Source organism: Archocentrus centrarchus, chromosome 16, assembly GCF_007364275.1.
Source record: "Archocentrus centrarchus isolate MPI-CPG fArcCen1 chromosome 16, fArcCen1, whole genome shotgun sequence".
In the NCBI taxonomy this organism is placed as follows: Eukaryota; Metazoa; Chordata; class Actinopteri; order Cichliformes; family Cichlidae; genus Archocentrus; species Archocentrus centrarchus.
In genome coordinates, this window is record NC_044361.1 from 2,556,230 (window position 1) to 2,625,587 (window position 69,358).

At 41.7% G+C, this 69,358-nt stretch overlaps 3 protein-coding genes across 5 annotated transcripts; 2 read left to right on the forward strand and 1 right to left on the reverse strand.

Moving 5' to 3' along the window:
* Positions 1–31,819: 31,819 nt before the first annotated feature.
* On the forward strand, positions 31,820–38,108 carry LOC115793751 (m-AAA protease-interacting protein 1, mitochondrial). Of its 2 annotated transcripts, none has more exons than XM_030748840.1 (5): positions 31,820–32,321; positions 32,802–32,873; positions 33,028–33,154; positions 33,229–33,373; positions 35,430–38,108. In XM_030748840.1, the coding sequence occupies exons 1-5, from the start codon at positions 31,923–31,925 to the stop codon at positions 35,512–35,514; spliced, it is 828 nt and encodes a 275-aa protein (XP_030604700.1). In that variant the 5' UTR covers positions 31,820–31,922; the 3' UTR covers positions 35,515–38,108. The 2 variants fall into 2 exon arrangements, with proteins under 2 accessions (XP_030604700.1, XP_030604702.1); XM_030748842.1 differs by lacking the exon at positions 35,430–38,108 and adding an exon at positions 33,543–35,422.
* Positions 38,109–38,261: 153 nt separating this feature from the next.
* Positions 38,262–48,448, reverse strand: efhb (EF-hand domain family, member B). The gene is made up of 13 exons (XM_030749365.1): positions 47,961–48,448; positions 47,771–47,830; positions 46,612–46,755; positions 45,070–45,247; positions 44,687–44,797; positions 44,455–44,584; positions 44,269–44,346; positions 44,119–44,186; positions 43,886–44,040; positions 43,174–43,381; positions 42,781–42,996; positions 42,245–42,426; positions 38,262–39,802 (listed from the first exon to the last, which is right to left on the reverse strand). The coding sequence occupies exons 1-13, from the start codon at positions 48,021–48,023 to the stop codon at positions 39,656–39,658; spliced, it is 1,740 nt and encodes a 579-aa protein (XP_030605225.1). The 5' UTR covers positions 48,024–48,448; the 3' UTR covers positions 38,262–39,655.
* rab5ab (RAB5A, member RAS oncogene family, b) lies at positions 48,138–58,208 on the forward strand. 2 transcript variants are annotated; one of them, XM_030749367.1, is made up of 6 exons: positions 48,138–48,218; positions 50,429–50,638; positions 51,680–51,831; positions 53,553–53,675; positions 53,920–54,013; positions 56,904–58,208. In XM_030749367.1, exons 2-6 carry the CDS (start codon positions 50,473–50,475, stop codon positions 57,017–57,019), a joined length of 651 nt encoding a protein of 216 aa, XP_030605227.1. In that variant the 5' UTR covers positions 48,138–48,218; positions 50,429–50,472; the 3' UTR covers positions 57,020–58,208. The 2 variants fall into 2 exon arrangements, with proteins under 2 accessions (XP_030605227.1, XP_030605226.1); XM_030749366.1 differs by lacking the exon at positions 48,138–48,218 and adding an exon at positions 48,461–48,640.
* The last annotated feature ends 11,150 nt before the right edge of the window (positions 58,209–69,358 follow it).

The following is a 69,358-nucleotide window of genomic DNA, read 5'->3' on the forward strand; positions in this document are numbered from 1 at the left end:
AGCACACAGAACGCCGACGGAGAAGACGCAGCGCCAGCAGCTCGGCGTGGAGAGTTTAGTGTCAGCCGAGGGGGTAAAAGCTGATTAGGAATTATTTGCATCATGACAAAAGTAAATCTGATGTCTGGGTGGAATTTTGGCAGTAAAATGGTCACAGTGAGGATGAGGTAGCAGCCTGCAGAAAGCATATCGGTCAAACCCAAATAAAAAAAGAGCATATGGGCCTGTACTGCAACAACCTGCCAGCCTGTTTTACCAGCTGCAGTATAAATGCTGGATTACATAATAACTCATGATATGATATTAGTTCATCATGATAACCGTGTTAACACCATCCAGGAATTCTGCAGCATGTGATAGTTTGAAGGGCCGCGTCAGACACATCACGATACCTGTTTAACTGAAGAAATACAAAAATTGGTTTGTATGTGTGTGTCCATATTTACGGTTCTAAATAAATACAAACACAATGCAATGATTTGCAAATCTCACACATCCATATTTTACTCACAATAGAATTTGATGGCAGCGACACGTCTCCAAAAAGTTGGGACGGGCTCGGCAAAAGTCTGGGAAAGTAAAAGGTGGAAGAACACTTTACAACTAATGAGGTTAACTGGCAGCAGGTCAGCAACATGATTGAGTTTATAAAAAGCATCTTAGAGAGTTTCTCAGCAGCAACGATGGGCAGAGGTTCACCAGTCTGTCAAAGAACCGTGTCTACAAATTATGGAACAGTTTCAGAATAATTTTGCTCAAATCCTGAAGTCTTTAAATATCTCATTATCTGCAGTACATAATATCATCAGAAGATGATGAGCCACAGTTCACTGGACTGAGGCAAAGTGGAAAACTGTTCTGTGGTCAAACGAATCTAAATTTGAAATTATTTTTGGAAAACATGAACGCTGCATCCTCTGGACTAAAGAGCGCGGGACCGTGCAGTGTGATGTGATAATCATATCTCCACAAGAGGAGACACGACCTGTCCTGGTATCAGTAATTTGTCCCACCCCTAATAAGACCATGTGCTGCCCATTAAAATGTTGTGCTAATTTAAGCCAATTTAAAAACAGAAAAATAGGCAAAAATATAGATTTATTTTCATAAGCTGATACATCTATTAGAAATATTACATTTTGTTTGGTTACTTATTTTCTTGCAAAGATTAAGTGGAGACAGTTCCTTCTGTATCGACCAAGGCACACCTGTAATGATGTGAAAGGGGCCATTTGTGTGTGTGTGTGTGTGTGTGTGTGTGTGTGTGTGTGTGTGTGTGTGTGTGTGTGTGTGTGTGTGTGTGTGTGTGTGTGTGTGAGAGAGAGATTTAAAGTACATTACAAACAACGTAAGTTTCAGCTTCACTGGAGACATCAAAACAATGAAGTAGCCGGAATGACTCGATTAGCTTTGTGTTCAGGTAAGCGTTACTCTTCTGGCCCCGCCCCCTACTTCCGGCCTGCGATTTGATGTCAAAAATATAAGACAATTTGGGCCAAATTGTCTTATATTTTTGACATCAAATCGCAGGCCGGAAGTAGGGGGCGGGGCCGGGAGCGGCCTGTGGGCCGGGAGCTTGAAACCGCTGCTTTAAAAGCACAGCGATGTTAAACTGTAGTGTGGAAAATATGTTAGCTTTACAGTATGTTATAATTATACCAACGAATGTATTCTATTCATACTAACCACATGGGCACAGGAAGGGATTCAGCACATCTTTATTAATAACAAATTAGCAATAAATTCCTTCTGATTTGATGATATTTAATGATTTCTGAGAGCCGCGTTTGTCCAAGATTCTAAAAAGTTTCAGTATTAGCTTCCAGACTTTCTCCAGTTATCTTCATTAATGTGGAACACAGAGGCAGGTTTATCTTTTAAGGGGGCTATATCTGTACTTAACCATTTATCCAGGCCTGCAACGCCATTTTCTACTACATCCATCACATCACCATTAAGAATTGGAATGCCTTTAAGCCTCTTATGCACATTTCCATTTTAGCCACCGTGGCTTTTTTCATACCACTGCAACCAGAGGAATCTCTAATTCTGCATAATTTTTCAGCAAAGCTTGGCTAACCTAATTGTGCTCTTAATGTCTGGAGCCGTACGAGTAAAGACGCAGCCGGCTGTGCGAGGTGAAGAATTTATGGTAAGTTATTGTTTTGTGACTGAGTTGTAATGGCACCTGTGCACGAATTCAACTCGAATTGAATACATGCCGCTGAGAGTGCTTCATTTCTGTTAGCAAAGCTGCAGCGCTGTTTCACTGAATGTGACTGGATGAGGTGGAACGAATGCTAAAAATGTAGCCGTTTAGCAGATTAAGGCCTACAATAAAAGTTCATGCAAAAGAGCACGCGCAAAATTATTATTGAGCCGAAGGATCGATTCACCCAAATTTCACAAATGATCTGCCTTTTAGATTATTGATGTCTCCCCAAAACAGCTGCGGTAAATGGACTTTAAGATGACGGAGAGAAAACATCTCCTAATGTGTTTTCATGCCTGTGAAGCCCTTTGAAACTTTACATGTCATATTAGGCCAATTTTAATGAGACAGCCCTTTAAAGTAAATGCAGTGAACACAGCTGAGGGAACTCTTCAGAGGGACCATCATCCCCAGATCAATTTTATTTACTTCCTTTTATTTCTGTTTGTCCATTCAGATTGTTCTTTTTTTTTCTGAGTTGCCCAGATTTGGAGATATCAGCTGCGACGATGCCTTCTTTTTAATATTCTGGGTCTAGTGATGCTGAAAGCACCAAAGAATACATTAAAAAACACACACAGCAGCATTTCAAGAAATCATAAACCTGTTAGTCAAAAAGGAATCCACAAACCTACACCTCACACGAAACTTCTCCTAATAAGGTCTGAGCAGTTTTTTTTCTTTTTGACGTAATGAAGTTGTGGTTTCAGGGCATTGCTGATGAGTTTTTCAGATGGGTTATTTTTGACTTTTGCAGTGAATTCAAGAAAATGCTGAGAACAAACTGGGAAACTTGCACCAAAACAATGTACAGGAAAAGACACAAAGTTTAAGTCCACGGTTTAGTCCGTGGTTTTAAAAATAATACTTATAATAATAATAATAATAATAATAATAGTAAACTTTACAAAGTGCATTATTGAACACATAAATATGAGCAATAAAAGCCTTTTTTATAGGTACAGTACCAGTCTAAAGTTTGGAGACACCTTCTCAGTCAATGTTTTTCTTTTTCCCTACAGTGTAAATTAATACTGAAGTCATCCAGACTGAAGGAACGCATAAGGAATCATGTAGCAAACTTAGAAGTGTTAAACAAACCAAAATATGTTTTAGATTCTTCAAAGTAGCTCCTTTTGTTTTACTTACAGCTTTGCACTCAGTCAGCTTCATGAGGTCATCACCTGAAACGGTTTTCCAACAGTCCTGAAGGAGTTCTCAGAGGTGCTGAGCACCTGTTTTTCTTCACTCTGCGGTCCAGCTCATCCCAAACCATCTCAGTTGGGTTTAGATCAGGTGATTGTGGAGGCCAGGTCATCTGACGCAGCACTCTTGGTCAGATAGCCCTTACAGAGCCTGGAGGTGTGTTTGGGGTCATTGTCCTGCTGAAAAACAAATGATGGTCCCACTAAGCTCAAACTAGATGTTGCTGCAGAACGCTGTGGTAGTCATGCTGGTTAAGTGTGCCTTAGATTTTGAATAAATCACCAACAGTGTCACCAGCAAAGCACCCCCATAGCATCACACTTCCTCCTCCATACTTCACGGTGGGAACTACACGTGTAGGAACCATCTGCTCACCTTTTCTGCATCTTACAAAGACATGGAGTCTGAAACCAGAAATCAGATTTGGACTCCTCAGACCAAAGGACAGATTTCCAGTGGTCTGATGTCCATTCCTTGTGTTCCTCGGTCCAAGCCGTTCTCCTTCCTCTTGTTGTTCTTTCTTAGAAGCGGCTTCTTTGCAGCAATTCGACCATAAAGTCCAGATTCAGTCTTCTCTGAACAGTTGATGTTCAGATGTGTGCACTACTTGAACTCTGTGAGGCATATAGGTGGGCTCTTATCTGGGGTGCTGTTAACTTGTGGTTTCTGAGGCTGGTAACTCTGATGAACTGATCCTGTTACAGAGGGAACTCCTGGTCCTCCTTTCCTGGGGCAGTCCTGATGAGAGTCAGTTTCATCATAACGTTTGATGGTCTTTGTGACTGCACTTGAGGACACTTTAAAAGTTCTTGAGACTGACTGACCTTCATTTTTAAAGTAATGACAGACTGTTGTTTTTCTTTACTCGGTTGAGTCATTATTGCCATAATCTGGATTAGAACATTACTCAAATAGAGCTACTCACTGCATACTGACTACCTCTGCACAGCACAACTGATGGATCAAACACATTAAGAGGGCAAGAAATTCAAGAATTGAACTCTTGACGAGGCGCAGCTGTTACCTGAAAGTCGTTCCAGGTGAAAACCTCATAAAGCTGAGTGAGAAAGACGTGCAAAGTGCCTACTTTTTTCAGAATCTTCATCTGAAATATAAAACATATTCTGGTTTGTTTAATACTTTTTTGTTTACGAAATAATTCCATATGTATTTCTTCATAATTTGGATGACTTTAGTATTAATCTACAATGCAGACAATGTTTAAACAATGAAAAACACTGAAGGTGTTAGAATTAGAATTAGAAGGTGTGTCCAAACTTCTGACTGGTACTGTACTTGTTGAGCAGTGATTTAAAAGCAGAAGCTGAGTTTGCAAACCACAGCTCTTCTGCTGAACTGCTCCACAGCTCCGGGCCTCTAACAGAAAATACCCAGTTTCCTTTTGTAATGAGACGGTGCTGGGAACAGCCAGGAGAATCTGACCCGGGGAAGGCGGGCAGCAGCTCGGTTCATAAGGTGTGACTAAATCTTTAACGTAGGTAGCAAGCACTGAGTAAGGCCATGCAAGGCTTGTAAAGTCATTAATAAGAGTTTAAAATCAATTTTCGATCGGTAGCCAGGCTCAAGGAGAGGGATTCACAGTAGTCCAAGTATGATGAGATGAAAGCATGGAAAGCAAGCCTGGTTCTTTACAACTGCACGGTGACTTTCATCGGACCTTTTATATAAATGTTATAGACTGCATACAAAAGAGGAGCTTGGCCTCCGGTTTGCAGTGTTTGAAGCCTCAAGCTGAGCGTTTTTCAGCCACGCGGTTGTTCACTTTTTGAATCGCAGGCTGGATCTGACTGTGAAATCGAGGGACACTCATGAGGTGATGGTAGACCTGCCCTGAAGCATACCCTGCTTTATTGTCCTGCTGGCCATTAGAAAGAATGCAGTTTTAGTTTGGGCTGGCTCAACCTTTTCAGGCTGGTCGGTGTATCCATGCTTTAAATACAGATTAGGATAAATGCCTTAACCTGTTTAACACCTGGTCCCTTATTTTCCATAAGTCTCAAGTGCAATAAGAAATAATTTGCAAGGTTATTTTCTCTTTAACAAGCTCTTCAAGAGCCACAGAAGACACGAGTTATAATATCAGATAATATGTTATAATATGTCTGGGAACATCATTAGGAACCATCTAGAGCTCAACGTGACAAAGACAAAGGAACTGGTGGTGGACCTGAGGAGGGACAAGGCCCTGGTGACCCCTGTGCCCATTGGGGGTCAATGTGGACACTGTAGAGGACTACAAATACCTGGGAGTGCACACTGATAATAAACTGGACTGATGCCCTATGCAGGAAGAGCCAAAGTCATCTCTTTTTGGGGGGGCGCCTGAGGTCCTTTGGCATTTGCCAGACTATCCACAGGATCTTCTTTGAGTCTGTGGTGCCGAGTGCCATCCTCTATGCTGTTACATGCTGGGGCAGCAGGCTGAGGGCGGCGGATGCCAACAGACTCAATAAACTGATCCACAAAGCCAGTGGTGCTGTGGGAGTGGAGCTGGACTCGCTGATGGCAGTGTCGGAGATGAGGATGCTGTCTAAGCTGCAAGCCATTATGAACAATGGCTCCCACCCACTCTACGACACAGTGATGGGACACAGGAGAGTTCATCATCCCACCAAAATGCACCACAGAGCGCCACAGGAGGTCATTCCTACCTGTGGCCATCAAACTCTGTAACTAGGTGACACTATGGTTCATCTGTGCAATTTATTATGTGTGCATTAGTGCGTTCCAGATTTATATTTATTATCACAGCCAGTGCCTTAATTGTATTCATAAGAATTTCCATGTGTATACTTCAAATTTATCTTTTCGGTTTTTATATTATTAGCGTGTTTTTGATTTTAATTTATTTTAATTATTAGTGTTTATTCTTTCTATATGATAAACAGTTGCAGCTGTAACCACTGAAATTTCCCTCTGGGATCAATAAAGTATTTCTGATTCTGATGTCAAGCAAACAGATTTTTAATATGTAAAATGTGTTCAAATGTAAAATGTGCTTCTTAAAGTTTGGGTGAAAAATACTTCAAAGGAATCACCCAGAAAATCTCATTTTTTTCTTTTTTTAACCGCACATGGAAGCACTGCTCCATTTTTAAGTGTACATGGAAGTGTCAGCAGATCATCCATCAATCCGGAGACATCTCCATACGCTGTGATGCATCACTTCACTCCTAACAATCACTCATACAGTAAACCTCTAATCCAGCTCGCGCTCTCCAGTTGCCTTTGACAGCAGCTTAGCCACCCTGCCATCCAGCGTAACACAGCGGGTGTGGAAAAGCCCTCAGGGGGGAGATATCCTACGCCACCCCCTCGCCCCCCCACCTCCTCCCCTGTTGCCCCCGGTGACAGTGACAGAAGTCTGTAATTGCCACCTCGTCAGACGGCTTCATTAAGATGAGCATTGTCTGCGCAGCTGAACGGCGGCGGATGGGGAAGAGAGGAAACTGAGCTGAGGAGAGGAGAGAGCCCACAATGCAATTACTGCATCGCAGTGACAGGTGGGGCCTCCAATCCTCTGCGTCTGTGGGGTCCTGATGCATGTTGGGGAGCCGCGGCGGGCTCACATCATTTTTCACCCCCCCGTCATTAGTTGGTAATGATTGGATTATTTTGCAGATGAATCGCTGTATATGTCTTGCTCACAAACATTTCCTTGCCATATTAATCAAAACCATCAAGGCAGTGTAGTCAGAGCGAATTAAAAAAACAACATGTCTACATTAAAAATTACCGTAATCCTTCATCAGCGTGCTTTTAACCCTCTGATTTGAGGTGTGTTGTGGTGTGTGCCATCTATAATGAATGTCTTTGACATTATGACACTTTTCATGAATTGTTAAACTCACATTGTTGAGACTGTTTATGGCTGATGCCACTTGAAGAGTAGGAGGATTAATACAGCAATGAAGCCTTTTGTGTCTCTTTGCAGCCCTCTATCTCTCTGATATCTGCTAATTTTAAATGACTGACACTCCCAAATTACATGCAGTGCCAGTGATATAAGGCTTGATGTATAATACCGTGTTAAACATGTAACATAGATATGGCGTAGCCATATACCCTACGCCGTAGCCCACACCTCAGACTGATGCGCACCTTCTCCAAAATCATATGCCAGAGAAGCACAGACTGTAATAGGCCTGTTTGGTAGTAATATGCTCTCTAACCACAGTATTAATTAGAACAAGGATAAAACAAAGTGTAATTGGCTACAACTGTATTTAGCTCACGAAACAGACACAGTACAGATATTTTTTTTCGCCTGGCCGCTCTGACAGTTCATTTATAGATAGTTCTGAAATCTTCTCTCCTTCTCCTGTTTCAGTAAAAGTAATTTGTTGAAGATTTTTAGGTCCAAGTTCAACTGATCATCTTGGTTTCAGAAGGTCGTCCACTGCAGCGCACGTTTTAGAGTTTACTGGGATTCAACGCAACGCCGTAAATTATGTTTAAGACCAGAACCATGTGACCAACTGTGGCAGCTAAATCACTTCTTTAAACCAATGCTGATGTTTATAATCAGATTCTTTATGTTATTATTTATAATCTGCAGGTAATGGGCAACATTTTTGGATCTGAGTGCTTTCTGTCAAACCTCCCAGCCTGGATTCAGGAGACAGACACCCTCTCTATTTTTAAGATTAGGCTTAAAACTTTCCTTTATGGTCAAGCTTATAGTTAGTGCTGGATCAGGTGACCCTGGACCCTCCCTTAGTTATGCTGCTATAGGCTTAGGCTGCTGGGGGGATCCCATAATGCACTGAGTGTTTCTTTTCATTCACCTCTTTTTACTCTGTTTATACCCCACTCTGCATTTAATCATTAGTTATTATTAATCTCTGTCTCTCTCCCACAGTGTGTCTTCCCTCCTGTCTCGCTCCCCTCGGCCCCAACCTCTGACTGCCCCTCGGAGGTTTCTTCCTGTTAAAAGGGAGTTTTTCCTTCCCACTGTTACCAAGTACTGCCCACAGGGGGTCATTCTGACTGTTGGGTTTTCTCTGTAATTACTGTAGGGTCTTTATCTTACAATATAAAAAGCCTTGAGGTGACTGGATGTTGTGTTTTGGAGCTATATGAATAAAATTGAATTGGTTTCTTATTGTAGTGAGTATGATATTGACCATTCACACAGAGTAAACATAACTGTTTCCACAGGGTTTAGAGCTAAAGAGAGAATGCTTTAGCTGAAGCGTATCTGATAACGAGAGGCTATTGTTTGATGAAGATTTCACTTCTCTGTTACCTTTTTAATCTACAAATTTATCTGCATTTGTAAACAATGACTGGCAGAAATCTGAAGACTGTCTCATCCACAGACTAACCAATGGGATCCCAGATTGAATATTGTGTGAGCGCAGCAGTATTTTTCTTTATAAATTATTTTTTCCTAATTTCAGAAAATCAAACATCAGTAGAAACTTAATTTATTTACTCTAAAACACAATTTCTGACATGGATCCTGTCAAAATTGATCATTTAGAATATTCATTTAGTTTTATGAATGAGTGTCCAATGAGATAACATGTAGCTCTATCATTATTTTAGCTGAAAATACCTCTAACATGTGTTAGTTACACCATAAATAGACCCTAAGTGGTTTACAATAAACATCTTTCTCCTTTAGTAGTAGTCCCTGTGGAAGTGGTTAACAGTTTGCTTTGTGGATCTGGAGACAATGTGTTTAATATCTTAAAATCTAATTGTTAATTGATTTTAGTATTTATAGAATGTTTTTTTTTTTAACTCTTCCAAGGATTCAAAGTGCTCCTCCACGGCCTAAAACTTTCTATCACGAGATACAAAGGAGTAAAATGTTTTGATGTAATTTATATGAATGACTTTAATTCTTTTTAGGTACATTTAATTAAATACGAAGAAGGCCTTCTTGTTTCGGCTATGAGACGGCGTAATGTGTGAAGGCAGCAGTCTGATTCTCTCCCACTCAGTCCACCCCCAGCGAGACACATTCTTTTCATCCATCGAAATTCCACATGATTGAAATTGCCCTCGGTGGAAACATATCATAGCCATCCACAACTCTTGGATGGCTCCCATTGGGCGTTTCGGCCCATGCCAAGCATCTGGGTTGGCCGAGAGCCTCCAGGGAGGCCGGGGCTTATGTCTCCATGGGCCAGTAAGCCTAGAGGCCCCGTAGCCCTGGGAAACGTAGCAAATCATGGGTGCACCTTGGCAATGGTGCCCCCCTTCTTCCCCTTAGCCTTAGGACTGTCAAAGCTAAAAGAAGGCTAATGGTGGCCAACTGTGCAGCGAGTGGGTCTGGGGTGTTGGGGAAGCATGTCTGTAGGTTCATCTGGATTGGCGTCGATAAGGATGTGCGCTCTTCGTCCTCTGCCTATCACTACCCTGCACAGGGTGGGAGCCGAGTGTGATGCGTTTATGTTTCTGTGTGTGTGTGGGTGTGTGTGTGTGTGTGTGTGTGTGCGTGCATGCATGTGCAGTTGTGGCACAATGATGAGGGACTGGCAGACCATCTCCTGAATGCCAGCAGTGACTGATGCCACACCAGACATTCCTTTCAGAAGAAACGGCGGTGCGGTCAGCGCCATGCCAGCTTCCACGGGCCCTCAGGACAGCCCCCGCTCTCCCCCCCTCGTCTTCTTTAAGCAAAGACCATGGCAGCGATGGCATGAACTTCCAACGAATGTGTGGAACCGTGCAAAGGGGAAAACAAACTAAAAAGATGTGCTTGGTTTCAACTTTTCTTTTTTTTGTTGTTGTTGTACTGCAGTTTTACTTTTCATCTAAACATAATCAAACAAATTTTATTGCATGAAGACCAAAGATGAAAAAAGAGCTTAAATATTTGAACAAAACTTCCACTGTTAGATATTCATCCACTTAAATGATGCAGTTCATCTGTTACACAAAATGAATTTCAGGAATTGTAATCTTATTGAGTCTATTTGTCAGATTCAACATTTGTGAAGTTTTTAACAAAGTTTTTAACAAATTTTCCTTTAAGAATAATTCGGACACTTAAACTTTCCAGATATTTCTGGTATAACATAAAACATATGCACACTTGTTGGCTTTTAACTGAAAGTGTCTTCTTGTTTTAAATGTATGAATAATGCTGGAAATGATAAAAATATACAGCTACTCTGAGTAACATGTGTAGGTGTAGCTGCTAGCGTCCTGCTAAGCTTCACTCAGGCTACATTTTGTCCACGTTTTTTGCGGCTGGTGGCAACTTCTGCTTCTCAAATCAAAGGTCACAACAGAGTTTGTGCTGGCATTGAATGGGGCAGAATCATTAAATATGGACCCAGCTCCTGTTGATATACTGATGGGACTGATTCAGCCTCTAGTGACCAATCAGAGGATCGTCATTAAAATGCTGAATGAATGAATGAATTCTGGATAAATTCATTTTAGAGATGTTTGATTTTTTATGGCAAGAAAATCCCCATAAAAAAATGAACCACGCGAAGTGTGTGATCAACTGTAGTCACTGAGATGGTAAGAGTGTGTGTGTTTTAATGTCTACTTGCTGTTTATGTGTTGTGGTTTTCACTTATTTGTCTCCAGCTTTAAAATTTCACTGATCACAATCAAGAAAATGCACTTAAGGGCTGCTGGGTTAAATATCTACTACATTAAGAAAACCAGAATATCAAACAAATGTTGAAAAAAAACAAAAACAGTTTTGCGGTGCGTTCGTCCCTCTTTTGTTTTCTGAAAATTTAATGTAAGCAGTAAAGCCAAACTGAAGCCCACACAGCAGAAGATATCAGGAGCCGCGGCTGAGCGCTCCCGTCGCACGAGCCACTCCGTCTCGTATCACAGATTATTACAGAGGTTAAGGGGGTATTCAATCGCCAGAGCCCCTCGTGCTCCACCAGGGCTTAAGTGATGACACGGAATGATTATAGCACAGTTAAATACCTGGTCTAATGAGCCAATTAGCCCTATTGACATCCATGGCTGTCTCAGAGGTGGAGCGAGCGCCACGTACATGCTCCTTAATCAGAACCGATAACACCATTTAGCTTTCAGACGCTAATCCTGACTCGCAGGCTCTCTCTCTGGAATCCACTGTGATTTCTCTATACTCAAGCTGAGAAACTTCACGCCTGATTCATTTTCAATTCCAATCTTCCTGCACAGTTGTGACTTCTCTGTGGTTTTACAGCCATTATGACTACTCGGTTTAGATATGATTTATTTATTTTTTTATTACTTGCTCGGTAGCGTCTGAAACAACTGTGCAGAGAGGATCCTTTTGCGCTTTTTGTTCACGTGGACATTAAAGCAAGTCCTTTTTCAAATTAATATGTTTTAAAGATGTAAACGCAGGCAGTGGAAAACCTTTATTCTACAGATTTCCGTTTGATGTACAAAAAATGAAACCGAGAAACTGAAAAAAAAACTTCACTTCAGGTAAATTTGGGGCATTTCATTAAAACGTGTGCCACAACAAAGACTCTGAAAGACAAACTTTTAGCCACGGGCACTTGTTGAGTCATAAATGAGTGAATGTTTTGATATTATTCATGTTACTGTAAAAATTATGTGTCCTCAGCCTTTCGGCACCGTGAGAATATGTCACATGAAACTTTTTTGTGCTCTCGATGTCGCATTTGCTCCTCGGGTTTATTCAAAAAACTGAAAAGAAAATCAGTTAAAAAAAAAATCCTACTCCACGATCTCTTAAAAAAGATTTAAATGTCATATTCGAGGAAGCGTGCTGGTTTTATATTGAGTGCAGACAGGATGCAAAGGCTTCAGTTTGATATGGAATAAACAGAGCAGCTTCTTTGTGGTCGAAGTGAAGCGAGGAAAGAACGACTGAGGTGACGGTCTGCTAGCTTGTCTGCTCATCCTCACTTCTGGGTAACACACATCAAGGTCAGTTATAAAAACGCACATAAACACTGCATAAACACGGGGAGACGAGCACATGTACAAACACACGTGTCCAAAGCAGAATTAAGGACATTTTCACCTGCCACACATACACAATCAGCACGCAGCCCCATCTGCCTCCAAAGGAAACAGTTGCACACGCATGACTGCATTTAAAAAAGCCTCACACACACACACACACACACACACACATGCAAGAAGTACACAAATCGTACTACAGCACAGTTACACCTACATGAACTTTACACATCCCCTAACATACAGTGCATGGGCACCCGCCATGCCCACAACAGAAACAACCTTTAAATCATCCCACACTTTCTCTCAGTATCGCTTTGTCTTCACAGTTGTCTCACTCACTCACACACACACACACACACACACACACACACACACACACACACACACACACACACACACACACACACACACACACACACACACACTTCTTTACCTCTGAGGTCTAAGACTGAAATAATGCATCCCGTATACCTCAACACTTTCCAGTTTCCTGATTTTCCAAAAACGTCTTCACTTCTGAAAAGTGCTCTGCTACAAAAATATCTGCACTCAGTGCAACTACTGATTTTTTTTATTTTTTAATCATCACATCACATTGCCCAGAACCTATTATCACTTTTCCAAAATGTACCCAAATAAAAAATAATTCTCATTCCTAAAATACTTCTGGCATCACAAAGATAAGAACAAACTGTCCTTCGGTGCCCCTGCTCGGCATCTTCTGAGAAGATTTCAAATTATTGTAATATGTTTTTAAGATGTATAAGGAATGAGTGGAAAGCTTTTATTTTCTGGCATCTTTTGTTGTCAAAGCCTTGATGAATATTAGCAGCTACAGTAAGAAATAATAGTCCTCTTTTAAAGAGTCCCCGCTGAAAGTTGAAATAAGTCACGAGCCTGAGACTGTGGTTAAAGTCATGTTTAGGACTTTGTTTCTCCTGCTGATTTCTATCATTTGATTTTTACTTACACGCTTGTTTAGATTTAAGCAGTAAAGTTTAGTGGTCTAATTTAGGAGAGTGGTTAATTAAGCTCTTCTTTAGGGTTAACCCTACACGCTGAGAAATGATGCTTACCCAGTGTGTTTAAATGAAGGGTAATGACCCAGCGTCCATATGTGAGTGCCATAGCTGTTACTGATGTCAAAGGGCACCGTGTGCGTGTCTGTGAGACGCCAGTGGCTTTGGCAAAACAGCAGTATTTGACACGCTCTTGTCTACAAAAAATGCCCTCAAGTACCCTTCATTGCATCAATACCTCAGAAAACATCTATAACTCAATCTGGACCTCGCGAAGACAAGCGCACACGCACGCAGCGGTTTGAACAGAGGTGTTATCGTCTAAAAATCATGTTTCATCATGTTCACGAGTCTCTCTGGTCCCGATCTGTTTGTCAGTAAATCCGGTGTCCAGATGGTGAAGGAGGGAGACATCAGACTGTCGTCCCTAAAGAAGAGATCTACAGAGCAGCGTAGCTGGCGCGAATCTCTTTTCCACTGATATCTCTGTGGACCCACAGAAGTGTCTACCGGGCCACGTCTGCCTGCTTATCCAAGTGGCCACAGGGGAGGGCTAATTAGCAGTTCCCATGGAGAGGCGCTGTGGCCCTAATAAGAGACGGAGGGAGAAGGAGAATCAATTAAACCTGCGCTGACCCCTGGAAACATCATGGGAGGATCTGTCTCCACACAACCTTTAAAATGAGACGCCAATATGATGGCAGGAATTTAAGAGTCTTACTGAGTTTGCCCACTATGGCCTATTTGTGGAGCACAGGCAAAGATAATTGCAGCGCAATGAAATGTGTCAGACCTTACCCTAACCCCAGCCTCAGTGTCCTTGCAGACATGCACAGCTGGAGTCAGTCCTCTTATACTCCTTTGAAGTCCACTTAAAGTCCACCGTCCCATGTGTAGTTCATGCACTGTAATGCAAATTCTCTACAGACAGAAAAATCAGGCGGGCACATCCACACGGACCCTTGGACGCACCATCTGATGATGAAATTTATGTTATGTGGACCTGAATGGCCCCTAGCAGACTTGCAGGCATGGAAAGCATAATCCCAGCCTAACTCTAACCCTAAAACCAAGTCTTGACCCTCAAACAGTCTATTAAAGCTGTCACTGGGTGAAAGGCAGGGTGCATCCTGGACATGCACGTCTTTGGACTGTAGGAGAGAGATGGAGTACTCTGAGATAACCCACAGAGGCACGAGGAGAACATGAAAGCTCCAACCAGAAGGGCCGCAGCCAGCCGGGAGATTCAAACCAGCTCATTCTCGCTGTGACTGAGACGGTGCTGCCCGCTGGTATCAACACTGATCAAAATTTTCATTAACTTAATAGGAAAACAAAAACATAATAGATATATCTTACATCTTTAACTTGGATGAGTGAATTTAAACATGTATGAGGCCTGTCGGGACAGCTGACACTTTAAACTATTTAGCAGCCAGTTAGCAGCTGTTGCTACGCTAGCTATGAGCTAGGAAGCATACAGCGCATAAACAGTTCAACTCTGCTGTGTTGTAGGTGGGAAATTAATTTACAGTAAGCTAGATAACAGCAGTGAGACTTTTTCCTGTGTCATTTTCCCTAAAGCAGGAAAATGAATCATATCTGGCAGATATTCACCGACAAAACCATCTAAGCACTAGCTGCATTTAAATAAAATGGATGCTAACAAGTCTGACTTTGACTTGAGGCTGAGACGCATGCACCTTCAGTTTGGCAGATCCCGTTAGCATGAGATGCTGCTGCGCCAGTGTCATCATTAAAGCAGCCAAACATGCTGCATTTATGTGAGCGGGTGGTGAAGTTGGTGGTGCTACATGGTTAACATGCAAAAACCTTTCACAGGGGTTAAAGTGGGCACCTTCAGTTAGTGAGCAATTAAATCTAATAGGCAGGTTAGTGCATGTTACCGTGCATGTTCCAGTGATGACATGGAGACCTGCTCAGTAATAGGAAAATAATGCCCCCCCCACAGCCCGGCTTCATGTCTTTATCCCCTCATCCCTGTGATATGTTCAAGGTGCAGAAGAAAATAAAGTTCTAACCAGTGCTGTAGGAGAGGAGCGAGCATAAAAGGAGTCACTTTTTTCTTTAAGTGGCAACTTTTTAAAAAAAGATCAACAAATATCACCAAACAAACTGTTTCTGCAGTTTGTCTCACAGTGTGGCTGCTAGCTGCAGCTGCTGTTTAATTTTCAATATCAATGCGTGACTCTCAGAGATGGAGACAGATGTAAGAAACACAGGACAGGAAGACGGGTGATTGTTTTCAAAGGTAAGGACTGCTACATAAGGTGACCCTGTAAACTGCTTTTTAGTGTCTAGAAGTAGTTGATAGTTAGTATATCGGCTCAGTTAGCCAAACGCACAAAGAGCAGTGACACAGTGAAACAATCTACTGGAGCTCCCTGAACAGCTTGTTATGGGACTTTTCCCACACTGAACTGCTACACCGGATCTTAGGATTCCCATACTTGGAAAATCCCATTTTACCCACTGAAAATAGCTTATTACAATCAGCTGCATTTTCATTAAATTCAGTCATTCTTGCACACTGCAAACAGCTTCAGGAGGATTTGGTCTGTTAGGAATTTGAACTTGTGGCCTATGTTAGAATAAATCAGTGTTCACCAATACTGCAATACTAACCAGTACGATACTGGTAACAATTTAATACCAGCTCTCAGTATCCATTCTGTATAAACACACACACACAACCGCATTTTCCAAATATCAGTGCTTTATAAAGCTGTCTGCACAGAAATGCCCTTAATGTTTAAAAATGTTTGTGTGTAATTGCTCATAAAGCTGCTTTTACACTTAAAAAAAAAAGTCTTTTAAAAAGTGTCCATCAGTGTTAATTTCATTGATGAACTATTTGCGTCACAGTTTTCGTCAACGACCCTTTTTTTTCATGACAAAAACGAGACGATAACTAAATAAAAACTACCTCAAAGGAGAAAAACTAAATTAATTGACACTTTAATCAATCAATGAAAACGAGACAAAAATGCTTGGCGGGGACAACATCCAATCAGAACTTAATTTTGTGACAGGGCGGGACAAATTAGGAAAACATCCAATCAAACGCACAGTTGCACAAATTTGATGTAAACCTGGGAAGGACACACTAGCCTGTGAATTTTTCAGGCAGAGCATATATGTTTGTGTGTGTATTGGTCTTTCAAGCTTCAATAATATTCCATAACTTTTAATAAATGTTTAATTTCGTGTAAGTGTGTATAATGACTAATTCAAGGAAACTGAAGAAAAAGCATTTACATTTTACACCCTTTATATTTTAGTCGACTATATTCTTACGCTAATTCGTCGACTAAAACTAAAACTATTCAGATGACTAAATTATGACTAAGACTAAATTGCATTATTGTCAAAAGACTATGACTAAAACTAAATCAATATTTGCTGTCAGAATTAACTCTGGCGTCCAGGAAATGACCCTACCTTTAAAAAAAAAAAAACAAAATACAAAAGGAAGCTGTACATTTATACTGAAAACATCATTTTGGTATCAGAATATCAAAATTACTTCTTATTTGACTTCTGTGTGACTTGGATGAGTTCTAATGTTTCAAAAATCACTCATAGCAACAGTTATCTGCTCCAGATGTGGTTAAGAGTCAAAATGTTGGGCAGGAGGACGGTGGTGTGTGTGTGTGTGTGTGTGTGTGTGTGTGTGTGCACGCGAAGACCTTGTGGGACTGATATGCAAGGCATTGTGGGTAGCTCCCTCTCCTTTATGTTTTGGGAGCGGTGAAACAAAGATGTAGAGCGAAGCAGCGGAGGCACCTCAGGAGGGAGGACGGGATAATGAAAAGTTTGATTATCTGAGTTGCACTCTGTTTTCAGCAGTAATTCATACCAGAAATTAAATTCTGCATAGAGTTCTCGTAATTTGACTTTAATTAAACAATACTTTATAAATGGTACTTTCAATGACCAAATGTTCCCATGTAGCCCAGCGTAGGTCCCCAGCCATTAAGACTGATGTGGTTGGTCTCGTGGGGGGTGGACTTGAGTCTGATTTGCAGGAATGACAGCTGATGACTTCAAAAAGTTAATTAACTTTTCAATTAAGACTGCATCTGACACTGAGTTGTGTTTGCTTATAGAACAAGTCGACTGCCGTTCGGGGACAAACAGACTCGTGTAATAGATTGATGCACTCCAGCGTCTGAGAGATCGAATAATGGTTTGTAATGCGAGCGAGTGAAGAGACGCCACTTTGTTTTCATCACATCGGTGCAGTCGTTGTGCTTGAGGATGATTCAGGTGGTGTGAGCTCATATCCATGAATATTTGTGTGTTTGTGTGGTACACTTGGAAGAAGCGAATTACTGCTGCTCTTGTTAAGTTGTTCATGATCTAATTTTTAAATCTATTATTCATTTTTGCTGTTATCAAATCACAAAAATATTAATATCAAGCTTAAAATAAAGCATTTTTATTACAATTATTATATTTATGTAATTATCACTGTTCATAATATACAGTCTTACACCCCAAAAATGTGTTAAAGGAGCTTTTTGTTAGCCCCAGTTTGGGTTCTCTTTACTTCCAGGATCCTTTCAGGATGAATGTTGTTGTGATAGCTGCCTTCAGCTGCTGCTTGTTTGTGGGGCTGTCTGCCTTAAAGCATGCTCTACTGGGCTGAGATCAGATGACTGACTGAATATCTTTACCTTGAGAAACTCTTGGATCACTGTTGCAGTTTGCTTTGGGTTATTATCTGTCTGCACTGTGAAGTGCCGCCTGGTCAGTTTACAGCATGCGGCTGAATCTAAGCAGAGCATGTAGGCCTGTGCACCTCACAATCCATCCTGCTGCTCCTATCAGCAGTAAACACTAAGTGACCCGGTTGCACTGGCAGCCATGCATGCCCATGCCTCAACGCTGCCTCCACCATGTTAGACAGATGATGCTTCGGATCATGAGCTGCTTCCCTTCTCCATACTGTTCTCTTCCCATCACTCTGGTACAAGTTAATCCTGGTTTCATCTGTGCAAAGATTTTCTTTTCTTTTTCAGAACTGCTTTAAATGTTTTCTGGTAAAGTCTAATCTGACCTTCTAGCTGCTGAGTGAAACCAGCGGTTTACACCTTGTTGCAAACCCTCTGTTTCCATTGTAGACCCCGACAACGATACGCCTACTGCCTACAGAGTGTTACAGACTTGGTTAGATGTTGCAAAGCTGTCACGGAAATAATTCTCTCATCATGCACTTCAGTTGTTTTCTGTGGTCTTTCGTGGGCCTTTTTGGTGTTGCTGAGCTGGTCAGTGCGTTCCTTCGTTTTGCACCAGGTTGTTGATTCGGCCACTCCTAAAGTTTCTGCTTCTCTCTCATTGGTTTATTTTGTTTTGTCAGCCCAGTGACGGCCTCCATCATTTACGCCGGCATCACTTTGGGCCTCATACTTAACATTACTCTGAAAAGCTGCAAATACAAATTCAACACGCTGAGTGAACAGGCCTCTCTTGTGCTTATAACAACATGAAGGTGCACAGCTGTATTTAATCTTTATCCATCTTTGTTCACATTACTGCCGCTGCCAGTTCATATCCAGATAGAAATGCAGAAGGAAAAAGGAGTTTATTATTGGATCCTTCATGATATTAGATCAAAGATCCTTCACCATTCGCTTACAGCCCCTCTCTCTTTGAATACAGTATTTCCAATCAGTGCAGGATTGCTCAGTTTTTGGCTAATATTAGGGAGAGTGCCGGGCTCTAATTGAAGTGGCTGTGCGCGCTGATGTGGGGACAATGCGCTAACGTAGAGCTACTCATTAGCCAGACAGTGCCTTACACCTGGGGTTCATTCAGAGCACGGGTCGGAGGGCACGGGAATTTGTACGATAATTATTGACAAGCAGATGTTATAAAATCATTTATGGTAATGCCGTCATAATAAATGTGCTGCGTGCAGCCAGGCAGATGAGTGGAGGAGGAGGAAGTTTGTGCAAGATGGACAGAAAGGAGGGAAATCTACTCCAATGAGCTTTTGATTATGAAGAAAATGCGCGGAATAACGAGCACCTGCTTGTACCTCACACACACACACACGCACGCACACGCACACGCACACGCACACACACACACATGCGCACGCACACGCACACATTCTGTATATTCAGGTGTTTGAATGGTAAAGAATGGGGTTAAAGTTACTTTAAATTTACCAAAATCAAACTGTAAAAATGAGGCACTTTTTCACTGCAGACACTCAAATCTGAATGTTTTCTGTTTAGGAACCTGCTGAGATGAAAATAACATTTTCCTAAAGTCACACTTTAAATGTGTGTTTAGGTTTTTTGCTACATTTCTAGTTGCTCTTGATCACAATGCTGCCATTTAATTATAAAAATAACCCCTATCCTTGGTGCAGCGAGGCGCCTCACAAATAAAATATTAGGAACTAAAAAGGGGGAGAAAGCTAGGTGTCTTTACATATATTGTCATTTGCTATAAGACACCCTATCTGTCTCTCGAAATGTGTCAGGAATTACCACCAATTCCAAAAACATGCATTAGCCCCCACCTTAGGTGCAATAGTTCTTTTTACAGCGGGCAAATATCGCAGCGAAACACGGCTGTGCGAGGCAGCTAACCTGGCAGCTGGCGGAGAATAACCCAGCACAGGAAGAAAGCAACCATGTTATCATGCACACACATGTGGCCTGGGTAAAGATTAAGCCGTATTCATCCCTGGCTGCTTCGCTCTCTCCTGCCTCAGTCCATCACAAGATATGGCAACCGTTCAGCCAGGAAGCCAGGAGAGGTGCCATGGATTTCACGGCGTTCCCAAATCAGGCCGTCTGGAGACTCGGGCGAGGTGCTCTGCCGCTCTGAAACTCGCCTTGGCTTTCCCACAGATCATAAGCTCTGCACTGATGCTGGGGGTTTGGAATTTTTCTGGATGGGAGTGTCTGCTCACAGAGGCTCCCCTCCACCCACCCAAACACACACGCATACACGCACATTGACTCAATACAATCCCCTGTTGTGTGCATGGAATTGGGAATCATCTGCTGATTCATGCTTTCTGAGGACTATTGTTTGACAGTGCGTTAATATTTTCTGGGAATTTTTTTTTCAGGGGAGTGGATTTACGTGAATGAAAGAGAGAGTGTAAGAAAGGAAAATGATCATTTAGCATGGAGAAGTGAGGGATCATAGCATGTCCCTGCTGACATGTACATGATCACTGAATGGGGCTGGGGGCTCAGAGTGCTGCTGGCCTTGACTTGGAAGAGAGGCTTACACCCTGAGATCTACTTAGAGGCCTCTTGGTGCTAAGCCCCTAATAATTCCTGCAGTTCCCTTAAAAAAAAGAAGAAGAAACACAAAAGGGAAACAAAGTGATGAATGCAGGTGCAGCTTAATGCATCAGGAGGTGTTCACAATAAGCTGGAAGCTTCAGAGTAAAGGCCAGTAACATGGGTCAGCAGCAGCAGTTTGATGCGCTTGAAGCAAGTGCTGCAAATAATAAAGCAAAACTGTCATAAACCCTAAAGCTTGCAAGTAATTATTATTTATAATCAGTCTGTTGATCGTTGCCTCAAACAATTCATCGTTGTCTCGATAAAATGTCAGAAAATCCTGTAAACTCACTTCTCAAAGTCTTAGATGGCACCTGCTCTGTTTTACCAACAGTCCACAACCCAAAAATGACACATTTAATATCATTTATAAGGAAAAAAAGTGCAACAAATCCACACATTCAGAAACTGGAACAATAAAAAAAACAGTTTGAATCGACTCAGTAGAACGAGAGTTGAAATGTTAGTTTATGTGGGTATGTTCCATATTTGAGCACGAGCATGTTTCAGCCCTTTCATGCATGACGGTCGCTGCAGTGGACAGTTATTCAAAAGCTCTTCTCTTGTATATGTGCGCGTTTTGTTGTTATAGTTGCATAACACAGAGGACGCCTGCACATCATCCCGCACGCTGCTTCCTAATTGGCCGGTCATGGGAAGTTGTTTTTGTTATTTTATTTGTTATTTGAATGTAATTAACAGGATCAGGATTATTCAGTGCCAGCAGCAGTGACAGTGGATCACTTTGTTATTGGTTTGTTAAATACATATTTCTCTGGTTCAAAGGTCAAACACACGATGTCCAGCTGAGCAGACGTGTTTGTAACTCCAGGAAAAATAGGAGCATAAATACAATTTAAATTCCATCGTTTTCTTCGTGCATACAGAGGAATAAAAATATCCTGACTGCGGTTCCCATAATTCATGCATGAAAAGGTTACCAGCTGAAAGGCAATCAAAGAAATCTACCAAACATTTCTCAATAAAGTGAAAACTTAAAAAGAGTTTGCACGAGAATCTAATGTAGCGGCGAAATGTCCCCACCAGCACCCAGCACCTTTTGCATTGTCCCAACAATAATTATAGCACATTTACAATACCGAGCGGCTCACTTGTAATTGAAATCATAGCTGACAAAGTTTCTTTTGTATTAATATTATTATTTGGACATTTTATTTAAGTCATTTCAGGCTTTTGTTCTTCTTTCCAGTGAGACAGGTACTCATTATGCAGCTGTTTTACTGTCTGGCACACCTGAGCTGCACTAACATGAGTTTAACACCCCAGCGTGGTCTCAGAACTCAAACTCATGCAGACTAAAGCGGCTACAATAACTGCTGTTCATCCGATTTAATCAGGATTAGTAATTAAATTCTAGTTATTCTGAAGGTCAGCTTTACTTAGTAATGTCACAAACAGGTTGCACCTACTGTTTTTAAAAGGAGGTATTTGATATTTCACTTTCAGACTAATATATGCAGATAAACTTTAAATGATTTTTGCAGGGGTTGTATTTAACTCCCCTCAAAATCCTTTTTTTTTAAAACTCTGAATAAGAAGATTTGGCAAAACAGCATCAAATACTTGCTAATTTTCTGTCGATCAATTAATGCATTAACTGGCTAATTTGAGCCGGAAATTGGCAAAACAAAGAGCACTGCAGAGCTGCAGCTAATGAAATGACAACATTTGAAAATGTTTATGAAGAAAAATGTTCTCCCTTTAATAAAGTCATCCATAAATCAAACAACCGTGTATGAGTAACAAGAACAAAGTGACAACATTGGTGTAAAGTCTGGGAGATTTTGCTCATTTGCACCAGCTGTTAGGTGGTAACATCGTCTTTAAGACACACCCCTCGCTGACGGGGTTTGCCACAAAAAAAAAAAAAAACTGGAGACAGTTCACACAGTAATCATGGGCTGTTAAAGCAGAAGGGGAAAAAAAGCATTTATTGGTATGAATTCATGCCATGAACTGCAGTAATAAAGTCTCGTTTTGCACTCGGAAACTTTTTAATGGAGGTGCATGAAAACAAAAGGCACTCTGCGTCGCCTTGAGAGAGCTCTGAAGTGAAGCCAGGTAATGACAATGGGGTATCCAGGCATAAACAATTAGCTTACCCATCTGAATATTCAAGGTGATGCCCGAGCCATTTGTGTTGTACTTCCTACATCTTCGCTTCAGCACACACAGATGAGGAGGGGGGGCGGGGGGGCGCTGCACCGAGGTGGTGAATCCAAAGTGGTTTCCCTGTGTCAGTAATTTTTTATTTTCCAAAAAGCCACTGGTGCAGTGTATTAGTCATAATTTATGTTTATCATCCCTTGTACCCCGGCTGACTTCAACAAACCGTTTAACGCTCCGAGCATATGTGCATATGACTGCTTTAATAGTTATTCTGCATGGAGGAGCACTTTAAAGACTCTAAATCACTTCTTTGGACAAACACTAATGAATTATGTCACCACGAGTGCAATTCCAAAGTGCGGGCGAACCAGTGGTAATTATTGGGAGTCTTGGAGATTTTAATTATCAGGAGGAAGCTCCTTCAAAGTGTAACTAACAGGATTCAGAAGGAAGGCGATGACGGGACGAATCACTCAGAAGCATGTCTGACAGACAGAAAGAGGACGGACGAGACGACTGGGCCCCAAAAAAATGGAGGTCTGCCGGGTCATTATTGAACCACATCTGTGATTCAGACACAGTCGTGCGCTCTTTTATAAATTAACCGCCAAATGTTTTTCATTTAGTTTCTTCGCGAATGTGTGTGAGGTGCAAAAGTCGCCCCGGCCGACTCAAAGAAGATGGCTCATCGTGAATTATTAAACGCTTTGTTTGTTTCTTGCACGCGGAGCCTCGTGTCCTTCTTGCATGTTGGCTTTTAATAAAACATCACCTTTCCTCCGGTCTAAAGCTCACAGCCACTTTTCGGTTTTACTTTTGAAATGTGAGAAAGAGACAGAGCGTCACAGCAGACTTGTAAATATGCTAATGAGAAGAGTTTCCTTATTACACATTTTTCCATCTCTGGATTTTTTCTTTTTAAAAAAATGCTACAATTTCATCTCCTAATCTGTTTTTCATGTTTACTGACATGTTATGAAGTTTGTTTACAAAGAGAGACAGCCAGTCTCACCACACTGAGTGTATTTATGTCTGAATACGTAAGCAGGACCATTATGAATGTCCTGAAATCAGGTTTATTCTAGTAAAAATATCCTCATTCCAAATCATTAAAAAAATGCCAACAAGCTGCGTTTTTTTTTTGTTGTTTTTTTCCCTCCACACAAAAAATAGCTGAAATATGGCGTGTGAGAAATGTGCAAGGTGGCCGTCTTACAGAAGGTGTAGAGGTGGGATAAATTTAATTACAGCTTCAAATATTCATTTGGCAAATATATCAAGGTTGGAAACACAGGCCCAGAAATGGCAAGCCAGCCTGGCAGGCACTCACAATAGTGGATGGCAAATGACAGTAATCCATGAAAGGAGACCAGACATTTATAGAATTTATAGAGAAGGACTCGCCATCCCAGATCTCTGATGTTTGTGGGATTTGCTCACTGGCATGTTAAATGTAGAATATATATAATAATCCAAAACGTGTTTTCTATCCACTCCTTTAGTTGCTAAATTTCCAAACTGATTAAGGTTTAATTATTGAGACGTTTGAACACATTTTCAAACAGCTCACCTGACTTTTTTATGGTGTTTGTTTAAACACAGAGAATATTTTGAGTTAAATGTGCAAAGTGCTGATTTTATTTTAATTTCAGCCTAATGAGCGCATTGCTGACACGTTCAAAGAGCGGCTGCTAATTTCAGTTACGACAGAAGTGAGCTGTAATCTCTGCGTGTCTTTTGTTGCGAGGCCTCAGACGGTCACTCGGCACAGTCGCAGTAGCAGGAAACGCCACGCGCGAGCTTTGCTGCTCTGTGATCTAACACGCTTGCCTCGCCGTCTCCAGCTGTGCAACGGGTTGTAGCAGCAGCAGCAGCAGCAGCAGCAGCAGCACCAGCGAGGCATCGAGCACAGGTGAAGGTACACTAGGGCACTTCCTCTTCCTGTGACAGCGAGTGAAAGCGGCCTACTTTGCCTCTGTTATCTCGCTTTTGCCCTGCTTAGGGTTGATGTAATCAGCAGGTTGGAGGAGGAGGTTAAGGAGGGAGACAGCCTACCTCACCCTTCCCAAAGCCTGGAAATGGAGGAGAACACGTGGGCGCTAAGTGGTTCTCCGAAGACCACACAGTCGCAGAGTCCCGGTACCGGTGCCAAACATCCACCCTCCTCACCATCATCTGCTCCTCCTACCCACAATCAGATTAGAGCAGATCAACCCTCACCCGCCTCACCTCTGCCTCCAGGGGGCTCCTCCTTGGGCACGACTGGGGCTCTGAGCAGGGATCGCTTTCAGGCGGAGAACACGAGGCATCGGTGGGAGCTCAGGTGCTGGGTTTCTTTAAGCTTTAAATAATAAACTGGTGCACGAGAGTTTAGTCAAAGTTGGAAACTCACACTGACCTACATAATGGAAAGCCACAAAACATCTTCGGCTCACATCTCCACCGCACACAACATTGTTATTTCATACTAAAGTCACACAGACGCTCCGCTGCAGACTTCGGGGGTAATAAAATCGAATGAGATGCTGCATATTTCTGACCCCCCCGTAAATAAAAGTTTGCTCTCATATGGAAAGCAAACTTCTGGCTTATATTGTGTTTCATACAATATGAGCCGCTTTCCGGGCATATTAGAACAAATCAACATCTCAGCAGTGTCATAAATCTGAACAGAAACTTTAGTTTGAGTAAAAACAAGAGGAGGTGAGTTATGATGAGCTGTTAGAGAAATCCCCCGTACGAGCCTATCTTTACGTTCGAGGAAGTCGCGTGAACAACAAGGAAACCGCTGCTCAACAGTCAGTGTGGTGTTTTTAGAAGATGACCAACGTGTTTCTTTAACCTTCGCCGACGGTTTATTACTGGAACCATTTAAACCTCCACGAAGCGCTCACATCAACCCAAACCACATCCTAAATATTATAAATCTCACCAAACGACTGCATTAGCTTTACGAGACCCAGACAAATGATTTCCACCTGATTATAAGACGGGACAGTGAGGAGACACGTTAAACATACTTTGATGTTAAATTTAGAAAGTTTTACATTTAAGGCTGAGGTCCTACAAACACATGTGAGAGAAAACTGTCACACAGAGACATCAGTGTTTGTTCGGGATAAGATCGAAGAACTTGGTAATCGCTGTGCCTGAGCACCACCTACAGAGATTTCAATGTCATCAACGACAACAAAATTTTAAAAATCTGAGGATGAAGACGCAGCAGTGTTGGACACAGTCGCCTGGTTGATGTGCGGTTTGTGCGTCAGGACGGCAAAACCAAAGAAACGGACGAAGCGACGGGAACTTCTTGCAAAAATCAAAACGGTGACTTAAAATTGCGAGTTGTCAAACTTGCGAGCGGTCAGACGGGGGCTTCGCTTGAAGTTTTGAACAACTTGAACGTCTACCTCCGCGTCGGCCCCACAGTTTTACCGCTGCTGCTCAAATCAAAGACTCGTAAGAAGCGAGTAAATTTGTCTGCGAACAGGAGCCAAATCGTGAAGCGACCGACCTTCAGCTCTCCTGCTGCTTCAGCCTGTGTGAAGGTATGGGAGACGGGAGGGAAGGAGAAGTGGTGGTGGGGTGCAAATCAGGGAGGGAAGAAGGGATGGATGTAGGAGGAGGAGGAGGGGAAGAGAGGGAGGGAGGATTGATAAAGCCTGATCTGTGCCACGGGGCATTTATGGCTGTTGGAGGAGGCAGGGGGACGGGGATAGGGGGAAACGGGTGGGAGGAGGCATTGTCTGCTGTGTCCGTGCGTTTATAGGATTGAGCTCAAGTTTCCTTTGTGTTTCCATTTTGTTGAGGGATTATGTTCTTTGAGAGAGTTGTGCGAGCAGGCAGGCACACAGAGTGGAGGCGGAGAGGGAGAGAGAGAGAGGGGATGGGTGAGGCAGGGAGGGGGCACGAGGAGGGAGGGGAGGATGTCTTTGTTCAGAGCGTTGATCATGAACAAGACAGATAGCGGAGGGTGTGCGTCTGCAGGAGTGTGTGCGTGCAAGTGAGCGTATCTGCGTGTGTTTAAATGCCAGAGAGAGCGTGTGTGTGTGTTTATGTGTGTGCATGTGTCAGAGGGAGCAAAGCAAGATGTCAGGACATGTAACCAGCCATGTAACAATTTAAAATCAATTTGCCTCCCAAGAAGGAATTGCTCTGCAAACAGTTTTTCCCTCCAAGCGTTCTGCAGGACTTTCATTCTATCTAAATAGATATCAATTACATAATCGCTTTACTTCTCTCTGCCCGGCCGCCGGCTGCAAAGTTTGTCACACCGAGCTGCGGCGTAATTGCCCCTCGCGTCGTAATGTTTTGTGATTGCTTGTGACATTTGCAGTGTCATTGATCAAACGGGGCACAGTTCTAATGAAGACGCAGAAAAGCTGTGACTGAAGCGAGGAAGTGAGGTGGAGGTGGCGATGGTGGTGGTGGTGGTGGGGGGGTCTGACGCTTCTTGTGAACTGTGTCAACTGAAGCAACAGTTTCATGTTGGAAACCACCTCCTTTCCCTCGAACCGTCGCATCCAAAACCACTTTTCCCTCATTAATCGATTGGTGGCGGATGAGTCTGTGCCTCTCCAGCATTCATCATAAAGTAACTGGAAGTCTTAACTGGTGATAATCTGAGCACTGAAAGTTTTCCAGCTCAATACACGCACCTTGTTCCAACCCCACGGGGTAACCGCACACCCATTGTGTTTTCCTCAACTTGTTAAAACACCACATGGTACATTTGCATAGGATAACCAACATATAGCGAATCATTTGCATGCCTGAAAGTGCACTTGAGTAACCGTAATTACACGTGACACCAATTACTCTGTTACTTTGTATTAAATTATAATGGAAAATTCCACTAGAGAATTGGAGCCTAATTGCATCTTAATTTGCATAATTTTGCATATTAATCACATCTCAGATGAATAATAAATTTCAGCCGATTTTTTAATTTATGCACAGATACAAAAACAAGTTGAAAAATAATTTGTGGATGAAAAAAAATTTTAAAAATCAGGAACTATCACTAAGAGCATTTGTGCTAATTTCTCTCATTATCCGACGTTTAAGTTAAAGATATCCGCTCTCCTGATCGACGAGCGCCGCGTTTTGTAACGTGCGCTTCACCCCAGCACAGAAAAGAAACACAAAAAAAGAAATGTGAATTTTGGAAACGTCCATAAATAAAAACTTTGTGACTCTATTTAAAGCTCTTTCTGCAGCAGCCATGCCAAATACATTCTGCAATGATAATTCAAATCACTTTCCACCTTTTCTTTCTTTCTCTTTCTCTCTTTCTTTTTTTCCTGGTCAACACCTGTGCCTGCTATTGTGTGTGGCTCCCTGCCAGCTCACATAAAATCCAATACCTGTGGCCCAGATTAAATTCAAATTTACAAAAACAACATCTTTTCAGATTTAACGCGCTATTCGTTCCAACACAAAGTTGACCAAGTCGATACCTGATCATGAAGAAATGTAAAAAAATAAATAAATAAAATGTGTTTCATTAAAAAAAATTATAGAATTGGAATTAGAAAAAAAAAATCATAAATATATGAATCTGTTTTATATTTTATGTAAATTTATCAAGAAATATGAGTCTCCATAAGCGCGTCTTGTGGCACATTGATACAGGGTGGATATGATTTAAGGTTGTGATTGGCTAAACAAATGACTGATTACATTTTAGAGACCTGTGACATAAAAAGAATTTGAAAAATATCCAAAAGTAAAAAGAGGATGCATCCAAACTCCTTAGTTTTGCAAATATTAAACCATAATGTGAGACACTTATAAATCACTGACTTTAATTTAAGCTCCTATGAGGGGCTTACATGGTCATAAATTTGACTCAGACACTGTCAAAGATGTGCAGAGTTCATGGACGTGCAGGCTGAGGGTGTGAATGCCACAGAGATAAATCCCTCTGAGTGATCAGCAGAAGCACTGTGTAGATACCAGCTCAAAGATAACGTCACAGTAAATATGGTGCACTGTCAGCAGCAGTTAATAAACACTTATTTGGAAACTCTCATCATTTTATATAACTGAGAAATGTTCCTGCTTCCTCGTCCTTATTTGTCTTAATCCCCACGTCAGGAAGCACTGAGTTAGAGTGAGACGTTTCACCTCGTACTCCCACATGAACTGCTAAGATGTCGTTTACATTCATTTTGTGACGTAAAAAATGTGATATAGCTGTGATTTTACCCAGAAAACACACCCTTATATTTTTAGATCCACGTGTTACTTACTGATGGAGTTGTCTCGTCATTTCTGATAAACCAGCGTCCTGATTTAGTCTCGGTGACCTGCCTCGTGCACTCTGGAGGGTTTGCTCAGCACGACATCTTCATCTCTGTTAGAGGACGTTACCCCAGAAGCTCAGCCGTGGACAACAGTGCCTTTCAGTGGCACAACAGAGGAAAGAACACAGTGAGGACGCAGGCTGCAGTGTTACAGCTCACATAAACCACGTCAGTGATACTGAGAGCGAGAGGGTCCAACACTACAGCATTAAAGAGTAATAGGAAATTAGTTTAAATGTATCCAGAAGGAGGAGAAATACTGATAAATCTGCCTCAAATTTAACTTCACTTATTAATGTACCAACACTGACTCATTTACAGTCCCATTTGAAGATACTGACTCCAGGAAATCTTAAAACCAGACACAAATGACCCCCTCAAGGTGCAATCAGGCTCAACGGTCCAAAGTACCTCAAACAATACACAAGAATTTGACTATAATTACTTACATGAGATATGGCTGCAATCATTTACACTTTAAATAGAGTGTCAGCTCCGGATCCCAGACCTAAAAGTTTCACTACTGTGAACTTTTTGGGAATTTGTTTAGCAGCAAATTTGCTGGGGAAATTGCACAGCTGTAGTTTATTATCAGCTATGTCCAAACAAAGTCCTTCTAGACTCAAGATTAACCTCTAAACAGCTTTGGAAGGCCAACAGTCACTAATCGAGGCACTTATTTATATTCTTATTCTTATTTAGGAGCATCATCTACCATGTTTACCAGGACATAACAAGTGCAGGTATAGAGTCACCTGCTGTGAATGTGATGAAAGCTCTCCCATGAATTTCAGTCCAGTCCTGATCTAATAATGTTTCTGCTCGTGTGCTGCATCCTCAGCAGGCTGTGTGGCCCCGTCTTGGGGACATGAGCACTGAGACCTTTCCTGCTTCACTTTAGATTGTGTGTGTTTATATTACCAATGGTGTAATAAACAGCAGCCTGGACTCTAACTCTTCCTCACTTGTGTATTAAACTGCAGATTCTCCAACAATTAATCCCACCCAATGAGGAGTCGTTAATATTCTGCTCCACTCCACTGGCAGATGTAAAAAGCATTCTCAGCTGACACATATAATTACTATGATACATCCCGGAAAGGTTTCCGTGTCTGAGCGCAATTTCAAATAACCAAGTGCTGCGCGGCTAATTATTGATAAATAAAATTAGTTGGGAGAACTTCAGGTGGGCGGGGCCGCGCGCAGGTGTCTGCTGAATGCGTGCGAGCGCGTGTGCGCACGGAGGAGGGAGAGAGCGGCGGGACAACGGAGCTGACCTGCAATCACCGAGAACAGCGGGGACTTAATGATGTTTTGGTCTGCTGATCAAATTTCACATTTTCGCACAATCATTTTGGGCACCTGCTCAGAAAACAAAAGCCTGGGCTAAAACTGCTGGCCCGTATGAACAACTGTGTGTGTGTGCGTGTGTGTGTGTGTGTGTGTGCAAATGTGCGCAACCACTTTTTACTGGCATTTTTTTTTTTTAGATGTTCTCTTTTATTGTTTTTATAATAGGCTACATGCGGGCACAGACACACGCAAAGTTTGTTTTCTAGTTTCCTCATTACACACACACACACACACACACACACACACACACACACACACACACACACACACACACACACACACACACACACACACACAGGCTATGAGGAAGATAAATGAGTATTTATCTCCCTCTACTGGATCCTGTCAGTAAAGCCACTTTGCGGCCTTTAAGTGCTCCCTGTGAGCGCCGTTCACGCGTGAAACTGTAACCCTGATCCAAAGCTCGTGTTTTCTTTCTTTTTAAACCTGCATGGAGCTGCTGAACACGCGAATCTTAAGGACCAACTGTGTAAAATAAGGTGTAAATCTGTAGTCACAGTTTTTGCCAGAAAATATTTACCAGATAAATATGACCTGTTATTGCTCAGAAATAGAACTATTACAAATACTTAAAAAAAGACTTAAGCTGTAAGATCATCAGCTGCCAGATTATTATTGAAAACGTTGTCAAATATGAATAATTATGTGCTTTATATGCGATATACTTTTACCGTTCTCGGGTGCGGTTGTTAGCACTGCTGCATCACAAAAAGGTCGTGGGTTGGACTCCAGCCTGGAGCCTTAATGTGTGGAGTTTGCATGTTCTCTCCATGTCTGCGTGGGGTCTCTCCGGGTACTCCGCGTTCCTCCCACAGTCCAAAAAAAAAAATAAAAACCTGACCGGGAGTTAATTGCTGATTCTAAATTGACCGTGAGCATGGATGGTTGTCGGTCTGTGCGACAGACCGGTGACCTGTCCAGGGTGTACCGCCTCTCTGCCTCTGATGGCTGGGATAGACTCCAGCCCCCTGACCCTGAATTGGATAAGCTGTAGAAAACGGATGGATGGATGGATGTTGTAACATTTTCTAACTTTCTATCCTGCCGGCAGAATTCTTTGGCAAGCTATAAAAGCGAAGTTCAAGACCTTAAAGTACCATAAACGAATAAAGAAAAAATTAACTAACATAAAATAGTAATTGTTAAAAGTAAAGCTGCAGGTTAAGAGCGCTACAGTCCTTTGAAATCCTCGCATGAGGCCTAATTGCTGATTGTTGGTAAATTTTCCAACAGTACTTGAAAGCAGCACCCGTGTGTGTATGTAGTGTTCACCATAGGCATTATGGGTACAACATGGGGTGAGTTGCATAAGGTTACAGGAGGCAGCTGTGTGGATGGAGGATGCTGCCGTGCCGGTCTGTGGTCGGTCTGTAGCCGGTAACGTTGCGTCTTTCCCGCTCTGATGCAGCGGATCACCGGTCTCGCCGCATGCCGGGAGCTCGGCGGTCTCATAGCCTGCACAGCCGGGGTCTGCGCTCGGAAGAGCGGCCCAGGCTGCTGCGGGCAGCCGGCTGCGCACCGGCAATGGGCGAGCCTGGCTGTGCGTCCTGCCCGCCCTTTCACCGCGGCGACAAGCCGGAGACTGTGCAGGCGGAGATGCGTGTTCGCCGGAGAGAAACACAGACTGCTCTGCTCGCAGCCCGGAGCTGACGGGCCGAGCTCCGGCCGCCGGCCCGCTATCTCTGTAGTCGGCGTCCCAGACCCGATCACATGGATCCGGTGTAAAGTCATAATGTTCCTGCTCGATCTCTACTTTGACTTAGACGTCAACTCTGAGGAGTTTGAAAGAGGTGTAAAGCAGGTAACTACCGACAGAAGCCAACAGACCGATTTACACATTGCTTAGTACTATGTGGGGATCTAGGTGGTACCACGGCCCAGTGACAGGTACCTGTCCTGTATCACATCACGTGACCTTCATCAGCCTGTAGAGCTTCACATTAACGTTTATTTTCATAACAGCCGTGTGCCTCTTTGCATGTTAACATAATTCTGAACTTCTATAATAATTATATGAAAACTGGTCAGGCTCACTGAGCTGATGGAGAGCAGTTACAGTAACGAGACACTTTAAGGAAGTTTAACACTGTGTAATTTAACTTTCTGCTGATTACCCAGCCTCAGGCAGCGCCAAAGGTTGCCAACCTGTTTTGAGCACACACACACACACACACACACACACACACACACACACACCCCTGCACTGACAGGATGTGAGGTCGATCATTAATGACTGCGGTGAAGGTGAATAAGCCACCTTGTTGTTCCTCATCCATTCCAGGCTTTGGTTCACGTCTCCAACAAGATGTCCCGCGGCAGATACCACGAGCTAAAGGGGATCGTGTCCAGTGAGGTAACACATTAAAAATGTAATGGATGTGTATTAGACTGTCCTGCACAGATGATACAGGACTACATCAAACTGCTAGTGTTAATAAAATGGAGCAAATAAATAATATTTAGTATTTGTGTTAAATTAAGTTTGTTTGTCCCGTTTGTTGTTCCAGATGTTGGAATACGTTGAGAAGACGTGCAGCTCTCTCACCGATGCTCAGAGAAAACGGCTCGCGGTCCAAACGGATGATATCGTATTTGTGCTTCCAGAGGACATTTCTGTAGTCTTCGATCAACATGGTGAGTTTGTGAAACAGGATGAGGATTGATGTCTGCCGCTGGACGGACTCTGATTTCTGTCTTCGTTCTTGCAGGAAGGAAGTTTTGCTTTATGGTCATGAGATTTTGGATCCTGTCATCCCACGAAGGTCCCGACGACCCAGAGGGTACAAAAGTCTTCAAAGTGGCCTCGAGTGAAGATGGTGGCCCACAGAAGAAAATTGTAACTGCTGTTTATGAGTAAGCACAAACAAGCTGGACATCCAGAAGCAGCACAGATGTCCTCGTTCGGCTCTGGCCTGTTAGCAGAACTTCAGTGAAGCTGCTCTTTGTTTGGTTAAAGCAAACTTTTGATCATTAATTTCCTGAAATGTGCCAAAATCTTTGTTTGCTTTACTTCCTCATACAGGCTACGCTGATGCAAAATTAAAGCGTACAAATATTTACTTAGAGATGATTTCATGTTGGCAGAAGCTCAAAGATACCTGCAGGCCTTCAGCGTACGGCAGGTCTGTTTTTGTTGGGGGGGGAAAGAGAGTGTGTGTGTGTGTGTGTGTGTGTGTGTGTGTGTGTGTGTGTGTGTCTAGTTGACAACTAGTTGTGACAAATTGAAGCCTCAACGTTGCCATTTTGGAAGCAGCCATGTTGGTTTTATGGAACCAGAAGTGACCGCATTTCATCGAGAGGGTGGAGTGATGCTTACTAGTTGGGTTAGTAATAATATTTCTGTAATATGGATGGTAATAATATTTGCCAAACAGAGGCTTCTTTCAGCTGCTCCGTTATTTGGAAGGGATCGTCACAGATCCAAACGTTTGGCAGATTTTTTTCCTCCCTGATGGACCCTCGCAGGGATTCAAACCAGGGATCTTTGGCGCATGAGGTGAACGTGTTAACACTAAAATCACCCACACAGTTAAATTTAAGCCTTAACTCTTTCATCTGGATGCTGGTATATGAAAAGCCGTAGAGTTGTTGTGAAGCTCAAACTATCCACAGGTGCCAGAACAGGTTTTTGTAGCAGGCTGCAAACATGCTTTTTAACACTGGTTGATGTTAGAAGATCTGCAGTTTTTGGTGCTTCCGCACTGGATTCAGTTTTTTTTTGGACTCTGAGTTTGTAGCTTGGTTTATGCCGAGTGTCCGCACTACTGCAGCGCTTTAGGACCATTAAAACTAAGACTTTTGGAAATGCTGCTTACAGGTTGCAAATTATGCTGTAAGAAATTACTTTTTGCCATCGTGGTTCTTCCTCCACATCAAGCAATGAAAAACCTGAGAGACAGCAGCAGCTTTAGTCCTCCATCACTGTTGACATGATGCATTCATGCACAGTAGTGTCTGTTGGTCATTTGCCAACAGACCGTAGTCACATACTTGAAACAAGAGGGTTTTTTTTTTCTTTAAAAGCAGCAAATCTGAACTTAATGCTTCCCAATTAATTCGAATACTGCAACGGGCACAAGGACAAACATGGAATGAGGACAATAAGAGTACATATTATAAATATAACTGCTTAAATTAATTTTAAATAACAGCAGTCATATTAGTTTTCAGTTAAGTAAATTCCAAAGAAAATAATGAAACCTGAATTCTGAATTTATATCTTTAGTTCCTAACGATGTTTCTCTGTCAGATCAGTCTGACTGTAGAAGACCAACAGGAGGACGATATAACTCATAACTTGATTTGCATTTTTTTGTCTAATATCTGCCAAACACTGACAGAAGAATTGTGGCTCTCTTGTATAAAAACGCTGTCCTGCAGTCAAACACTGGCACTACTGTGATTCATTGACTGCAAAGGTCAGCTAACTTCTTCTAGTATGAAATCCAACTCAGTATGTGAAATTCTTCAATCAAATTTGCTGGTTAAACAAAAAGAAATCGTTCCACGCCCACACAGTGCTACCAGTCAAAGCCTCTTTCTGTTCCCATTCAGTAATCCAGTTAGTCGTTGGACCACAGTGTGTGGCTATTCTACCTAATACCTACCTATCTAGTTAGCCAGATTCTCTGTCCTATTGTTCCAGGTCTTAAAACCCTCTCTGAGAAAGCCTGTTACACTTCAAATGTTATCCCAAATTCTTGCATGAAACAGTTTGGCATGAAACGGGCGGCGTTTTCAGAATTCCCCTCTTATTATTTTCAAGGTGAAACGTGAAGCAAAACTTAGTTTGAATGTCGGGGTTAGTTAGTCCAGCTCCTCCAACATCACTAATTTAGGATACACATGATGCACATAATTATGAGTGTTGTCAACCAGCTTTACTTCCTGTCTGCATCTCTGGTCCCAGATTCCACCGAGAGCTGACGAGGGGGGCCTCCTCTGACTGGACCGTTACCACACTCTGGCACTGGCACTGGAAACGAGCTGGATGATTTGACTCAGCTTTGCAGAGATATTTGTCACTGATCTGCTGAATTTACTTTCCTACGGAAGGCAACCTTCAAAGTGAGCAATAGTATAAATAATTTTGCACTTGGATTGCGTTCAGTTGGTCCCACTGTAGCTGTGCAGGCTCACTGTACTGGTGGTCTGTCTTTGATGCCTTTAAAGCTTCACGTGTCAGACTAGACATGTGAAGTGCTGCTGTTCAGCCTCTCTGACTCACCTGTCGACCACCATCAGATTCTCTATCTGCTCCATCGCTACACATCCTGTCGCCACTGTCGCCTCCATTTTTGCCTCACTGTGTTTCATTTGTGTTTTCCTGACCATTTTTTGTCTCGCACTTTTATTAAACACTCAGAAAACCTGCAATATTTGAACACAGTGGTAAATAAATGTTCTGTCTTATCGTCCAACTCCGTCTACGTGCTTTTCCGGACCTTTAAAGCACAGCTGAGTTTGGTCAGTTGTCATTACATTACAACCTGTAAGCATGAAACATTTATCAAAAGAGAAGCTGTTTTTATTAAAACTGAAAAATAAACTACAAATCAAGACTCTGAGATACAGAGTGAAGATTTTTTTCCTAGAAACGTCACCCACATCAAAAATAACTCCGTTCCAAATGATAACCAGTATCTTCTATTGGTGAAAAGCCATTTTTCTGCTGATTTGCACAGAGAATCCACCAACTCTGACCTCAAAATCAGGAATCCTCAGATTTCATTGAGTCTGCACCAGCGGTTGCCTCTGCAGCTTCTGATCCCCACATTGAAAGGAACCCTGAGGGCTTCTGCTCCTTGCTTTCTGCCTTACATGTGCTGCTAGGGTGGCCAAAGTTTTAAGTAATAAAGTCAACGTGTTAGCACGTAATCCTCAGGTTTCACACTGCTCTCAAAGATGAACATTAATACTGGAGGTTCCAGTTAAGGATCACAGACCAACAGATCCATGTCCACATGCTCCTCATTTCTGCTTATTCCATGAAGTCCATAACAGTTTTTCCCCTCAAGCGACTAATATAAAGTCCAAGAGAAAACTTTGTTGGTTAGAAATGAAGGATACTGTTAATATTAGATCTGTATTCTGGTATTCAACTAATACCAGAATTCTGTAAGCGATAAAAAAGCATCAGGCAAGAAAATCCAGTTTCCACAGCAAGCAGGAAGGGGCATATGTTCCAGTAGCTGGCTGCCAGCAACCAAGTTGAAGCCAGTACTCGATGGGCCAAAGAGAGCATAACACAGATCTTGTACAAAATGAAAACAGTTATAATAGTACTGTTTCGCTCCAAGCGAGAATGACTAATTTTGCCATAAAATTCCCCACCTTAGCTCGCGTTTGTGCCCACAGCCGCTGCCAGCAATGTGTCACTTGTCACAGACATCACATCTGACAGGCTCGTGAATGTCGCGTGTCATCCAATTCTGTTAAAGCTCGCTGCAGTATTATTAATGTTGACAACATATCTGACAAACAGAGAGGATTCTGTCATTAGCGTCCGCTAATTCATGCATAATGAAATACGCTGAGGATTAGTCTAATTTCCCTGCATGGTAATACACGGGGTCTGCGGAAGTTTGCGTGGGGGGGGGGGGGGGGGTTATGTTCCAGTCAAGCGTCTCACCGAGTCATAACGAGATTAAATGAGTGTGGTTAGCTTAGCACGTGTCAGTATGCACATGGATATGGTGAGAGCACATTAAACAATTCACCACGCCTGTGCATCACTCAGTTTAATGGAAATTAACAAGAAAACATAAACAAGTGGTGAATAAACAAAAGCTAATGTTATTTATTAGTTATTTTATTTTATTTTATTTTTTTGTTTTTTGTATGTTCTGACGTGGGAATCAGACCGGGCTACACGCCAACTAGTTCATTAATCTAGTCAGCGAAACAGATTGCAAACAATTGCTCATCTTTCTTTAATGTGTTTGCATGCGTCCCAGCTCCAAGACGCTGCAGAGTCTCACTGTAGGGCTGATTAACAGAATTATGGGATGAATATGTGTGGACATCAAATCTAATACTTGTAGTCAGAATACAAGTGATAAGGTTGAGAGCATGTACCTCTTAGTATTTGCTGAGCTGCATTTTAACCCCAACTGAACAGTTTCATAGCAGCGCTGTTTCCAGTACACAGCAAACAGTCTGCACTGATAAAGCACCTGTTAGCCTAAAACTACTGTTCTTATATATTACATGTCTGCTTATGACAATCATTCTATTACATATAGGAGCAGCGCCTTTGCCATGTCAGCATTTCATTATTATGCAGATGTTGTTCAGGTGGGAGTGAGCCTTCTAATAAATGCAGCATGGATAGTTTGGTAGCTCCTCCATGTGCTGAGGCAACCACTGCACTCCAAGTTGCTCCTAAGAGTTGCCAGACCCCCCCCCGAATGGCAGCGGTACGAGCGAGTGAAAAGCTAGCTGTGAAGAAGTATTTTGTCTGCTGTTAACACAAAATGACCAGTGAATACTAACGGCGGGTAACATCGAGTAAACACAAAGGCTGAAAAATGATCCGTGTTTGTAACACACAAAAATCACAACAAATATTTTTGATTAAAATGTTTCTGTCACAATTTCTCCGGTGTTCTTTTTTAATGTGTGCATTTCAGTTACAGTCATACAGACACAATATTCAGCCAAGAGAAACAAACTACAGATGAAAACAGGCGCTGTGATGTTGTTCAGTATGGAAAAAAAAAAAAAAAAAAACACACCCGCGTGTCCTCTGAGGAAATCTCAGAAGTCAGAAAAACAGTTAATGGCTATAAAATCTGCTCTGCGATGCATAAAGCAGATAAGCTGCTTGTCGCTGTTCCCAGTGATGAAAATAAAGCTTCAAAGAACATCTCAGGTCTTCGGCGTAACATTGCATACGACCAACTTGATGACGCAAGAAATAATTCCATACAGCAAAAAAAACAAGTACAGTTTGTCTCTTCACCTCCTTCTGAATGGATGTTCTGCCAGAAACTGTTAAGTGGCTTCCAGCAAATTCATTAAGTAACAGGAAAGGCAGCGACCTACAAAGCTTTAATCCAAAAAATAGGTCAAGATTTTTGAAAAGGGGTTTCATTTTTGTGTCCTTTTTATATTTTTTTTTTATAAATTGTGAATTCAGATAAATAGATTGTTATCCATAAAACATATGACACAAATAATATGTAGAGGACGTGGTTCTCATTAGTGGTGGGTTTAGTTTTATTAAAGACTATACAGGCACAGAAAAGCTTCAGATTTTTCATTTTCATATTAATGTAGGGATATACATTCCTGCTGAGTTCATGTTGAGTAGCTCACGCTGAAAACATTTAAACAGCGTAATCACACTGTTGCAATGCAAGCAGACGAATGCAAACAGCTTCAGGGTTCTAGCCAGAGGTTGATCGCTGAGGTCGTCGCCGTTAACAACAGCTGCAGGTAAACACAGACCACTGCTGCCAACTCAGTAAGGAATTAGCTATTGGCTGTCCTTAAAGTCACTAGAAGTCGGTGTATGATGTAACTTGACCTAATTTGCATAATTGGTCATTTGCATATAGTTGCAATCAAGACTGTAGGAGAGAGGAATCACAACTTTGGAGAGACAAAACGTGAAAAAAAAACACCCTAAATATGTTTAGAACTACAAATGAACTTTGTAGGTGTCTGAAAAGCCACTAAAAGTCGCTAAGTTGGCAACACTGATCCACACTCCCTATCAGCATCAAGTCACATGGTCCAATCAGATTCAGGTGCCTTCACTGGCCCATAGGACCAACCTTTATCACAGCATATGACATACATTATATCCAACTGCTCACCGTCACTGAATTAGCAAGCTGGCACGGTATTTAGAGTTTAGATAATGCTTACATTAGCAAGCTAATGCTAATCAACCCCATCCCCAACACATGTGCAGGGCTGAAATCTTTTTCTGGCTAGAACCCTGAGCTTCTCATTTTATGAATTTTCTTCGCTGCTCTTAAAAAAGACTTTACCTGACGACGAGCTCTGAGAATTATGAGAATGACAGTGTGAAAAGGCTTCCCTGACAAAAGAAAAATTATTGTGAGAGGGAAAAACTGCCAGGAACGAGGAAACATAAAACTCTTAAAAAGAAAAATGATGCCAGTATTACACTGCTTTTATTTCCCTGAGCACATCGCGGAAATTCTCCACACAAACCTCCCTGGTGGGTCGCTGCAGTGACGCGAGCTTCCAGGCTTCCTCAAACGTGTCCTCAGAAATATTCACACCGACATTCCTGAAGATCTCTGCCATCTGTGAGAAAGACGTTGAAAGGTGTCAGTGACGGTTTAGCAAGGTGCACCTGAACGTTAATTAGCACTAACACGAAGACTGTCAGTACAAACACAGTTGAAAGGTTTACTTTAGTGACTTGAAGGAACTGAACTTAGAAGACTGTTGGCCCCCACCTGACACTCAAAGCAGCCGTGCATTTAAATATGCCTGGAAATGATCTAAATGCAGCAAACGTGTATATTTGCTGTAGGCCGGGAGCTTCCTCTGAGATTCCAGGGGAACTGATTATCTTCTGAAGACAGTCTTAAGTGCAGAGGTGGGAAGTAACGAAGTACAAATACTTCGTTACTGTACTTAAGTAGATTTTTTAGGTATCTGTACTTTACTTGAGTATTTATTTTTCTGAGTACTTTTTACTTTTACTCCCTACATTTTTACACAAGTATCGGTACTTTCTACTTCTTACATTTTCAAAACAGACTCGTTACTTTTTAACACGTCAGGGAGAAGTTTGCGTTTCCGGTCAGTGCGCCGTCAGTCATCAAGCGATCTGAGCCTAAACGGAGGAATAATAAGAGACAATCGTACTGGCGTATCCTCCATCACCGGGGCTTATCGGGTACAAAGGGATTAAATACACAAACCCATATAATTAATGTCTCATTTATAGCGCTATAATCAGGGGTCACAGCGGGCCGGACCGAATCCGTAAGTTATGCGCGCGGGACATAAACAGCTTAGCTAGCGCTACTGAAGAGGAGCGAGCATGAAGGGAGTAACGTGTGGCAGGTAAATGCAACGTTTTTAAATGCTCAACAAATATCAGCAAACACACAAAGTGTGTGCAGTTTGTCACACAGTGTGTCTGCTAGCTAAAAGAAGAGCTGCTGCATTTCAGGGAGAGCAAAGAGAGAGAAGTTCACTCAGAGATGGAGAAAGAGGACAGGAGAGGAAGAAGAGAGGTTAGAATTAAAGGTAAGGACTGGAAAATAAACTGAAGTATGCTGACTTTGTGTTATTCAAAGATTGGATGAAAATACTGCAGTTTAGTACGTAATAAACAGGTTATCTTGTTGTACTGTATTTACAGTAAAGCTCTGTGTTGGTGCACTTTGTGTTGATGGTCAGAGTTACAGGTTACATCAGTGCAGCAGAGATGAGTTTGAATCAAAGCTGCTGATGCTGAGATTCATTCACTGAGTCCAACATTTCTACAGCCTGTATGCTGTCAGTGTAGGGGATGGAGATCAGCTCAGAGAGCTGTGAAATACTGGGTTACATCTTTGTGAGTTCACTTCATCCACACAGAGCAGTAAACCTCAGAGCAGCAGCAGCAGCAGGTCAGCTGATCACAGCCTGCACACCAACATCATTTACTGCAGCTCACAATAGAAAGCTGTGATTCTTCTCCCCATGCAGAGCCACTACAGCTGATCTTAGGGTTCCTCCAGCTTCTGAATCCCACTGTAACCCCTGAGTATCCTCATGTTTGTGTTTAGGTGGAGACACAGTCACCCTCTACTATGGAGGACACAGAGAACAGAGCTGTGTTTAAATTCCCTTTAACAGTTTGTGTCCTATGTAACAGATTCAAGCTGAGTGCATTCATTAGAATTAAAATTTAGATTGGAATAACGTTTGTGTTCTCATGTATTATTTTATATTATTACAATAATATATAATAAGGTTCAGTTAGCTTTACACAAAAATAGCAGGTAGAAACGTCCTCCAAAGAGCTACTTTTACTTTCTTACTTTGAGTAAATTTCAGAGCCTGTACTTTTTTACTTTTACTTAAGTAAAGAAGTTGAACCAGTACTTCGACTTTTACCAAAGTATTTTTTAACACAAGTACATGTACTTCTACTTAAGTACAGAATGTCAGTACTTTTGCCACCTCTGCTTAAGTGGCTTTAGAGAAACTGCAATTTCTGGTGCTTCTGTTCTGGGGTTGCAGCTTTGGAAGGACTCCTGATTACTGTCACCATTTTATTTCCACTATGTATTGTATTTCTGCACCTTCAGCAGCCTTTAGCACACTGAGGTGCATTTATGCATGCTCGACTGTTGGAGCTGTCCTGATTAATGTCAAATTAAAAACAGACTTTAGATTCTGAACTGTGTGAAAAAAAAGCTCAAACAGAAGCTTTTCTCAGGCAGATAAATTATATGGGTCAACCTCAGACGCAGTTAATGAGATTAACCACATCAGCGGCGTTGATTTTACAGGGACAGGGGCCGCTGTCGTACAGATGAAGCCTCGTCAGCTTGAAAAGTAACAGGCCTAATGATGTTGTAACAGAGCCACTGTTTATGTCATGTCTCCAGTAACATGTTGTTGTAATAACCTGAGCTTTTCCTCTAGGAAAGCACAGAAAAAACAATAATAATAATATTTTTGCTACAAATAAAAAAGACAGTGAGATGTGGCAGACAGTGCCGTCTCATGTGTAGACTGTACCTCGTCCTTGCTGCGAGGACAGAAGAAATGCTCCTTATAAACACCTCGCAGGGCATGAACTGATGGATGCAGAAGATCTGCAGCTGTGGACGTATCTCCATAATTATTTTTGTCACTGACTCTTTTAATGCGTGGAGCTGGGAGGTCAGAGCGCACGGAGGGGAGCCCATACGTCCGTCCGTCTGTGTGAAGAGAGACCAAATGATGTGCCAGGAAGCGCGTGAAAAGTTAGCAAACTACACAAAACATTTCTAAAATACAAAAGGAAATTTCCTTAAATGCACAATGTAAAACATCTCATGCATGAAGTGCTGCAACATCACTTAAACACACAGTATATTTTATTTAAAAATTACTTGTTTGCATAAGTTGATAAACAGTGTTTTGAACTGTGTCATGACTGCACCACCTGGAAGAGATTTGTTTATGAGGGAGTGTCTACATATATATCCAAATGTTTCTGGCTATGACGATGGATTCCTGGCACACACGGTCGCTTCCTTATTCCGCGAGAGGCAGCTCGTCTCCTGACTTACCTGATGGGAACGGACCAGCCCTCGCAGCCCCAATGAGGGAGGAAGTAGTTCTGAAGTGGTCCGGGGCTGCCCTCGGTGGCCTCAGAGTTCTAAGAGTTTTCAGTGAGCTGCCTGGCTCAACGGGCTCTAGGTCTTCTCGCTCGATTAAGGCCCGACGGGGAGGAAGCTGTGCCGGCACTCTTTCTGCGTCTGCTGGAGTTGAGCTGGTCTGACGCTCTGCAGGAGATGAATTAATCAGGGAATGTTAGCTACAAATTAGTGCTCACATGTAACAGAGAGAATAATAAACTGGCTTAAATCTGCAGGTTTTAGGCGTTCTGTGATGTTAGTGTTAGTTTTAGTTTTGTGAAAAAGCCTAAAATAAACTGATATATTAAACTGCATTGATTTTACCATTTGTAATAATGCACTGCTCCCGACTGTCGATGGGCATCTTGTCCTTCCAGTTGAGAAAGTTGGCAAACTCCAGGAAGTTGATGAGCCCGTCCTTGTCCGTGTCGCAGGAATCCATCAGGTCATCCAGAACCGGCTCACTCACGTTCAGCTGGAACTGATGGCAGACTGCACGCAGGTCCTCTCTGTCAATCATCCCCTTTCCTGTCTGGTAGTTGACATAAAGATACATAATCTCTATAAACACATTTTGAGCATGAATATGTATTTAAAGATTTTAATTTAATAGCACACTGATTAATCGTGCTTAGGTGGGCTTTGGCTGCCTGTTCATAAATAAGAATCTCTGATGAAGACAGTTTGTGTTTAAAAGTGTGACACAGCTCAGCAAAGGGAGAATCACAGAAGCACTGTTACTTTAACAGAGTCTTAAAGCCAGCAGCTTGACCTCCTCACTGCAGAGACTCTGAATTATCCAACACAAGTGTGACTAATAACAGTGCTCATGGATGGCAGGGCCTATATAGAAATCAGCCTTCATCAGTGTTGTTCATCACAGCTGAGGTTGATGGTTCTTGTCCACGTGAATAAACACTTTATTCTCTCATTATTTCAGACTTTTTAATGTTAACAGATTACAACAAGTATTTTTTTTTTATATATATATTTTGAATCTCAGTTAAACATCAGCCTGTTGTGATTTGATTCATACCTTATCATAATGTCTGAACGCCTTCAGCAAGGAGGGGAAGTTTTCAAAGTTGACCTTCTTGAGGTGGTGTCTCACTGCGTTCACCAGGCTGCGCCGTCTGTCCGGGCCTCTCGTGTACCGCCCCGGGTCTGCAGAGTGGATCAGATCTCCAGCGCCTGTCAAGGAAGGGTTTCTAAGGGCACGCCACATATTCCCTTATGCTACACAAAAGGACATTTTTACACAAAGTTTACCAAAATCAACCGGTGGCAGGACAATCCCAAAAGTGTGATCAGGTGGGAAAGGCAAAGTTTTTTCTCTCCTGAAAAGAATGAGAAAATTAAATAAAATGTTAATGAGATTATTTAGATAATTCATTAGAGAGAGTGAAAAAAAAAATGTACTTGTTGATGGTTTTGCCCATGTGTTGTGCCATCTTTTCTCTGTTCCCAGATCTCTTCCAAGCAGCTGGATTGTAAAACCTATGAAAAATAACACAAACAATTCAAGTCTGATTTGACTTTGTAAACTGGCCTCTGAGCAGATATGTAATATTAACTGCTGTATGGCTGCTTTATTTTGGTGCTTACTTCTGTGACTCCCCCAGCCAGTGAAGGGTTTTGCCCAGATTACGGCCATCGTTGAAATGCGGCGTGGGGATCCCGAACCTGCTGTCTTTACTGTGACGAGTCCAGTCATACTTTCTATTCATTTGTTCGCCTGGAACGAAACAAGATGATCGCACTGTGTAAAAACAATGAAATGAATTCCACAAATTCACTGTTGGCAGTAAAAGTAAAGTAAGATTTTCTTAAACCTTACCAACAAAATAAGCATTATGGCTGCGGATGTAAGCTTCATGTGCCACCTCAGCGTCCCTCTCTACCTCCTCCGCTGTTCTTGAAGGGTTAATAATCTCACGCACGCTCAAACCTCGATAAAAGGAACGAGAGAGAGAGAGAGGGAGCTCATCGATGTAAACGCAGCACAAATTTGTGTTTGGTCGATTATTTCTTTGTTGTAACATCGCTTTTTAGCAATAGGCTTCAGAGATTTATTGTTACAACAAAGAAAGTTTCGTTTTTATAAATTAAAACTAAATATTTTAAAAGTCTGAACATTTTTCAACAAAAGCACACAACCATCATAGACTTAAACCTATTTTCTTGTTGTTTTATCTGCTTCTGATTTATTGTCATACATACCTTTCATTGCTTGTACACCGAACGTTGTTTCGTCATCGTATGAGGTGGGAGGTTCGGCACGTTGGACGTGCGATCGGCCAAGAGGAGCTTTCTTATTTGACGCATATACAGATTCACTAAGTTCCTCCAACTTCTGCTGGACCAAGGTCTTTGGTGGAGGATTTAGCAAGCTTCCACTCTGTATGAATCATGTAACAATAAATATCTTTAGGTCAATATTAGACTAATTGTGTGATTGTAAATTTAATATTGTGTATGCAAAGCAACACTGTGCCATAAATTAATTGAACACCAGCTTCCAAACAAAGTGATATCATAAAACACGCTGCTCATTTCCGATGTGAGAAACCTTCGTGAAACAAATATAAAACCATCATCAATGTCTCAGCAAAAATTAGAAATGAGGAGGGACATGAAAAAAAGGGAACCTGCTGTAACACCATAGTACAATGATGGCCTCTGACAGGCGTGGGTCTTTTTTACTTCCATTACATGATTGTGAATGATTACTTCATACACCCATTGAATCTTTGGAGGTAAACATAATTACCCTGCAGCGTACAAACACACACACACACACACCACCTCCTGCACCGCTGCTCCTCTGGTGCCACGTGCACACACGCAGGTCAGAGAGGCCAGGCGGAAAATATTTATTCTACCTGAAAACCACTAAGCTGTGAGCCACCGTTTGTTGAAGTGTTGTTGCTAGTTTTGTCAGCCTCGGCTGAGATGTGCTCGACTCCAAACGGTGATCCCAAAACACGGAGACTGCGCGTGTTATGTGGATATTTGGATGTGTACAAAGGTTTGAACCGGTGCAGAAATCTTGCTGAAACACGCTGAGAGAGCGCAGACCTCCACCAGAGCAGCTCACTCTCTTTTAACGAAATAGTATTTTATTTTGTATATATTCATTTTGTTTTATTTGTTCTTTTTAAATGTACTTTAAGAAGTTTGGAATGCAGTAAAAATGATGCATTTTAGGGTCAGCTTGAAAGAAAGGCAGATGTGAAATGTAAACGTGAGGTCAGAGGTCAAATGTGACATGATATTTTAAATCTTTATATGGTACTTTCTATATGTTGGCAACACACACCACACTTGTAAGAATCATAGTCTCTCAGTTATGAGGCTTTTTGTCAGTTTTCGACCAACAAATCTTTAGCACCAAAATATATAAAGTCAGATTACGTAGAGTTACAGACGTGATACTATTTGTAGTAAGAAAGAACTTTGAGTGCTCAAATCTAAGTATCAGTCTGTTTACATTTTTATTTGATGATAATTATTGATTTGTTAATGTGTCTATTACTTTATTTATGATTACAGTACAATGAAGCTCAAAAAAAAGTAATCCTGACCAAAACACACTGAGTGAAGTGGTGCTTTAAAAAATGACTCAGACACATTTTAAATAAATAAAGACATTTTTTCTCTTAAATTGATTAGATGTTAAGTTATGTGAGCCTTAAATCCATTACTAAACAGAGTCATACATGTTTAAACTTGCTTTAATAACTCGAGGAGCCGTGTACTCACAGTGAGGGATGCTTTGGTGACGACACCGTGAACGAGGGCGCTGGCAGCGTCTGGGTCGTTCGCCCTGCCTGTGTGCACCCTGATGGCTCCTGGTCCCGGCCGGGTGCTGCTGCGGTATTTCCTCACCACAGGTGGAGTCGTGGGCTGGAAAGCGCAGAGAAAGTGTTAGTGCGCAATTTCACAAAACCTCAGATTAGTGATCTCAATAGAGGTAAAACAGCTTTTTTGAGTTAATACTGCTATGTAACTCGACACTAACACAGTGTGTTTTTTCAGTGACCTCTGCACCCATCTGGAAATGTTTTAAGGCACTTATTTTAAAGAATGGTTTAAATTAACTCTCATTTCAAAGGTTCACAGCATGGGCATTACCAGGAGTTTTTTAAATGGGGTGACACCAGGGCACCAGGAACAAGGTGGGGGAAGAAATCAGAATATTTAATAAGAATTAAATCATTTTGTTAGATAGTTTTATTTATTCACTTATTTATACAATGCTGGGCATAATATTATAACATAATGCATCAGTAGATTTATATTTTAAAATCTGCTAAATAAAAAGTAAAGCTTTAGAATATGGAGTACAAAGAACAATCTTCCATCCACCCATCTTCTTCCACTTATCCGGGGCCGGGTTGCGGGGGCAGCAGCCTGAGCAGAGAAGCCCAGACCTCCCTCTCCCCAGCCACCTCCTCCAGCTCATCCGCAGGTGTTCCCAGGCCAGCCGAGAGATATAATCTCTCCAGCGTGTCCTGGGCCCAGGACAAAGAACAACCTTTGTATCCAAAATATCGTTGAATAGATTAAGATCATATTTGAGGGGGACCGGTGTTGTGCCAAAAAGTGATTTCTGATGTTTCTGTGTTTTCCATGTGTTATACCTTTGCTTATATTGATAAACAGACTGCAGTCAACAGAACTTAGAGGTTATATATGATAAAGAATTTACCTGTTTTGCAAGTATCTTTATGACACTATGTCATTGTACTTCCATTATAATCAATCCAGAGCTTTTTGGCCACTTTCTGCTGCCCTCTTGATCACATCTGTCTTAAAAAACTTTTACCATCATTGCTCCTCAGAATTGCCCCACAGTTGTCCCCATTTCCGGATGCTCTGAGTGCCATGTCTCCACACACGCAAACACAAATGAACTCACTCTTTCCACTTCTCGTAAGCAGGTCTTAACACCGTCTCCTGGAGGTATCAGTTTTCCGGCCTGCAGTTAAGGAAAAAAACAAAACCATCCAGTACAGTTAGCGTTGAAAATAAAGGTCTCTTTTCCAAAAGCGTAGACAGCACAACAGCTGAAAGCTAGCAGAGCATAAGCTGTCTGAGAGAGGACTTACCTTCGGGATATGTAGGCTTCTATCTGTACGTTTCACTTCGCTGGAAGTATTTATATCAGTCATACTGAATCCACATGTAGCAGTGTAACGCTTATCTTATCTGTAAAGTTCGTCTTTAAACTTTTAAGGAAACAGGTTTGTGTCGCGCTTGGACGCAGAGGTGTGCACCTGTTTAAGGTCCGTTGCCTAGCAACATGACTCGGTATTTTAAAATACTTTTCAGGCGAATCTAACACTGCAAACTAACGGGGATACCAGGTGAATGACTTCTTATATATATATTGTTTTAACTCAGTGGCGTTAACCTTGAACCAAATTCCACCTTTTAACCAATATCCTAACTAAGGATTTATTGTTATTATTGTTATTATATTACTCTGTCTTGTAATTTTGGAGACAGGCACATTTCAGTAAATTGGGGGTAAATCTTGACCTGTGATTGGTTGGGCGTGCTGATACGCAGGCGGATTGTCAATTCCAGTCATACGATCTGTCATCATCCTTCGTACAATGCGAAAAGGGAAGTTGAAAGAAGTGGGAGAGCGAGATCGCGGAGCCTTATGAAATCTAACGTTACAGCAGCTGGCTGGTTACTCGACACACTGTGAACGCACACTGAGCTACTGCAAATACTGTCCTGGAGATACCATTCATATTAACTGCGCTCCTGCTTTTGATAGGTAAGTAGCTAGTATTAGCTTTAGCTGGCTAGCCAGTGGCTATCCGGAGGGCTCCTCCCGATGCGGCCGCAGCTGAACAGTGCTAGCCTGCCCAGTGCCTATGATTTGGCTAGCTAACGTTAGCTAGCCGACACTGGAATGGCCGTGCAACTTAGCTTGGTTAACGTTATATTGCTGGTAAATCTGGATGAGTCGTCACGTCCAGATCACCTACACATTAGCATTTTACTATCACAAACAGCTGCAGCCCTCTTCCAGACTGCCTGATAAGCTACTTGACTAATTCACCGTCATGGGGCTAACGTTGGCTAGCTGTCACTAGCTGTACACACCCAAACCTGCATCATCTGTGTTTGAGCATTTTCAGACCTTATGTAAGTGTCGTGTTTACTGCGTATAGGCTTGATTGGTATGCTGCTCCCCGCACTGACACCTGTGTGACACGGGCTAAACTGTGTTGTATCATAAACAGAGATTAGGTTTCGGACTGGACATTTTGAACTTAGGAGCTAGCCATGTTGCTAACGCTAGCGGTTGCTGCCAACTAAAACGATCTAGTCAGCAGCAACACAACAGGTTATTTGTGGTTATCTGTGTGTCGTAACGCGATTTCGACGCTCGAAGTTGACAGCAATTATTTTTGGAGCGATGTCCTGTGTTTAGTTGGGTGGTGGGAATGTGAAATGTATCGGCTACAGAGAATCTGTTGTTGTCGTTGTTGTTGCTGTTGTTTCCTTAACTGCAAACCCGTGACAAAGCGAACCAAACAAACCAATAATAATAATAAAACACACTAACAACTCAGATACCTTGCCCGCACATATGTGCCCAGACTCGTGCCAGAATCCCCTTTGTAACTGTCTCCCTCACACAGTTGAAGCCACACACACACACACAAATGGTTTGTGTGTCTGTTGGGGTTTTCACGACCACAACAGTAGTTGAACTGGTACAAGTCAGGCAGGCTGGAGGTATAAGTTTAAATATATGTATGACATCATTTTCCGAAATATTGGACTTACTGTGAAGCAGACTCCTCTCTAAACCTGTTATTGCAGCTGGTTACTACAGCAGACGTCCAATCAAAGTGTGGTAATTTGAAACCATGTTTAATGTGTCAGTGTGTAACAAACTAGAGCAAATTTCCCTTCATGTTTGTGGTATTAGCTGTGATACTTTGAGTTTGGAAAGAAATATAGTTCTAAAAATGTTATAAAACTTAACAGATTAAACTTCAGTGGTCCTGAATATTGTAGTCATTTCACACACACACACACAAATACAGCAATCTGTGCATAAAAATGCATTTTCCAGGAGCTTTTTAGTGAGGAATTCTTGAAAGTTTGGTTTTAGATTTAGGAAAAGTGGTGTGGGCCACTGACAAAGGGTTAAAGCTGAATATTTAAGACGGACAGCAATTGCAGGGTTTTCCTGCCTTTTGGGGGTGACAGTTGGCCTGTGTATTGTTGAGGAAATGAGCCTGTGTTATGTACTTAATGCATTTTCCTTTTGTTTTTGCCCGTTTAATAAACAAAAGGCTAAATTAAATCCCACTTAAAAAAAAAAAACAAGGTTACATTTTTTTCTTTTTAATCAGTCCTTGTGCTTTTCCTTTGGGGAAAATACAAAATCTCTGGGGGGGGCACCAGAATGTATTAAATGCAGGAAAAAAAAAAACAAAACAGAAATGGTGCTTAAATTCATATCCATCCACCCATCTTTTTGTATCACTTTGTATAGATTTTCTGTGATGGTGACACCTTGCTTTATTTTCCTTCTCTTGCTCAGGTATTTTCTACAGTTTTTCACATCCCGAGACCAGACAGTGTGACATGGCAAGTAGAGGCGGAGCCACACGACCCAATGGGCCAAATGCAGGCAACAAGATTTGCCAGTTCAAACTCGTGCTTTTAGGAGAGTCAGCGGTGGGAAAGTCAAGTCTGGTACTTCGTTTCGTTAAGGGTCAGTTTCATGAATTCCAAGAGAGCACAATCGGAGGTATGTAATCATCATAAATCAGTATTGCCATGTTTGTTTTTGTTCTGTGAATGGGCCAGCTCTGAGACTCTCAGTGAACCACGTATTGGAATATATATACTGGATATTAAGCTCGCCTTAACAGCTACAAGCACATAGCTGTAGTAAGAGTCATAGTCCCTGGACAGAACATAGATTTAAAAATTAACGCAATGAAATCAACTCCATCCACCCATTTTTCTTTCACTTATCCAATTCAGAGTCATGGGGGGGCTGGAGCCTATCCCATCTACCATAGAAGCCTGGACAAGTAGACAGTGTGTCACAGGGCTAATGCAGAAAGGCAGACAACCATTCGCACTCACATTCCCACCTATGGGCAATTTAGAATCACCAGTTAACCTAACCCCACTAACTGCATGTCTTTGGACTGTGGGAGGAACCCGGAGTACCCGTGAGAACCCAAAATAGAAAATATTGGAACTTAAACTCCCCCAAAAAGCATGCATCCAGTATGTGATTCAGTTGGAGAGAAAGAGGAGTTTTTGAACATTTTCAAAGTAAAAATGTCTTATAGGAACAGGCAACTATGCAAATAACTGGGTGAATTAGGTTACTGCAGTCTGTTATCTTGATAAACTTAGCCTCATTGCTGGGCAACACGTGTACTGTGCTCACTTCTGAGAACTGTATATTCAAATCAGATTCCTGCCGTTCCATCACCGCTGGGCTGTGTGCTAAGATGAAATAGTGTCCTTTATTTCACATATTATATATGCTATATTGGCTGTCAGTGGTCATGTGATTAGGCAAAAGCATCTCTTAACATTTAAGTACTGTTCAGAGTTCTCGTTGAAAGCAGCATTGTTGGCAGAGCCAATTAAGGTTTAAATTAAATTAAGTGTGTCTGAGTGAATCTCACCGCAGTTATTGCACCCATTCTGATTTTCAACCCCGGGTGTGTCCAGCATTGGCCTCTGTTACTTTGACTGCAACACATTTGATTAGCGCAGTGTTTAAATACCCACGTGTCACCGGGCCCTCTGCTTTGTGCCCCTGCAGCTGCCTTCCTGACTCAGACGGTATGTTTGGACGACACAACGGTCAAGTTTGAGATCTGGGACACGGCCGGTCAGGAGCGCTACCACAGTCTGGCTCCCATGTACTACAGAGGTGCACAGGCAGCCATTGTGGTCTATGATATTACAAATGAGGTAGGTCAGGTTCCAGGCTTAGCTGTCTGTGTGCCTGCTGGCTTACCTGCTTTGCTTTCATTTATCTTCACCAAGCAACATTGTTGTCAAAGATGAGGAAGTAATGGGGCTTTCCACCTTAATATTTCTAAGTAGTGGTTTAGCTAAAAACAGAAGCTTATTTTGGTATCTTGACACATTACGAGATGACTCATCAACAGACCGTGTTTTGCAGGCAGTGTTTAGACCTTAGATGTCTATCAGGGGCAGGTTATATATCAGGATATTCAAAAGTATGGTTTTTCATTACAAAGAGAACATATTAGACTGTGATTAATATGTAGACCATGTGCAGGTTCAGACTGTTTGTCTGTTTCAACAGCCCCAGAAAGAACCTGTTAGGCTAATTTCCAGCTTCATACTCTTGACTCAACTAGAGCGGCTTTGTGTGGGTCATAGTTTCACATGCTCCTTATTTTTTGACCATAGTGGGTGCAGCGTCTTAGCCTATCCTCTGAGACAAGCTCTTCTGACACCCTCCCTCCGCCTTTTAACGAAAATAACTTAATTTGTGTAGCACCTTTTAAAGTTTACAAAGTCCTCTGACAGACAAGCAAAAGCAGAATAACTAAATTCAAACAGAAAGCTGGAGATTAGGGCAAAAAAAAGAATAAAATTAAAGAAAAGACGATAACATCGCTCAGAAAAATTCAGTGTCAACATTAAAAATACACAATTCAATTAAAACATGAATCTCAAACATCTGAAATTATAAAAGAACAATAAGCCAGCTTTCTTCTTATTGGCTGGATCTCGTAAACAGAAGGTTTTAACAGTAGGTGGGTGGAGTTTCTGTGTTCGGTCAGAGCTGTGTGTCATCATATCATATGTGACCATATGATTTGATTGTTACAGACAACACACAGAGCCAAGGGTAGAACAGACTGGCTGAAAGGGAGTGCTTAGTGCAGTCTGAGATTTGGGCTCATTTGGATTATTTTCACATACACTGACGCCTTTTTTTTTTTTCAAACTTTGTCCGTCTTTAGTATGAATATCCAGTATTGTAATATTATCTAGATGACAGAAAAAAAAAAAGGAACATTCTAGTGCATCCCCTTTAAACAAATAAATAAAACCTCTGCCAGTACGAGAGCAGCTAATTTATTTATATCACATTACAAGAAAGTTGCATTGGGATTGTTTTCTGGCCTCTGCATGCATGACTGAAATATGGATGTAGGAATTTTTCCTTTCACAAATCCTTTTTTGCTGTATGTATGTGTGCAGTTGTGGGTCCTTCTTGTGTAAAAAGCTAATAAAAGTTAGTCGAATAGAAGAGAGAACAGAGCAGAGTGTAATATCTGCATTATTGTCACCTCTGGGTTTTACTTTATTGACAAAGTCACTGGAAATGTTGTTCCCCTTTTCTTTTAAGAAGAGAAGCAAAGAACGTTAATGTTCCTTATTATTATTATTATTATTATTAGAGACAAATGTAGCATTTTTATATTTGCACTGCATAACTCAGTGTAGCACAGCCTCTGCACACCGTGTTGCTTTTACTGTAATATCTCATCAAAAGCATCAGTATGATGATTCTGTCCTCCTTCAGAAGACGGACGAATGACTAACGGGACATCGTGGGAAAGTCGCCCTGTTATCGTCCATCGCACAGGCCTTATTGCTATTTTCACTAACCGAGCCCCCCCTGACTTACCCCTCCCTGCTCTGTTTTCCAGGAGTCATTTGTTCGGGCAAAGAATTGGGTTAAAGAGCTTCAGAGACAAGCCAGTCCAAATATTGTAATAGCCCTGGCTGGGAACAAGGCTGATCTCGCAAACAAGAGAGCGCTGGACTTCCAGGTTTGTCTTCTTAATTAACTAAGATGTGCGCAGAGTCATAAAGTCATCAAAGAAAGTAGAATTTATGGCTGCATTTGTTAAAAGCCATCATTAAATAATTGTGGGAATAATTATTGTTAAGCTTGGATCGTGCCTCCCTGCTTCCTCTGCTGTTTCCTTTTTTTTTTTTTTTGTCGACTCAAACTGTGAAAAACTTTGAGCCCTTTCAGCTGATAATTTCCTGATGCCGGTGTAACCTTCACAGGATGCACAGTCATACGCAGATGACAACAGTTTGCTTTTCATGGAAACGTCAGCAAAGACCTCTATGAACGTGAATGAGATTTTCATGGCCATTGGTAAGTGTCTCCACTCTCGTACTTCAAATACGATGTGAAGGATTATTTGTGACCTTCTGAGCAGAGCTCGTCACCAGCCGTAGGATTTAAACACACTCTGAAACGTCTGTGTTGAAGTGTCCTTATGAACAGGAAGACATGGTGGCTGTGCACCTGTCTTGTCCATCCATCCATCCATCCATTCACTTCCGCTTATCCTGTTCAGGGTCGCGGGGGGGCTGGAGCCTATCCCAGCTGTCATAGGGCGAGAGGCAGGGTACACCCTGTACAGGTCGCCAGCCTGTCGCAGGGCCAACACAGAGAGACAAACAACCTTTCACACTCACATTCATGCTCTCATTCACACCTATGGGCAATTTAGATTAGCCAATTAACCTAACCCCAGTAAGTGCATGTCTTTGGAATGTGGGAGGAAACCGGAGTACCCGGAGGAAACCCACGCAAGCACGGGGAGAACATGCAAACTCCACACAGAGAGAGGGAGAGGCCTGGGCCAAGGTGGAATCGAACCTGTCTTGTCATGTAAATATATTATTGCAGGATTCATCAGTGTTTGCACTGTATGATAAAGTATGCAAGAGACTCTTACTGCCTTCATTCAAGTCTGCAGTTGAGAGCAAGTCGTGTAGTAATAAGCTGCCGTAATGCACTGCTGGGCAGTCGGTTCTCTTCGATCCATAAGTCTGGGAAATAATAAATGAGTGTTTGCGGTATTTATATGCAGGTGATCATCTGTCATTAATGAGCCGGATCAATGAAAAAAGTCCCTGCAGAATGCGAGTACTAAACAGCAGATTTTAAAGGGAACTGTGTGGTTCGTTAGCAGCTGCTAAACAGCCATTTACAGATACGTGGTAGATACTTTGGACACAGGGTTTGCTGTTAAGCCCGTAGCAGTTAATTTGTCCTGCATTGAAATGAAATGTTACATAATGCCCGCTCAGTTGTCCATCTTTATGCCTGATCATAACCACTTTGTTGGCACCCACCAGCTTTCAGTAATGTTGCCTTTGAGCAGAACTTGAATCTAAGTCTAGTTTTGGTCTCAGAGGCTCAGGGAGGCCAAGCTGGGCCTTCGTGTCCCTGAAGGAAATCATCCTGTTTGACAGATCCAGTCTGAACGGTCATGCAGCTTCTGAAAGCTTAACTATATTTAGTTTTGTTTTGTATTTATTTAGTCTACTCAGTGGAATGTCTTGCAGAATATGGTGTGCCAGCTGGCAGCGTAAAATGCACTAATAGCTGTAATAACTGAGGCAGTGCGCAGTTTGTCCACCAGAGGTCGCTGGCAAGTTATTTTTAAATTGTGAGACGTCTGGATCAGCTGGTCTCAGCGCCACAGAATGTAACTTTAGTCCTTTCATGCAGATGTTTTTACTCATTTTTCCTGATTCACTGATTCTCACAGACACACACACACACACACACACACACACACACACACACACTCAACCCTTCACTCAGTATATTTGGTGTTTCCAGCTTAAAGAATTAGATATATTTTATCCTTTTTTGGCCATAAATTGAACTATTGTTCAGATAAATTAAGGCATCTAATTACATGACATTGAGAAGTTTTAACTGAGAAGAGCATAAGCAGATTAGTCTTGATAAGAGAGGAAAGACCGTGTTGCTGAGAGATCACATTAGTGTGCCAGTGAGTTTAGTGAACCACACCCATCTTCAAAGTCAGCTTTTATTTTAATCTCAGCTACACGCCTCTAAAGTGTCGGGACTAGATCGTGGAAAGTTATGAAGTTGAGTCGTCAGACTGTGTCCTCAGGAAAACGAACAGCCGCTGAAGTATTTGGAGACCTGTGATGGAACCAGCACAAGAGTGGTTTTCACATTTGGCCATGATGACACTTTGACTCAGAGAGAAAACAATGCCGGTCATGCTGTCGTGGCTCGTGAGGGTTGTTAGCTGCATTCCTCAGACGAGCATTGTTGCAACTGTTGAGGTGGGACAGTTCACAGAGATCTGTAGGCTGGGCCAGAAATCAGTCACCTCACTGCGCAGTACACCCTTCATTCATGTGATTGAACGTGTAGTGAATATTACAGTGTTCTGTAGATTTTCATGCCCGATATATTTCCATGTAATGCAGTCAAGCTTCAGTAAATTAAACTTTTTTTTTTTTTTAATCACAGTCATGTTGATTTTCTTTGACATAAGGCTAAAAACTATTTGGTGGGCACAAACATTTTTATACGCCCGTTGAAAGATGGGATCAAGAACTATTCAGCCTACGCTTATCAGACTTCATGGGCAGATGATTTATGACCAAACCAAGGCTGGGACTGTGTATGGGGTCACTGGTGTCAAAGTCATGTGGTTAAATCTTTCTTTTTTTGTTACTTTGTTACATATGTAAGAAACAGTTTGAAGGGTTTTGATGAAACCTTTCCATGATTATTCTCCATACATTATGCAGAGATCAGCTCCTGTAGGTCAAGGTCAAAAGTCAAGGTCACATAATTATTCAATTTTTGCTTTTCATGTGACAACCAACAGGGTTAATACAGTGTGATGGATTTGTTGCTTATATTTGTTAAGTTGATTAATATCTCAACGCGACTTCTGATGTCGTATCTTCAGCCTGACCTGCTGCTTCAGGAGGTCAGGAGAAGGTTGTGCTGAAAGGCAGAATGACAGCGTAGCATTATTGCTAAACAGCATGTAGCATAAGAGTCATTTTATCTCGTTTTAATCTGTGATTGCACACTGCGACCCAGATCAGTGTTTTTAAAGTGAATGATATTACATTTAATATATCCAAAATGATGGATTCATTGCAAGTTACTCTTATAATAAATTTTGATATCATCACTGGTCAGGTTGTGGTCTTTCTGCAGGGTCATTACTGATACTCTGTCTTTGCCACTGCAGCAAAGAAGCTACCCAAGAATGAGCCTCAAGCCGCCGGAGCCAGCACCGGACGGAACCGGGGAGTGGACCTGACAGAGACGGCTCAGCCCACCAGCCGCCCCTGCTGCGCTAACTAACCCAGCTCTTCCTGCTCATCCTCTCCACACAAACTCCCTGTCCTCCTCCTGCTCCGCCCCTCCTCCTCCTCCTCCTCCTCATCTGAACAACATCTGGACATCGGGCTCCTTGGCTTTCTGTCAGACCTGACTTCAGCCCCCCCCCTCCCCGGAATAGCTAAAAGACTCTGTATAGCTGCATTTCTAATACCTTTTTTTTGTTGATGTTTTTTTTTTTTTAACTTTTTTTAAGAAGTGTATATCAGTATAATGGATGCATGTATCACTACAACGCCTAAAAAAGAAAAACACATTTTTATCTCTTATTCACTTGGAAGACTAACCCCGTTTAAGAAAGACGAGCGAGCGAGAAACCTTCGAGTGTGTGACTGTGTCGTGTGTGAGTTTCTGATGAGAAGGTGTTGCCTCATTTGCCACTCGGCAGGGTCGGTTGGTTGTTGCCCATAATTGTGTGTGTGTGTGTGTGTGTGTGTACGTCTGTGTATGTATGTGTTAATTTTTTAATTTTAATTTTATTTTTTTGCTCACAGTTCGGAGAAAATGAAATTGTCCCCATCTTGAGATGCCTGGATTCTCAGACTGTTTGTTTTGAGGCGCTCGGGTGTCTCGACGGTGCCAGGAAATGATTATTGTGCAAACCAACAACTCTTCCCTCCCTCCTCACATCTGTTACACAGGAGGATGTGTCCTTCCAAGGCTCCATGTGGGAAACTGTGGAAAATAAATTTGGGTACTGTTCACTGTTTGAATAAAGTGTAGTGTGTAGAAAGGAGGAAAAAAAAACCAAACATCTTTATACACATGTGATTGCTCAGTATGTTGTAATGTGGGCTTGTCAGATTTCAGTGCATCACACTCAACAACAAAGTCGTCATGGTGCAGGAAATGTGGAGTTTTGCGAGGTTTGAACAAGCAGACCCAAAGGGACTCAAAGATGTGACTCAAAGAAGGTTCTCATGTTGACACAGTCTTATGTTAAAAGTTTGACAGTGACGTGGAAAATCAACAGGAAACGACTGCTGAACATCCTGTTTTGTGAGTTGTTTTGCAAAGACTTGAACATATGATTAGAGATATGTTTAAACGTCAGCCTTGCTCATCCACTCTGTTTCCATTCAGGCCAGTAGCCAAGCTGCATCAGTTTTCTAAATGAGAGGGAGGGGGGGTTGTTTTTGGATTTCAGACAGGACACAATCAGAAAATTGGGCTTCTAAAAAACATATTCTAATGCTGGTATAGGGTGCAATTCTGCAATGTTATCTTCTTCCTTTAATACGGCTTGCAGAGCTCATGAGCTCACTAGAAAATTGATCTAGAGATTCCGAACAATTGTACAGTTCAATATAGGCCTGCATTTTTTTTTCTTTTTTCTTTTATTTCCATTCTAGACCTCGTCACAAACTGGTCAAATGTTAAGCAGTGGTGGTCTTTTTAGGTATATGTAGTGTTATTAACAAAATCCCTCTGGTGTCTTGTTACTTTTCTCAGAAATGGTCCACGGTCGTGTTTGAAAGGAACTTTTATTGCATTGCACAGTGTTGATCATGTTTTAATTATTGACTGCCCTTCGATTTTGTATGACGGACTGTATTGGACTTGCTAACGTAATGGCTATAAGGAGGTAGCATAATTAACCTAAATGGTGGTCTCTCTTACAGCTCAATGAATTTTAATGATGTAAAAACAGCATTACTAGTGATGGGCTGATCAGTTTTGAGTGTCTGAATACAACTTAATAAATCGAATAAAGAGGTCTCTTGTATGCCTTTTTGCTCTGAATATGTTGGCAGCACCTACATGCGGGTAGAGGTTTAAAACGGTGTGACGTACGATACGAGGGCCAGTCTGACACGACACGCCTCCATCAAGGCTCTAAATCAGGGCCACGCCGCCTACTTCCGGTCCGGGATTTGATGTCAAAAATATGACAATTTGACCCTTTAAGTTACTTTTTTGACATTTCGCTTTCCCTTCAAATTAAGAGGAGTTAGCGAAATGTCAAAATATGTCAAAGTCAAAGTAACTTAAAGGGCCAAATTGTCATATTTTTTGACATCAAATCGTGGACCGGAAGTAGGGGGCGTGGCCGGATGCAGACCGCAAGTTTGAGACCCCTGCTCTAAATGCATCAGCTCAGTCCCTACATCCATATCCTCCTGAGCATATTTTGCAGAATGACCAATTTTGCCCTGTCTCAGAGTGGTAATCTCAACAAAAATCACTGGATATGGATACAATGTTAAAATCCACCCATGGCATTTTGTGTAATCCTAATAAACAGTCAAACCAGGCCAATCACATGAACCTATTTGGCCTATTTTAGCAGGATGTCAGACAGAAGTGACCCTGGATTGGACCGTTTCAGGTTATTCCACTGAGTGGACATAACCTAAAAAAAAACTGACTGGTTTTAGCACTCATGCCAAAGCACGATGTGCCCACTGCAAGTAAATTTGGGTAGCACAGGGGTGCAGGGGTTAGCGCAGTTGCCTCATTGCAAGAAGGTTGGGTTGGACCTTTGGGTCAGCTGGGGGCTTTCTGTGTGGAGTTTGTATGTTCCTTCAGTCCCTATGAGGGGTTCCCTTTGACTACTGTGGTTTTTTCCCCACAGTCCAAGGGCATGTGTGTGATTTAACTGGTGATGCTAAATATGCTGTAGATATGAATGTGAGAGTGCAGTGCAGTGGCTCACCTCTGGTGGCGCTGTGTCACATACAATAAATGAAGGAGGCGGTCGGCGCATGCCCATTGCTGTCTCTCTTTATATCGCCAATATACATGTTTGATGACACATGTGCTACACATGCTGATGCTCCACAGTGTGTCTGATATATTGAATGAATGTGTGTGACATGTTTATTCTTTGTGATCGGTCATAAATGTACAGTGAAAATACACAGGGGGAGGCAGGAAGTACCGTGCTGCACCGATAGGGGGCAGTGCTGCGGCAGCATGGACTTCATCTTCAAATAAGATAATACGTGTTTTTTATCTATTTAAAAAGAGAGAGACCCCCCCCACACACACACACACACACACACACACAAAATAGTTTTAATTTACATTAAATATTTTGTTTTTCATGCCATCATTGTTGAACAGTATGGAGTTGATTAAAGCACAATTAATCATTAGCATAATTAAAATTGAAATATAAGCTTCTATTTTGGGGTCATTTATGTGAACATCCGGCTCTAGATGAGTCAGTGCCTCACCCGCCACAAACATCTCCGCACGTCACTGGATTTCTGGTAGTTTAGTCAAAGGAGGTACTGAATGCTGGATGTTAAGGAAACAGCACAGGGGTTCGTATTGGTGGGTTTCACCTTCTGGATGCACATTTTCAGTATTTGTGCACATTTATCTGTTTTCAGTTGGACAGATGGGGACTGTGACCTGCTTTCTGCAGCAGTTCATGGTTAAAGGCCCTCTTGTGGTGGTGTTGTGTGTTCTTTTGTGTTGCAGGGTTTCCTGACTGCAAATGAGTGTGACAGGTCATCATAATGCAGAACACTGATCAGGTGTTCTGCATTATCCAAACCATCTAAAGTCTGCCTCCCTGTGGCCAAACCATTTGGTTCTTTGTTTGCATATTGAGGGGATTTTTTTCTTGTTTTTGCACAACATGCACTTCCTGTGTGCCAGCACATCTACACAAACACTACTGATACAGGCTTTCACATTTTATGTTGATTTATACATATCATTATATACACCATGTGCATTAAAAGCCATTTCAGCTGTTCCCTTATTCACAAGCAGTCATCACAGCAGGTAGCTCTGATTAGTTGAGGTGGCAGATTCCTGATGCGCTTCCTGACATTCCCAAGGGATGTGTGTCTCCTCCCAGAATCAAAACAGGGAGCTTTAGCTTGTTAGGCAAATGTGTAACCCACTAACTATGGAGCCGCTTATATACTTTAAATATTACTGTAATTATATAGTAATTAATACGTACCTGACCCAGCCCTGAATAAGCGGATGGATAATAATTATATTTACTATATATGTACTGTGAATATTCAGTATAATTGTTTTATAAGTCAACCATTCTTGTCAATTTGGCAGTGCAGCTACCTTATTTGTTGTGACCCATGAGCCAGTCATAACGCTTTTAAAAATAGATCTAGAATAGCATCTCCATAACAGAAAAGTAAAAATGTTTTAAATTAGATTGTTGAGTCAGTGCAGCGCAGGCTGATATATCCTGGGTTCTGTACTCTCCAGGACAGGTCAATTACAAACTGTTTAATTGAGCTTAATTAAGTTTTGGAGCAATTTTAATCGAGCTGCTGGTTGTGGCAAATAACCTTTCTTCCCCCATTCGGATGCTGAACTTCAGCTTTAGCATGTATCTTAACTATGTCTAAATGTATAGAGTTGCTGTCATGTGATTGGCTAATTAGATATTTGCATTAGTTGAACAGGTGTACCTAATAAAATGACCAGTGAGTGTAAGTCCAGTCCGTTGAAATCAGCAGCTTTGTTTTGCACACCCACATCTTTCAGATTTCACACCTCCGATTTGTCACTCTTAATCTCTGCAGTTTAGTCCACATCCATCCGTCTGCACCACCACCCAAATCCAGGCCCAGTGTATTCCCATCATCTGCCACTTCTCTCAGCGCCTTGCTGGATGCCATCCCGACACTTCACACACTCTCTATCCTCAGAGTCCACATGAGATGAGTCATCTAAACTGCCTGATCACATGTTTGGATGAGACTCAAATTACAGTTCTTAAAACCTTATTAACAGCCTGTTCATCAAGTTGTGCCCACACGCTGCTGAAGTGAGAAGCGGTAGATAGAGAGAGGGGCTGTAAGGCTATATAGCACAGGGATAAATATCCAATTAAATTGAAGGCTTAAGTGGGCAGAACCTCTTGGAGCACTTGATGGTGCTCTTCAACCAGACAGTGCTGCGATTAAAGGTTGATTGGACAAAATTACAAAGCATTCTCTGCTGGTAGAAAGTCGGTGGTAGTTTGCCCCTGATCTGAGATTTTAGCCTTCACTCCAGTATAATGGAGAAAGGGAGTTTACTTTTGCTTCTCACAGTATTTCTGTAAAGTCTGGATCACCCACAGAAGCTGTTCTCAGAAGCACTCTTCTTCAACTGCAGTTAAATGTAAGCTCTGATTCTCTGATGTAGAGGCTTCTGCTGGAGGTAGAACAAAGCATAACCATGTTTTTCATATTTTCTAAGGTCTCCCAAAGAATTTTATACAAATTATACAAATATTTTACTGCACGAGTAGTTGCTTACATCCCATAAATTAAAAAAGTGCAAAATTGCCAAGGTGACATGAACTCACCTGAACTCACGTTGAAGGGATGGATCTATCAAATGATTCACACCCGATTATTTAACTACACTATTTGAGTTATGTATTTAACTTCAGTAGAAAGTTAAATGTAAATAAAACAAATGTTATTAAAATTATTTACTCAGCTGATAAATGAGTTCAGTCATAGGCAGTGGATCTTTCGATTGGCATGCAGAAGATGGGCAAGAAAATGACCGAGTCGTAGTGTTTGCAACATAACTGAGTTTTAACAGTGTGGGAAAATGGAAGTGACACAAAGAATAAACTAGCAGCCCGAACACAGAACAGCAGATACACAGCAAAAACAAATACAGATCTTCCTTTTTGAACTTATGTAAAAGTTTCATAACTCTCCAGATTCAGCACAGTCAGACTTTTCCTGGTTGGTGCTTCTGGTACAGTCTCTGCAAGATGTCTAAAAGTATGAATACTTCATCACAGATTTTCATATTTGAAGCTTCTGCCTGTCGTACTTGCATGTTTGTGGTGTTGCATTTCCTCAATGCACCCAGTCATTCTGTAAAAAATGAAAAATGTTATGAAAAAGTTATGAAATTACATGAGTTCAGGTTTGTTTGTTTTTTTAATTTATGGGGAATTCTATAATAGATCCACTTATGCTGAAAAATATTGTTATATCAAAACATAAGAATACATTTCATATGTGAGAGATTTGGAGAATATACACTATTGCCAAAAGTATTCCCTGCTGTTAGTGGGATTATAACAAAGTGGAAGCAATAGGGAACGACAGCAGCTCAGCCATGAAGTGGTAGGCCACGTAAAATCACAGAGTGGGGTCAGTGGATGCTGAGGGTCATAGTGCGCAGAGGTCACCAACTTTCTGCAGAGTCAATCACTACAGACCTCCAACCTTCATGTGTGTAGAGAGCTTCATGGAATGGGTTTCCATGGCAGCTGCATCCAAGCCTTCCATCACCAAGCTCAATGTAAAGCGTTGATGCAGTGGTGTAAAGCACGCCGCCACTGGACTCTAGAGCAGTGGAGATGTGTTCTCTGGAGGGAGGAATCACACTTCTCCATCTGCACCTTTGGGATTAATCAGAGTGGAGACTGTGAGCCAGGCCTTCTCTCCAACATCAGTGTCTGACCTCACAAACGTGCTTCTGGAAGAATGGTCAGAAATTCCCATAAACACTCCTAAACCTGTGGAAAGACTTCCCAGAAGAGCTGAAGCTGTTATAGCTGCAGAGGGTGGGCCCACATCCCATTAAACCCTCTGGATTAAGAATGGATGTTACTCAGGTTCATACCTATGTGAAGGCAGATGAGGGAATACTTTGATACATATATTTGTTCTACTTTCCACTGTGCTGAAACCTCATTCACCTCACTGATATGCTTCAACATGACTATTGATTTGGAAAAATGAAATAAAAATTATATCCTTTTGCAAAATAAATGACTTTTGTATCCCATCTTCATCAGCCAACAGAAAGTGCTCAGAAATAAAAAATGGAATATCAATTGTTACATGTGGAGAAACTCCATCTGCTGATGAAGTCTGATTGGTGATCAGATCAATGTCTGTATCACTGCTATTGAAGCAACATTGTAGTGAGATCATTGTTTCCAATGGCAAAAAAATCACTTTGTCCATGAGGATGAATACCACTTAAGAAATTAAATTTCTTCCAACACAAATATTTAATATCTTTAATCTTTAAAACTTCTAATGTGTTTTTCATTATTAGATATTCATAAAGGCACAACCTGTGATGGTTTCTGCTTCTCGTCAATATGCCGTGTTTCATGTTCAGAAACACCATTACCCAGAGAGATGAATGGCATTCTGCTCTTGTCACAGTGGAGCTTTGCCAGAAAATCTTCAAGCGAACGTTGGACCCGATGAGTCACTATGTCACATTCTGCTTTGCTGGAAAAGCTGTCAATATACTTCAATCCCAGCCCTTTGATGAAAAGTTCAAACATAAAATGAATATTGACCAAAGTTTGTGATTACAATCTTTCCACTGGGAGACTCTTATTCCTGACCCACTGTCAATCAGGCCTGCCAGATTCTGGAAATGTTATTTCTGTCCAGGGAAATAATTGCACTCATCCTATGGAAAGAAGTTTCTCCCTCTCGGACTGAATTAACACGGACTTGTTTCTGGTTCTCTGAGCTCTCTCTTCTGAAAAGGCTTTTTTAAGTGGGCCAGAAACTCTCTCTGGTGGTTTCCTTAGGAGAGGAAGTTTTGACAAACTGGTCCAGAACTAATACTGTCACTGTGCTTGATGCTCGCGGGACTGAGCTTTTCACATGGAATTCATAGAAGAGGGCACTCATGCAGTACATTAAATGATTGTTTTGTTTTCAGTCTAAAGCTGTTTTCACTGAGAAAACTCACAAACTGAGCAGCAACCTCCAGGGCTGAAAAATGAAGCCAACAGAGAAGCGCCCAAAACTGCAGTTCCTCAAACAGCCACTTGGGGCTGCCATGAATCAGCATCTTTACATGCTAGTACAAAAAGAGTTTTGGTAACTGTGGATAGGTTTCCCCTTCAAAACAACTTCAGCACAGACAGCAGACAGATGTAGCTGATTGTTGTTTGCTAGGTCTCAGCTCCACTAATCTGTGTCACTGAACTGGACTGTGATGTTGTTTGTGCTGCTTTTTGCCTTTTGGAGAATTTTAAAAGACTTATTTCACACATAATATGGCCTGGTGTGATGTACAGCCCATCCACAAAGTTTATGATTTAGTTTTGATGAGTAAATTTCATTTATTTTATTAGTTTAACATCAGAGCTAATTAACATGTATCTTTGCACCCATACAGTTTATGAATGCTGCTTGCTAACCCCATTTGCTAGTTTTAGCTGATAACTTACCACTCCACCCTCTCATCCAAAAACCAGTGGTTGATGTCCATCTTTTATATACAGTTTGTGGGTAGAAAAATTGTATGCTTTGTGCCTCACACCAAATGATGAATACATTACAGATTATAATGGAGCAAGACATTTTTTTCTCAGAAACACAAATGAATGGTCCAAATGAACGCTAATGATGCCGTCTTCTTTATGTTTGTGAGTTAACCTTCATTACAGGCATTTGGTACATAATCAATGATGGAGGTAACCTCCAGGTCTGAAAAGTGAAGCCAGTTCTGAAGTGCCTTAAACCTGCATTCTTTCTTTTTTAGTTACCCTCTAACAGCCAGCAGGGTGAATTACAAAAATAAGTCTAATTGTACAGAAGTCTATCAGACCTAATCGAGAGACAGATCAGTTTATTGATCTGTGGCCTCACTTAATACTTTCCTGATGTGTCTACTCTATGGTCTCACTCGCTAGTTTTAAGCATGGTGTTCACTGACAGTGATCATTCATTGTCCTCTGAGTCAGATCCACGCATCACTCCTTTCACTGGTTTGTAATCAGAAAGTTGACAAAAGCCAAAATGTGGAACTCATGGCTTCAGAGCTGAGTATTCCTTTAACTTTAACTAGTAATGACTTCATGGATTTCTTCACAAACAAAATTACTCATAACCATCTCAAAAACCTATCTTCATGTTCAGCTGCTTTCAGCACTGCTGGTATTTCTTTAGACTCTCTCTGATTGATCTTTCAGAGTTAACTTCAATAGTTACTTCCCCCAAACCAGCAACATGTTTATTAGATCCCATTCCTACTGGACTGTTCAAAGAAATCCTTCCATTAATTGATGCTTCAGTCTTAAAAATGATCAATCAGTCTTTATTAGTTGGCTATGTACCACAGACCTTCAAGGTGGCTGTTATTAAACCTCTACTTAAAAAGCCATCACTGACCCAGCTGTCTTAGCTAATTATAGGCCAATCTCCAACCTTCCTTTTCTCTCAAAGATTCTTGAAAGAGTAGTTGTAAAACAGCTAACTGATCATCTGCAGAGGAACGGTTTATTTGAAGAGTGTCAGTCAGGTTTCAGAATTCATCACAGTACAGAAACAGCATTAGTGAAGGTTACAAATGATCTTCTTACAGCCTCTGACAGTGGACTCATCTCTGTTCTTGTCCTGTTGGACCTCAGTGCAGCTTTGATACTGTTGACCATAACATTTTATTACAGAGATTAGAGCATACTATAGGTATTAAAGGTACTGCACTGCAGTGGTTTGACTCATTTATCTAATAGACTCCAATTTGTTCATGTAAATGGGGAGTCTTCTTCACACACTAAGGTTAATTATGGAGTTCCACAGGGTTCTGTGCTAGGACCAATTTTATTTACATTATACATGCTTCCCTTAGGCAGTATTATTAGAAAGCACTGCATCAATTTTCATTGTTATGCATATGATACTCAGCTTTACCTATCAATGAAGCCAGATGACACACATCAATTAGTTAAACTGCAGGAATGTCTTAAAGATATTAAGGCCTGGATGACCTCTAATTTCCTGCTTCAGATCAAACTGAAATTCTTGTACTCGGCCCCACAAATCTTAGAAACATGGTGTCAAACCAGATACTTACTCTGGATGGCATTACTTTGGCCTCCAGTAACACTGTGAGAAATCTTGGAGTCATTTTTGACCAGGATATGTCCTTCAATGCACATATTAAACAAATATGCTTTTTTGCATTTGTGCAATATTTCTAAAATTAGAAACATCCTTTCTCAGAGTGATGCTGAAAAGCTAATTCATGCATTTATTACTTCTAGGCTGGACTATTGTAATTCATTATTATCAGGCTGTCCTAAAAGCTCCCTGAAAAGCCTTCAGCTGATCCAAAATGCTGCAGCTAGAGTACTGACAGGGACTAGAAAGAGAGAGCAGATTTCTCCCATATTGGCTTCTCTTCATTGGCTCCCTGTTAAATCTAGAATAGAATTTAAAATTCTTCTCCTCACATACAAGGTCTTGAATAATCAGGCCCCATCTTATCTCAAAGACCTCATAGTACCATATCACCCCAACAGAGCACTTTGCTCTCAGACTGCTGGCTTACTTGTGGTTCCTAGGATACTTAAGAGTAGAATGGGAGGCAGAGCCTTCAGCTTTCAGGCCCCTATTCTGTGGAACCAGCTCCCAGCTTGGATTCAGGAGAGAGACACCCTCTCTATGTTTAAGATTAGGCTGAAAACTTTCCTTTATGATCAAGCTTATAGTTAGGGCTGGATCAGGTGACCGTGAACCCTCCCTTAGTTATGCTGCGATAGGCCTAGTCTGCTGGGGGGTTCCCATAATGCACTGAGTGTTTCTTTTCATTCACCTTATTCACCTCTGTTTATACCCCACTCTGCATTTAATCATTAGTTATTATTAATCTCTGTCCCCCCCTCCTCTCAGCAGATGACCCCCCCTCCCTGAGCCTGGTTCTGCTGGAGGTTTCTTCCTGTTAAAGGGAGTTTTTCCTTCCCACTGTCACCAAGTGCTGCTCATAGGGGGTCGTTTAGACTGTTGGGTTTTCTCTGTATTATTGTAGGGTCTTTACCCACAATACAAAGCGCCTTGAAGCGACTGTTTGTTGTGATTTGGTGCTATATAAATAAAATTGAATTGAATTGAATATGCCCACAGTATTTGCTGCATCTACAGATGTAAATGTGTCAGTCAGAAATAAACTAATCTCCCTAAAAATTTTGTAGATAAGATGTAAAATGTCTTTATATATGGATAACACACACAGTTTCAGACAGCCTCTCTTTCTACATACTGATAGTGGTTCACTCAGTAAACACACTGTGTGAAAATTTAAAAAAGAAAGAATCTGGTCTGTGAAATGACCATGCTGGCAGGATTTGGACAGTTACAAAAACAACCACTCCCAGTTCTCATTTGCAGATCTGACAAACTTCCTGTAAAACATTTTTTTTTTAAATCTAGGGTGTTTTACTGTAACGGTCCAAGACTGCATTCCTGTGTAAACACTGCAAAATTACGCCACCTTCATTCCCTGCACCCAGGAGGAGATCTGGGGCCATATTAGACTGTGATAAGATGATGTCTCCCAGCTTTCTTAGTTTAATTTCGCACATATTTGTGAGGATATGGTGGAAAATGTCCAGTTTTGCCTGATCTTGCATTGGTAAAGAATTCTACCAAAAACTCGTGCATTCAGATCCAGAACAACTCCAAATGTGCATCATTTTATATGTTATGATTAAATTATCATGCAAATCAGGCCTTTAAAAATCAGCTTCTTTGAAAGAAACATGGTCAGTATTATAGCAGATGAAAGGTGAAGCTGATGGTTTGACTGGTTTTTGTATCTACACATATTATGCGCACTCCTCAGGCTTTGCAGAAGCCCACAGTTGCGTAAAGATCTCAAAGTTTTTAAACGCTGTTGGTCAACCTTTCCACAGTTTCCCTGGTAACAGAACCACTTTGTGAACCGTGTAGGACGTGATCGGCTGCAGCTTTCCAAAGTAGGAAATAAAGAAGAAGTAAGATTTTGGCCATAAGCCTGTAAACAATGTGCATTAAAGGACTCTGTGGCTCCGCTGGCTCAGTAGGCGCACAAGTTTTCAGTGCTGTCTGTAATAAGTTGAGCTGATCGTGATTGATCCAAATCTGGCCCCTCGTACTCTCTGGCAGTGCTCCTAAGGTGGAAGTGGAAACTACTGTTCCATTCAATAATGGGAAAACGGTTTCTTCTCTTTTATTCAGATATGACAGATACTGGAAATAAAACTCAATCTGAGCGTAAACATTTCCGTCACGAGTGCAGTAAACTGTCAATAAAAAAAAAGTGTCTCTTAAAAATAAAACTGCACATCTGGTTTTACTTTGTTCAACGATTTACCTTTGAAATGGAAAGCAAACTGTATTTACTACTCATAAAGATAAACAATCAGTGCAAAGCTTGTTCAAAAATATCTTAATATTCAACCTCCCATTTACTGCCAGTGGAACAGCTCCAGTTCACACTTAGGTACCAACTGCCACTTTAACAAGTGTCAGGGGAAAACAAGCAAAAGAGCCCGAGTCCTGGATTAAATAAAAAAAAATGTAGCTGGTTTGAAAACAGATCGATCCACACGCCAAACAGCTT

Bases quoted from the DNA above. Each gene is read 5' to 3' on its own strand.
- LOC115793751 (XM_030748840.1), top strand. From the start codon at position 31,923: ATGCAGCGGATCACCGGTCTCGCCGCATGCCGGGAGCTCGGCGGTCTC. The intron at 32,322-32,801 runs GTAACTACCGAC...CATCCATTCCAG, and splicing joins TTGAAAGAGGTGTAAAGCAG to GCTTTGGTTCACGTCTCCAA. The intron at 32,874-33,027 runs GTAACACATTAA...TTGTTGTTCCAG, and splicing joins AGGGGATCGTGTCCAGTGAG to ATGTTGGAATACGTTGAGAA.
- efhb (XM_030749365.1), bottom strand. From the start codon at position 48,023: ATGACTGATATAAATACTTCCAGCGAAGTGAAACGTACAGATAGAAGC. The intron at 44,585-44,686 runs GTAAGGTTTAAG...GTTTCGTTCCAG, and splicing joins CCATAATGCTTATTTTGTTG to GCGAACAAATGAATAGAAAG. The intron at 42,427-42,780 runs GTAAGTCAGGAG...CTCTTCACACAG, and splicing joins GGCTGGTCCGTTCCCATCAG to ACGGACGGACGTATGGGCTC.
- rab5ab (XM_030749367.1), top strand. From the start codon at position 50,473: ATGGCAAGTAGAGGCGGAGCCACACGACCCAATGGGCCAAATGCAGGC. The intron at 53,676-53,919 runs GTTTGTCTTCTT...TAACCTTCACAG, and splicing joins AGAGAGCGCTGGACTTCCAG to GATGCACAGTCATACGCAGA. The intron at 54,014-56,903 runs GTAAGTGTCTCC...TTGCCACTGCAG, and splicing joins TGAGATTTTCATGGCCATTG to CAAAGAAGCTACCCAAGAAT.